The sequence below is a fragment of the Nuphar pumila genome, chromosome 13 (genome assembly GCF_984573655.1).
Source record: "Nuphar pumila chromosome 13, dmNupPumi1.hap1.1, whole genome shotgun sequence".
Classification (NCBI taxonomy): domain Eukaryota; kingdom Viridiplantae; phylum Streptophyta; class Magnoliopsida; order Nymphaeales; family Nymphaeaceae; genus Nuphar; species Nuphar pumila.
Genome location: NC_143261.1, coordinates 53,641,672 through 53,713,760, shown reverse-complemented (window position 1 = coordinate 53,713,760; position 72,089 = coordinate 53,641,672). Strand labels below are relative to the sequence as shown.

The following is a 72,089-nucleotide window of genomic DNA, read 5'->3' as shown; positions in this document are numbered from 1 at the left end:
AAAACCAGGTTTATCCTGCTTTGGGGTGTCATCCAAACAGTGCCTTAGGTAGTCAAACTGGGAGATAACCACCGTAGGATTTGAACCTTAGATACCTTCGTTATGATAGTGAGACAACCTAACTGGTCATCTAGCTATCTCATTGGACCCCATTGCTTACCTGTACTTGATCAACCAAGGTAGGAAGAAAGAAAACCTCATTATTTAAAAGTGAAAGTGCTTGGTCATGAACCAATGGATCTATGTCACAATTGGTTCGTGGACTCGAGGACATGGGATTCAGATTAGACTCAAAAGTTCAAAATTTCTTTAAAAAATGAGACATTGAATTTTTTAAAAACTTTAGTCAATAAAAATTATTTTTTGAATAATTTATTGTAAAATAAAATATTATTTAAAATAAGAACAAAAAGTCTCCATAATTTTTTATTATCAGGAATATCTTATCCAATATTTTAATGTGGTCTTACACTGCTGGTTTAAGAAACGAATTAAACAAAGAAGGAACTAGTGGAGGCTTATTATAAAACCTTTTCAAAGTTCATGACCATAGGGCCTGCTGATTTGGTTTCAATTTCACCAAGGGCTGTACACAGCTTTCCCTCACAAAAAAAAAAAAAAGTTTATTAAAATGTCAAATTAGGAGACCCACATAAAGATTCATCTAAATCTTATTGAGATGAGATCTAGCTTGCCCATTTTTAATAGCATAAAAAGGATAATTGAAAATTAATAAAAATAATCAACATATTTATCAATCTATCTAGTAAGGGTAGACGCATTGGAAAGTCAGCCTGAGCTCAAGTGGGTATGTTCTAATTAGGCTGGCCAAAGTCAGCCTTATTCTCAGTGCTCGTTTATTGAAAGGGCAATTTCTTGACACTGACCCAACTTTCATCTGAGATTCTATGCCAGATACCACACTTTTTTCTGAAATTGCTGGCATGATTTTAGGGTTTTCTAACAATGGTCAAATAAAAGGACCTTGAGTTAACAGCACACAACAGAGGAAAACATTTTAAAGTGCTTTAAAATTCTTACCCTAATTCACTACAAATATACATATGGTTATCCTCCTTACATAACACGTTTTGAACCTACATTGGCTCACACTCAGATGCTACCAAGTGTTGTGTGGCTTGAATGGGTCCCACTTTAAATGGAATTCTTCAATCCATGTCACCAAGAATCATCTTTTGGAAACCCAGCAAAGCAGAGATGTACTCAAAGCAATTGAATTAGATGTGGATATCTGGCTGTTCCATTCCTCCTTGGATCATCTTTTGTAAAGCATTTCAGATGATCCGATTAACAAAAATGGTTTGGATACAATTTTAGAGTTTACACCCAATTAAACCCGAATCTGATCTTATGTGAAACCAGATACGCGTAAAAATGGATCCAATTAGCTAAAATAGATAATCAGATCAAGATTTCGTTAGTGGCCTGCTCCATATATCCATACCCGAACCCGACTCCAAATTCGTTTTGGCCACATTTAATTACAATGGACTGAACATTTGCGCAGAATCCGACCCGTTTATCTTTCTAGAGATGTGAATTGCTGTATGGAATCTCAAAAAGCAACCCCATTTGAGATGTTTCCCCTTCTTCCTTCGAAGCTAAGAAAAGCAGAAAAGAAGCTACAGTAAGAAGTAAGAAAGATAAATAAATAGCCCAAGCTTTGTTTGGTTTTCTTGTCTTTGGGGTTTCCTCATTGAAGCCTGAGGGAACAGTGGCTTACAGCTTTGGATCCTTTTTTTTTTCCGTATTGAAACATCATAACAACCAGGGAATTGGATTTCTAGTGTAGCTAGTGAAAGAGGGTTGTATGCTGCAAGTTGAAGACGAAGGTATAACCTTTGCTTTCTTTTTTTCAATTGGTTCTCTTGTTTGGATATTGTTTTGCTTCATTATTAGATCAAAAAAAAAAATCACGAATTCAAGCATATTGTTGTGCTAGGGAACTGCACTATCCTTTGGTTCCCATGATTTTAGATGTTTAAGATGTAGATTTTACAGCATGCATGTTAATACTGATTTGCGCAGCTGCCAAATTTTGTGCCCTTAAAAAAGCCAGCTTGGGCTGGATCCAGAGTGCCTAAGTAGTGAATAATGTGTAGTTTTCAGATCATTTATCTCCCACACTATCTCAGGCCCTTTTTAAAAACATACTTGCATGTATTTTTTGTTTAGTCTAAATCCGTAGATATGATCTCTATGACTGTATTAGTTTGAACAACTTTTCATTTTTAGATGTATTTTTAGCTCCACAAAAAAAGCAAGAGTATATATTAATTGCACCAAAAATTTGATTAACTAAAAATCAAGAATTTTGATTATATTGATTCAATCCAAAGCATAGATTTAGTAAATAAATAATGATTAACACATCTACAGGTTTGGATTATGCAAAAAAAAAAAAATGCATGCAGGTATGTTTTTAAAAGGGGTCTGGGACTGTCTTGGAGACAAAAGGTCTGGAAGCCACACATTACTCGCCAAGTAGTAAATAACAGCTGCCAAATTCACATGAGAAATAGAAAATTTTTATATTTCTTGCCTTTTTATTGCCAAATTATCATAACAATAAAATATTTTAAAATAAAAGTATATATACGGTACGAAGAAATAAAAATATAAAAAAAAAATATCCCATTTTTTACAAAAAACTAGAGAATAAAAACTTTAATATCACAGTAAAATCACAACGTTTAATTACATGTTAATGAAATATTTTGAAAATATCAAAATATTTTGGCTGTTTAAAATGGCAACCCAAAAAGCAAATTTTTTGGTGATATTTTCAAAACATCACTAGTGAAGGATGTACTAGTATTTGTCACACAGCGGACGCACATGTGCATGCACCCACACATGGCCGTTCACCTCAAATACACACATGATCCCAGCTTTAACCCTACTTCGTCTAACCTCATTTTGGATATGCACTTAATTTGGATCTAGTGCACATTATTTGGGTTGAAATTCGAATCAGGCATGATCCAGCTGGTTTCTGATACGTTGGCAACATCAGGTAGTTAGACTCACCACCATCATCTACTAATTGTAAAAAAAGCAAGCTAAATGTTGTCCATGAAGTCTCGAAGAGCCTTGCAGCGTGCCATGGTATAGGACGGGAATTCAGCCCCTGACACTAGATAGACATGGCTGAAAATGAAATTAATATGATTTATGACCCTTTATATATATTCACATATATCGATAAAATGTTCGATTAGGATATGCATCCTTGTGGCTAGGGTTAGGAAATAAGATGATCGGCTGGTGATTCTGTTCGTGCTCGGCTCGTATAAGGAGTTCGTTCGATCCCTAAAGTAGGCTCGGCAGATAAATGTAGTTTCTCTATATTTCATATAATGCAGTGTAAAATAGATAATTGAAGTGAATCAAAAGAGAAAAATAGATAATTGAAGGGTTTGGCTTACGAGCAATATCTAGGTCAGGAGTTAAAATCATATTGCTTCTAGCTTTGAAACAATGTATTTCCTAACTTGGGTTCCACTCAATAGGTCTAAAGTTCAAAACCTATACTTGCAGCTTCCAAATAATGTACTCTTCTGAAAACAAGCCAACTTGAACTTGGCTTGTTTAGCTCAAGTTCATCATGAGCTCGAGCTCGGAACAACTCATCCCAAAAATAAGCAATCTTGAAGGCCTCATATTTGGTTAGTTTAGCTTGTTTAACAGACCTACTTGCAGCCGAGTTGATGCATTTATTTGCTAAAACAAGGTCATAAAACGGTATTATCTAAGCCATCTGACAGATGATGCCATAGAGTCCTATATCAGTTGAGGTCATCCGGCCAATGTGTTGCCGGCTAGGAGTAATTTGCGATCCAGGTGAGAATGTGGACTATTTCTAGCTGTTTTTTCTTTCTTTTTATGACAAGGATCCCTCAGCCAAGAGAGGAAAACCACCGGTGGGGCCCCACAAACACCCTGCCTTACCTGGCCCACCTCTGAAAGCTATGGACACCATGTGCCAGCAGGGTTTGATCTGGACTATTTATAGCTTTTGGTTGCATGGCCATAGCATCAACACATAATGAATCCAATCGTGTCATACAATGAGATCTGTATTCGAAAAATGATACGGTAAAAATGACGTTTACCTAAATGCTTTATAATTTTTGAAATCCGCCCGATGTTCAAAATCGCAAATAACCAACTTTGTTAGGACCTTTTTACTCTTTGCATATGCGAAACTCATGAAGTTTGCACGATATATCGCTCCGTTTGTCAGCTATCGTAAACTCTCACTTAAAAGAAGGTCCACACTTTTTTTGCGGACATCACGAAGTTTGCATAATAATATTTGAGAACATCCTGTTAAACCCAAACTTTGAAACTTCACAAATATAAAAAGTTTCTCCTAAATAAGCAAAGTTCCTCCTAAATATGTGAAGTTCCTCAAAATATGTAAATTTTTTCTCAAATATGTGAAATTTCTCCCAAGAGATTCGCAAATACATATCAATCTGTACAATTTTTTGACATGCGAACCTACATACCTTTCCATGCTTTGCTGAATCATATATAAAATTATTTTTTGTTCATTTTGTTTATCTTTTTCATTTATTTCTGAAAATAATTGTTAGCTTTTCCTCTAGAACCCTAAGCATAATAATCGCTCCCCTTGAGGCAAGTCCTGTGAATTTTTTTTGTTGTATTCTGACGAGGTTGTGGTTTCATCCTTCTCATCAACTTCCTTGGTTAGGTCGAAAGCTAAGTTCGATACAAACAATATGTGAGTGTGCATATTGTTATATTTTATTCTATTTTTTTTTTTATAGATATGAGCATTTAATAGCCCCATGAGTATTTGTGTTTTGTTGTTGTTGTGGATATTTTTATGTTTCTTTGTGTTTTATTTAATATTCATCATCAAATTTATTATGTTTAGTATTTTTTCATAGATATATATTTGTTTGTTTGTCCTTTAATTAATATTCAATATTTTTGTATTGGTGTAATGGGGTTAGGGTGTACTCTGCATAACCATTAAATAAGGGTTAGGGGGTTATTGTGGAGAGTTGGTTTTCAGAGTGGTTATTGTAGGTAGTTATGTTAATTGAATGTATGAAGTATATATGAATGATATTTTCTCACATGTTATTTTTAATAGATAAATGATTTATTGTATGGTTGGCATAAGCATTTAAAGATGAACTCTAAAATGGTTAGAATACACTATTGAAGTACTAATAAACCTACTTGGAGATCTATAATCATCTTAAAAAATAGTAGCTATAAAGAATTTGTCTTTAATATCTTGTAAAACCGGATATGTGAAAGACTCAATGATCCTCTAATACAATTTTTCTCCAAACCTAAATAGTCAACATATATGGATAAATGTGTTGGATGATGATGATGTAAAATCATTGTTATTCTGTTGTGACATTTACTTAGTTGCTTGCAAAACTAAAGAAGTGAACAATGTACATCTATCGAGCTCAATTCTTTGGTGATCATCCAATTGCCCTAAACATTTAGTTTAGGCACACAAAGGGCATGTAATTGCTTGAACCGATTATGGATATAGATATTCAATGTGAAGACAATGAAGAACGAATAATTGAGGTTATACATGATCAAATAATCACTGCAGAAAATATGAAACCACATGAGAAAACCAATGCTAGTGATCTTTATCGTAGTAATTCGAATGATATTTAACTTTCTTGGGAGATGACAAAGCTAGGTACAAATTATTGAACTTTGTAATTTATGATGGATGTAAAGTTTTTGTGATTAATGTTGAATGTTGAAAATGCAAAAATATGTTGAATACATAAAAGCAAAGAAAGTGATAGATACAATAAATTTTGATTTAGTTTGTGCAATCAAACAATCAATTAGCGGTAGTAGCTGTTACGTTGACAATAAAAAATCAGATGATATCAAAGATGCTGACTATACCATGTTGATGGGAGAGGAGGAAGACAATGATGATGAGACAAATGGCATTTCAAAAGTTAAACATTTGGTATATTGTATAAGATATATAGACATTTATGGGGTTGTATTAATAATTTTGATAAGGAGTCAAAGAATTTATGTGTATGAATTTTGAAGCATCTAAAGGAAGAACATATACGCTTCGACGAATATAATGAGAGAATACATATTACATGTTATCTCAGATATGCATAAAGGTTTAAAGTATGTTTTCCCTCACATATGGCCTACATGCCATGTTGGATATTACATGAAACATTTGATGGAGAACTTTTCTAAGAATTTTGGTTCACCAATCAGTGCAGTTTGATAAAATGCAGTTCGAGCAACCACGAGATGATAATGCAATTATTTTTTTTCAAAAAATTTGGGAGCAAGATGAATTTATATACAATTATGTTGTCGCTGATATGAAACTAAAACATTAGGCTAACAAACACTTTCCAATAAAAGACATGGGTGCATAACGTCTAATATAGCAACGAGCTTCAATTCATGGATTCTCACCATACGTGATAAGTCCATCGTTCATCTTATTGAAAGACTTTGTTTTATGTTGATAAAACTTTTTACAAAAAAAAAAAATATCGAGCAACATATGTTAGGCGTTATGGTGCTGAAGGTAAAAGAAAAGTTAGAAGAACTGAAGAGAAAGACACAACAACTATATGTGCAAGTCGTGGATTGACATTGATGTCGGTACAAAGCTCATGATCGATCTCACAGTTACAGTGTTGATCTTGACAAGAAAAAGTGCCCTTGTAGAGATTGATAGGTTAGCGAAATTCCATGCAATCATATGCATTTTCTATGAGGTCAAGATAACAGAGGATTACTGTAACAAATTTTTTACAGTTAAATTATATCAAGCTGCATATAATGCATATTCATTTCTTACAATGGTGGATAGTGTCTCATACATTGCTCAACAGACTCTTATACTTTTCTATCCACCAAAAGTGGTTCGTAAAGTAGCATGACCTAAGATAAAGAGATGAAGAACATAACACAAGGATGTTATACCATACAAGTGCAATGTATGTGGTGAGATTGGTCATAATAAGTGAAAGCACAAACAACAATATGTTAGATTATGTATACTTTGGAAATTATATGATTTGTTAAGAGTTGTTTAATGAATTGCTTCTTTATATTTATCTAGCATTTTTAATGAATTTATCCAATGACTCTTATGTCTTTTATGTATATATTAGGTTTATCTTGACTTGATATATGATTGTTACATATATGATTGTGATATATTTATCCTACTGTACATGTTGTACATGCAATACTTGAGAAAAAACTGAAAATTAAACTTTACATAGGTACATGTTTACATGTCATGTTTTATTCTACGTGAATAACCTTAAACTTGATTTATGTTGCAGATCTAAATTCCTGTCAACTAAGGTAGCTGCCACTGGGTTCTTTGGAAAATGAACATAAAAGAGGTGTTAAAGTTGTACAATTTCATGCAAGACATTTTGGAAGTCAGAGTTTGATCATATGGTATGGGTGGGATAGGAAAGCAATAGATGGTTAGTAGTTGCAGTTGCTGACAAGGAAAGCCAGCGATGTAAATCCTAGTCTGTGGATTCATGGAACACATCTGAAAAGTCAGTGTTTGATCATAAGATATGGGTAGGATAGGACAATAATGGATGGTCAACAAGTTCATATAGAATGAATGCAATGTATGGGCATATTTAATTTTTAAATGAATGAAATGATTGTATGAGCATGCTCATTTTTTGAATGAATGATAAATGCAATGTATGAGTAGGTGTAGTTTTGAATAAATGATTATACGGGTATGTTCATTTTTTGAATAAATAGAATGAATGTCATGTATGAGCATGTTCATTTTTTTGAATGAATGAAATGAATGCAATGTATAAGCAAGTTAATCTTTTGAATGAATGTAATGTATGAGTAAGTTTATTTTTTTAAATGAATGAAATTAATGCAATGTATGAGTTGGTTTAGTTTTAAATGAATGAATGATTGTATGGGCATGTTCATTTTTTGAATGAATGTAATGAATGCAATGTATGTTCATGTTCAATTTTTTGAATGAATAAAATGCATGCAATGTATGAGTATGTTCAATTTTGAATGAATGAATGATTGTATGAGCATGCTTATTTTTTGGATGAATGCAATGTATGAGCATGTTCAATTTTTGAATGATTCAATAAATGCAATGTAAGAGCATATTCATTTATTGAATAAATAGAATAAATGCAATGTATAAGCAAGTTCATTTTTTTTAATGAATGGAATGAATGAAATATGTGTTCAAGTTCAGATTTGAATGAATGAATGGTTATATGAGTAGATTCAGATTTTGAATAAATAGAATAAATATAATGTATGACCACGTTTAGATTTTTGAATGAATGAAATGAATGCAATGTATGAGCAGGTTCTATGATCTATAAATTATGTTGTGAATGATGTTTCTTAAACAGTTAATGAGGTTTTATAAATTTTATTTGTATAAATGTTGTCAATTTCAATTATGTAATTGTAAACATGTGAAATTGTAAGCAAGTGAATTGTGTAAATGCTATAAACAAGTAAATTGTGTAATTATGAACTGATGAATTTTGTAAATGTTGTAAATTGAGCACGATGTTTTAATAGTAAGAAAGTGATGGTTCACATGTTAGGGTTTGTTTTCGCCTTTAAAAAGTAATGGTGGGGAAGCTTTTGAAACAACGAGGGGAGGATGTCATGGCTGAGGAGGAGAAGATAGGAAGTGGAGATGCTGAGGTGGTGAATGATGTTGATGGTCCTCAACAAAAGGAGAAGGCCCTAGTTGTGGATAGTGTGTAGAGGAGGCAGTTTTGCCTTAATCATTTACTTGAGAGAAGCGAGGGTCTGTGAAAAAAATAGTAATCTGACTGGCATTAAGAAGCCAAAGATCGAACCTAAAATGTGATGTAGAGTTATGTTTGACAGGAAATGAGCCATTGAAGGAACAAGTACATGCTCCATGACCGGGTTGTAGAATTCACATGCTCAGAGTCGGATTGCAGAGGAGGCGGTTTCACCTCAATCATTTGCTCGAGAGAAGAGAGGGCCTGCTAACAAAAATAATAATTTGACCAGCATTAAGAAGCCAAAGATCGAATTCTCTAATGTTGAGCTATGTACTATGAATATAATATGTTCATTTTTTAATGAATCGAATGAATATATGTATGAGCAAGTATATTTTCGAATGAATGGTTTCAATTTCAGGAAGTTTGCTATATATATGCAACTTTAGTCTAATATTTGCAAAGTTATGTGGTTCAGTTTAATTTCACATATATTTTTATGCGAATTTTGTGAGGTATATGCAGATTAAGTAGGATATTTGCAAGGTTATGAGATTTAGTTTAGCAGGAAGTTCACATATATTTTTATGCACTGAAAAGTTAACATAATGATCTTCCTCTTATTTTTTCTATTATCCTAGATACTTGGCACAAGTACCTAGATACTTGGCACAAGTACCTAGAAAATAGCATATAATCACCAGGATAGGCGCAATTGCACTTGTTTATCTCCTGCTTTAGGAACGATCTCAGGGTTGTATCACAATGTTCATTCATTGTTTTCTAGTGAATAAAATATCATTAAAAAATATTTTTGACTAGAATCTCTATTTTTTTGTGCTTTTTCAGATTCTTTCATTTTTCGGGTTAAAAATTAGCGACAAGATGAAATACTATTAATGAATTATTGTTGATTTGTGTTTCTTTGAAAATAGTTATCGAAAATGAAACATTGCATTTAATGGACAATAATTTTACACATTAAAAATAAAATTTGCATCGCCGCACGCGAAACTTCATGAATTCTACAAACATTTCAGAAATTTTACAAACTTTTATAGAATTTTGCAACCAACAACACGAAACTCTTGAAGAACTTCATAAGTAGTATCATGATTTTTGTACTATAGATGTGAAAATCGTGAGGAATTACGCAACCCCCATGTGAAATTATTGTAAAATTCCTCATGAATTTTGCATGGGGGTTGCAAATTTTTTTTTTTGTGAAAATTCTTATTGGCTTTCTCCATTCATAGGAGATTCTCCAAAATTTAAGATTTATAAAAATAGGGCATCCAAATGCAAAACAAGGGTTAAGAAATAAAGTATCATTTTTTTACACAATGAAGTCACTCATACATTACATTTATTTTATTCTTTCATAAAATAAAGTCACCCATACATTGTATTCATTCCATTCTTTTACAAAATGAAGTCACTCATATATTGTATGGAGAGAAAACATCATCATCATTTAACACATCTTAGGGGTTTTCACAGTTTATTAGAGTAGAGTCCCCCCATCGATTCTATATCATCATCCTTCATGTTCTCTATGATGAGAATGAATTTGCAACTAATCAACTTTTGCACTCACAAATAACTCGCATACTTTTGGTTTTTTATCGCACTCATACCATAAGATCTCACCCCAATGCTTTTGCCGACTGATGATGAAGTACTGTCGATTTTTCCACCATCTATGCTTTTATCAAAAAAGCTCACCATCGATGAAGTGTCATCGATCTTCTCACTATTAATGCTTATATCGAAAAACTCATTGTCAATGAAGTGCTGCCCATGGTTTTATAGGAAAAACTCATCGTCGATGAAGTCCCACCCATGCTTTTGGGGTTTTTCACTGCTAGCGAACCACTACCAATGAACTGTCACCGATGAAAGATTTTTGCAAAGCCAAAATATCATTGTCGAAAGGATTGAGAATCAAAATAACCCTAGGGCTGCAAAAATAAGGCATATGCATGTAAATAAGTGTTTAAGAAACAAAACGTCATTTACATAGATAAACATTTTGCAAGAAAAAAGAATTTTGCAATACCATTGTGATACTCCTTGAGAATTTTGTAATATAAGACTTTCATAAGTTTTTAGTAATTTCACAATACTTCATGCAACGCTTCTTGAGAATTTTGCAAGGTAAAGGATCTTCCCAATAATTTTTAGAATATCGCAATATCAGTTGAGATTTTGTTGACGAGTTTCACAAGTTCATCAACTTTTAGCGTGGTGACCTGCGAAAATAAAAAATTCACAGCTGCGAATGGTAGAAGCGTGCAAAAAACAATGGCCACAAAATTGTTCATTTGATGAATTTGGTAAATTGTGGGGCATTTCTAAAAACACATCAAATTTGTTATATAGTATGGTCATTTTTTGTACAAAGTTCAATTAAATAATTCTATATAGATACCGACTAGTTGTTGTAACTATTTCTTGATTAAGAGCATATTAGGTTTAAGGGACCTTGAAAGTAAAAGAACCAAAACTAAGTTCCTTGGGATTCATTCATCTCTAAGATGAACGATACTTGTAAACCCTTAAAATTAGGGAGTGTCAATGGGTCGGGTTTGACCCAGACCTGGTCCGTACAAAACCTTATAGGGTCAGGGTTTGATGATAATTAAGAAGGTCGATTAATAAATAGAGTCGGGTATGGTTTGTGAAATTTCATACCAAACCTAGGCTCGACCCAAGTTATGATTAAGATCCTCAAATTTTCAATGTAAAAATGATAAAAAAATATTATTTTACCGGGTATGGTAGGACCTGGTCCATGTAATCCTTATAGAATCCGGGTATGGTTTTTCTTATGGTGGGTATGCTTAGACCCGAGTCCGAAGTCAGTACCATAATCTCAAGTCAGGTTTGGGTCTGGTTTCACATGGGTCTGAACCAAACCCCACCGGTTGACACCCCCTACTTAAAATCAAAATCAAAGGTCTCAAGTTGGATGGGACCACAATCATTTCCAACTCTATCTACGATTCCAAAATGGATGGCCAGCCATGAATTATCTAGAGGTGCATGGTTTGGTGGCTTCTTGGGTATCATTCATTTTGGAGATAAAGCTGATCCGCTCCTTTTTTTTGGGTTGGGAGTTGGGACAATTAGAACATGCCCAAAGAGAGGTACCAATTTTGGTGTGACGTGGTCCTGGCTTCTGGCCCAACACTTATAAAGTGTACGGCCCTTTTAAGAGGTGTGGGAGCTCCCCTTTTTATAGTGGGTCTGCCACTACGTGACTCCCCCTAGTTGAGCAATACTGATCTACTTTCAATTTTTTTGTCCTCTAGGTGCAAACCTTTTGGTTATTCAAGCAGCATGTATGGTTCAAGCCTATTAGTTATGGTCGGTTTAAGGGTGTCAACGGGTCAGGTTTGGTTCGGGCCCAGGTAAAACCAGACCCAGACTTGATTTGAGATGCTGACACAGGGTCTCCATTTGGGTTCAATCAGACTCGCCAATAAGTAAAACCATACCTGGACCCTATAAGAATTACATGAATCAGACCGGGACCATACCCGGTAAATTTATATTGTTTATCCTTTTTACATTGAAAAAATGTGTTTCTTAATTGAAACTCGGTCCGTCCGGGTTTGGTATGAAACTTCACAAACCATACCCGTCTCCATATATTAATCAGACCCGAAGGGTCTGACTAGGGTTTGATACGGGTCTGGTCTGGGTCAAGCCCGACCCATTGACACCTCTAGGTGGGTTGGGTTTCAAAAAATGAGGACAATCTTTTTCATGCAGATTTTGGTTTTGTCAAATGGGACGAACCACCATCATCTACTAATTAACTGTAAGAAAGAAAAGCTCAAGAAAAAAATCTGGGTTGGTTGAAAAAAGACACATGGTTATAGACCATTTTTTTCATTTAGATATCTTCTGAAAGGGAAAAAAAGGGAAGCCAAATCAGAAGGCATTCCAGGCCCTTAAGTTGGACATTAAAGATATGTCTTAGGAGGACAAGCTCTACCACTTCATAAGAGGGCTTTCATGGACCCTGGGCTCGGCCGGTCGCTCTATTTCTACCTATGCGGTCGCGACAAGACAGAAGAGAAGGAAGTTGGACCCATCAACATAGAAAGGGGTACCTGAGCTTTGGTCGAGCTGATTTGTAACGGATCAATGAGTCCATTGTGGCTAGGGCTGAGAAATGAGATGGATGTGGTTTGGATCATGCTTGGCTCGCAAAGAGATTGCTCAGAGTCTTCAAACACTTAAAGTAAGCTCAGCAAACTGAACATCACTAATAGTTGTTCAGCTCGGCTGAGCCTAAGTAATAATAATTATAACTTTCATATGTTTTATATTATATAAAGTGCATAGTGACTCGAGTCAATAGGTCTTGAGTTCAAAACCTATACTTCCGGCTTAGACACAATGTATTTTTTGGAAAATAAGTCAGCTCGAACTTTGTTTAACTCAAGCTTAGCTCGACTCACAAAAAATAATCTGAACTTGAACAAATTTGTTTGTCATTATCTTTTGTTAATTATTAGGGAGAATGTGATTGGTGGTATAAAATGATATCTCATTAGCTGAGAAAGGTATCGAGGTATCCGTTTCTCCTCCCACGCATGGAGTGACAGCAGTAACAAGGTGCCATTGAAACAAGAGAGCCACATCAAGTGAGAAAGTTTTCATATACTTTGAGCACCCACGATAGTGTGGCAAAGAAACTTTCTTCCAGAAGGTATACTAATTTGTTATTCGACATCTGAGTTATATAATTTTAAGATATATATATATATATATATATATATATATATATATATATATATATTTGTTATTCAAGACAAGATTCATTTTTATCTTACTTGTACATAATATAAAAATAATAATAATTTGCATCAATAATTAAATAAAATTGATAAATATTTTGTTTCAATAATAAATAATTAAGTCACAAACTTGATTATGTCATATCACCCATTTGTATAATATGTAAGAACATATGACATGAATTTAATAATCAATATTTTTATTATTGAATTATTAGCATTGATGCAGAAGTCAATAATATCTTCATAATTGCTTTATTTGACAAAATTGGGTGAAATAACACATATATCATGCTCTATAATTCAATGCGATGAAAAAATAAATAAATTATTTAATATAACCTAATAAAAAGGATAAAATATCTTTTTTTTTAACATGTTTGAAAAATAAATAATCATGTATAAGCATCTCATATATAACTAAGTTTAATATGATATTTATTATTAACTCTAATGCTAAAATAAAAACATCAATAATCACATTATTGTAGCCAAAATCCACTAGAAAAGGTTGTTCAAACCAATTGTAATAACTCATAAATACACGAAGATTCAATTTGGAATCGGATCCAAACAGCCAAAAATTGCAAAAACCCATTCTGGATCCGACTCATTTGCATCCCTAATTCAATGGGTCTCTCTCCATTGACGTGTCTCTTCAAGCACAAATAAACCCTACCCATTTAATACTCGAGCCACAAAGGGTTCAGTTCTATTCGGCTTCGAGTCGCACATGTAGTCAAAGCCCGGACCACCTCGGTTTGGGCACCTGATAATCCATATCCAAACCAAGTCCAACCCAACCCACTTGCACCCAAATTGGCATTGACCTCAACCCATTAACCCGTGTGGGCACTTGATAAACATTATACCCATGCCTAAAGCCAATTACTATTGGTTCAGCTTTAGGCTTAATTTCATAGTATTTAAAAATTTGGGCTAATTATGTTTGATTTGCTTTATAATCAACCTGCTACAACCGAAACCCAAATAGCATGTGATCATGTTATAATATATCCAAGATCCATTCATATCAGTCTTGGGTTTGAAACTTTGAATGTATCATTTGTAGTTGATATAAAATTGGGTCTAACAAAATCCAGCCAAACCCAACTTCAAATATATATTTGCTGTAATCAATTATACTTACATTCTAGTTGGGATCAGCTAGTGATGAAAGTTGTTTCAACTCAATCTAATATATGTGCAGCATAAACCGGTTGGTGAGGATCAACCATCATATCAATTTTTTCAATGAAAAAACATGCTTTTTAAGTTGATAAAATTTGGTGTATTTGTAAACGTCGGATTCCGGTGATACGAAAGCTAATTCCTACTAAATAAAGCATGCAGATCATATATATAAATGAAGATAGATTTAACAAGAAAAAAAATGGGGGGGTTAGGTTTTGCTAAGTTGTTGTAGGTACAATCTATTATAGCAAATATCCATCTCCCACCATCAGGCCCGCTTAGACTCCCACATTGTGCATACAAGTTTGTCGGTATTAGGGATGCAAATGTATCAGATCCAGTATGCGACTTTTATGATTTTTTGCAGTTTTGACCCAATCTGGGTCTGACTTTCTCATGTATTTAGCGGATCCGGATCTGATCAACTTGCATCCCTAGTCAGTATGCTTGGATCAACTATAGTACTTCATAAATTTAGGTTAATTAATGTTTAATAAGGTCATTGTGAAGGTATTAACTAGGTAGCTTCGAGTCTCATTGATGATCTTGGTCTTTTGGGTCTCTCTCATTTTTTCACTTTACATTATGCAGATGATTTGCTAGTAATTGAAAAGGCTTCTGTTCACAGATGGCTAGAATCTGGTTGGTCATCAAGATTTTTGATGCCATCTCTGGCTGTGAAAAGATCAGGTGCAATATGATTGCACAAATATTTGTGCATTAAGTACCTTATCACCCTCCCTCTTGGAAACAGGGCCTGTCAGCTGTGGGGCTCAAGGCCTGATAGAGGTTTATCAGGTGCTTAATGCACAAATATTTGTGCAATCATATTGCACCTGATGGGAACTCTCTCTAGCCTCTCTATCAGCGAGGAGAAATGTCAATTAGTCCTTCTCAATGCACCGCAAGCAATGGTTGACTTCGTCCCAAGCCCTTTTCAGTTGCCATGTTTTTTATTTTCCTATCAACTACTTGGGCATGAAGATCGACATCTGGAACCCCAGAGCCTCTCTTTGGCATGATCTAGAGCAGAAAATTATTTGTAAGACTCATACCTGGCATGCCCGGTACTTATCTTTGTCTGGCAGATGAGTTCTTCTGCAACATTCCCTCAACCAGCTTCCTCTTTACCTTCTTCCGATTTATCATCTAACTAAGAAGGTGGGTCTTTCTTTGTTAGAAATTTTATATGGCTTTCAATAACTTTTAATGAAATTCATTAATATTCAAATACACTACAAGAAAAACTCCAAATAGCGAGGGATATTGGCGACAGATTTTTTCCGTCGCCTATTAGCGATGGCTTAGCGAGAGCAAAATATCCATCGCTACCATTCGAATTATTTGTGGACTTAGCAACGGAAATTAGTCCGACGCTAATCCGTCGCTACCTAACAACAAATTAGCGACATACCAATTTTGTCGCTACTCCGTCGCACAATTGCGACGGAATAGGCGATGACATTTGACCGTCGCTAATCCGTCGTTAAATTTCTCGTAAATCCCTAATTTGAGCCACTTTTCCCTTTCATTTTTCTATTGCCGGCCGTCGAGCTCTCGTCGCCCGTCCACCCGTCAACCTACCGTCAGTTGCCCACCGCCCCACGACCTCCCATCGGCCACCTGCCGCCCCACGACCTCCCGTCGACCACCCGTCGCTCTGCATCCTCCCGTCACCCACCCGTCGCTCTGCATCCTCCCATCACCCACCCGCCAGCCGTCGTCCTCTCATCTGACAACCGAAGGTGACCCCGCACCCCTCTTCTTCACCTTCTTCTTGGTCCTGCCCCTCTCACTCTCTTTCGGGTTGCCGGACCCTATCGTGCCCTCCTCTCTCTCTATTTCGGGTTGATGAAGGGCTGACAACCTGAACTCCGGCAACCCGAAACAATGCCCTCCCCTCTCTCTGTTTTGTTGCCAGGAGGCCTGCAGGAGGCTGGTGGCCCTCTGCCGCGTCTCTCGCCCCCCTCACTCTCTTTCGGGTTGTCGGAGGGCTGACAACCCCTGCCGTGCCCTCCCCTCTGTCTGTTTTATTTCCGGGAGGCCGATGGCCCCCTATCGCGTCTCTCGCCCCCCGATGGTTTGGCTAGCTTGGGCTCCATTTTGTCATTTAAAGGCAGTGAATCATGTCATTCCTTTGAAGTTGGTAGGCGTGATCAACCTGCCTTTATTTCAGCTGAGCAAGTAAATCAAGTTAATCAGAAAGAGAAACCTTGGTATCAAGATATTAAGAATTTCATTGAAATTGGTGAATTCTCACTAGAAATGCCAAAAAGGGAACAACGAGCAATTCATTGCATGTCCGTCTGCTATTTCATTCTTGCCAATGTTCTCTATTGTCGTGGGTTCAGTTCCGAGTATGCCAGATGTTTAGACAAAGATGAGGCTATAGAAATTGTCCAAGAGGCACATTAGGGAATTTGTGGTGATCATGTTAATTACCAAACTCTTGTCAAGCAAATCGCCCAGGTAGGATATTATTGGTTTTAGGATAAGGTTTTAAGCCTGAGAAACCATGTTTTCAAAATAATTCTTCCACACCTAGTTCAGATTTACGGACTGGGGCATTTTTCAAAATTTAGAGTGTTCGCTTTGCCACTAAGCCTAGCTTTCAACCGGCTTAGTAGCAAAGAGGGGTATCTGTGAACACCCCAAATTTTTCAAAATTTTGTAAATATTTCTTTTTTGTGCTTGGCCTCCATTTTCTGATTAATTGAGTCAATTTCTATCAAAATTCTAGTTTATTTCTCAGATTTTACTCGAATCAAATCTATTTTCTATATCTGACTCAATTACGGAACCGGATCCAGTACCAAAATTTAAATCTGAGCTTCGTTATCCAATTTTAAATTTAAATTTTTTAAAAATACCAAAAATATTTTTTGAAAGGCTCAAACAGTTTATCTGGTATCCATTTTAGATCTATTGTCCTATATTTCCTGATTCAAGGTTCAAAACTCGAATATTTCTTCAAAATCCTAATCCAAACCCATTTTCTGAAGAAAATTTTCAAAGGATAAACCTGAATTCTCAGAAAACCCTTCTTTTGTAAATATTTCTCAAAAAGTACAAAATGGTTTTTAAATCCCTTATTTTCCCATAGTTTTAAAGTTTTTATTTCAAAAATACCAAAAAATTAGAAAATACAAAGAAAAGAACCCAAAAAAATAGAAATAAAAAAGAAAAATACGAAAAAATGGCTTAGAAGCCCCTTTTAAAATTGTTCTTTTAGTGTAAACCTCTCTTTGAGAAAGCCTTTTAGAAAGAACCACATCTTTGAAAAATTTCAGCAACCCCTGTCGTGCCCTCCTCTCTCTCTGTTTCGGGTTGCCGGAGGGCCAGCAACCCGAAACAGTGCCCTCCCCTCTCTCTGTTTTGTTGCCGGGAGGCCGGCAGGAGGCCGGTGGCCCCCTGTCGCGTCTCTCGCCCCCCTTACTCTGTTTCGGGTTGCCGGAGGGCCGGCAAGCCGAAACAGTGCCCTCCCCTTTCTCTATTTCGTTGTTGGGAGGCCGATAGAAGGTCGGTGGCCCTCTGTCGCATCTCTCGCCCCCCTCACTCTCTTAGGGTTGCCGGGTTGCCGGAGGGCCGACAACCCCTGTTCTGCCCTCCCCTCTCTCTGTTTCATTGTCGGAAGGCCGGGAGGAGGTCGGTGGCCCCTGCCACATCTCTCACCCCCTCTCTCTCTTTCGGGTTTCGAGCGGCCGATAAGAGGCAGAAGGTTGCTCGACCCTCTTTTTTTTTGCAAGGGAGGAGTCGATCCCCCTCCCTGTTAATTTTTTTTGCCAGAGAGGGGTCAAACCTCCTCCCTGTATTGTTTTGTATATATGTTTTTTGCAGGTACATTGCTGAGCAAATTGCGTGATGCTTATTGCTAAGCATCACATGCTATAAAAAATGCAATGCAAAAAGAAATAAGAAAAAAATTGAAAGGCAAAAACAATTCAAATTGGGTAAATACCTGTGGTGAGTAAGTGATGCAAGTGCATCACATGTTATTTAATTTTTTGGATGTAACACTTTTCTGTTCACACACTCACTTAGTTGTTGATATTTAGGACTGTTTTGATGGAGTTTGGAGATCATGTTGAGCATGATTTTAATGTATGTGAATAGAAGTGTTCTTATTTTTGGAGTACGGATTTCATGCTAGGCATGGTAGTAGTTAGTGGGATATTTGAGTGTGTTTGCTGTAGATACATGTTTAACTTTTTTTTTATATGAATGATTTGGATGTATTGTAATGTTTGATGTGATTGTATCCATGCTTGCATGTAGTTACTTTCAATTTGATTATAACTTCATGTAAAATTGTATAATGAAAGCATGCTTCAAATGAATGTATCGTGTTATAAATAGTTTGCATATGAAAATATTAAATTATCAATGCATGCATCATAGTTTTTGTGATTGCATAACATTATATATATATATATATATATATATCTATATATATATATATATATGTGTGTGTGTGTGTGTGTGTGTGTGTGTGTGTGAATAAGATATATATCAAATATATAACATGCATCATATATTACATAATAAATTTGCTATTTTTTTCATCATAGCAGTTTGATGATTCTCTTTTAATTGGTTAGGATACTATTCGTAACATCATACGATAAAATGACTGCAAACTGTGAATAGATGTACCGTAGGATAGTTGACAAGGAAGTATCGCATGAATATATGGATGATGTTGAAAGTTTTATTGAATTTGCAACGGCAAGTGTCAGTACAGTGGATCTTACAGGTCAGATTAGATGTTCCTGCAAGATTTGTAAGAACAATCGATTTGTAGAACCTCATGGCGTTAGACATCACCTATACAGAAAGGGTTTTGTGAGTGATTATCAAAATTGAACCTTTCATGGTGAAGAATTTAAGAACAATTTTGGCGCATAGGTGGATGTGATGCACGATAATCCATATATGGATTTGATATTTGATGTCACAGAAACAGAACTGGGTTCTACTATGAGTCCTAGTGATGTAAAAATTGGGGTAGAGGAAGAAGCATCAAACGATGCAGCTAGTAGATTTTATGATTTACTTAGAGATGCTGATGAGCCACTTTGGAATGGTTGTGAGAGTCACATTATCTTGTCTGCAGTTATTCAACTACTGAATTTGAAGTTCGAGTATAATTTGTGTCAATCATGTTTTGACCGTTTGTGCATAATAGTGAAGAGTATATTGCCCAAAGATGAGAAATTGTCACAAAATTTCTATCGTGCGAAGGTTATGGTCAACGCTCTAGGTATGGGGTATCAAAAGATAGATACTTGTCCAAATCACTGCATGTCGTATTTCAAGGATCTAGAAAACAACATATCATGTCCGTCCTGTGGGCATCCTCGATTAAAGTCAAAGACAAGAAGCAATGGTAGCACAAGATCAAAAAAAGTTTCATACAAGTCGCTCTGCTACTTTCCTATCACCCCTAGATTGCAACGATTGTATATGTCTTCAAAGACAGCTAAACACATGAGATGACATGCAAATAAAGTTTGACATGATGAAGATAAGATCATGCATCTTGTTGACGAGGAAGCTTAGAAGCACTTTGATCGTACTCATCAGAACTTCACAATGGAAGTGAGAAATGTTAGACTCGGTCTATGTACAGATGAATTTAATCCATTTGGGGGTAGATTAACTCCATACTCATGTTGGCTAGTATTTGTAACTCCATACAACCTTCCACCATGCTTGTGTATGAAGCGTCAGAATATTTTCTTATCTCTATTTATCCCTGGTCTGACCTCACCTGACCAAAATCTTAATGTATATTTAAGGTCATTGATTGATGAACTAAAAGTACTATGGGATGATGGTGTTATCACGTACGATGCCCACAAAAAACAAAATTTTAATATGAAGGCTACTGTTCTATGGACAATCAGTGACTTTCCTGCATATAATATGTTATCTGGTTGGAGCACGCATAGGAGGTTGACATGTTCGTACTGTATGGAGGATACAAAATCATTTAGATTGATGCATGTAAGGAAGTCGTGCTTGTTTGATTGTCATCATCGATTTATATTCAGCGACCATTCGTTCCGAAGACAAAAGAATGTGTTTCGAGCAAGCACAACTGAAATGGAATGTCTACCGACAAGATTGTCTGGCATAGAGATTTTAAGAAAATTGTGATACTTTCCATATGTATTAACAGATGCCCATAGTCTGACGCCCTTCCTTGGATTTGGGAAGGATCACAATTGGACAAAAAAAACTATATTTTGAGAACTACCATATTGGCCGACCTTATTGATACGACATAATTTGGATGTGATGCATATAGAGAAAATTGTGTTTTATAATGTATTCAATACAGTAATGAATGTTAAAAGAAAAACGAAGGATAATCCGAAGGCCTGTATAGATTTAAAAGTAATATACAAAAGACCAGAATTGGAACTCAAAGAGTATAATGGCAAAGTACTGAAACCAAAGGCAAGATACGTGCTTCAATCTGATAAAATAAAGCAGATATGTCAATGGTTGAGACAATTGAGATTTCCAGATGGATACATCTCTAACATTGCTCGGGCTGTGAAGAACGACGATGAACAGTTATATGGGTTGAAGAGCCATGATTGTCATATCTTTATGTAACGATTGATACCCCTAGCATTCCATGATATGTTAGACAAACCTATATGGGGGGTATTATTTGAGTTGAGTAGATTTGTTAGAACATTGTGTGCATCAGAAATCGTAGTATCTGAGGTAAAGAATCTCGAGGATTCTGTCATCACTACTATTTGTCAGCTAGAGAAGATATTTTCGCCAACATTTTTTGATGTTATGGAACATTTGATCATACATTTGCCATATGAACTAAGGGTTGGTGGTCCTGTGCAATATCGGTGGATGTACCCATTTGAAAGGTATATTTTTTCTTATATTTTTCTCTTCAATGACAGATATTTCAAACTTGAGATGTATATTTTTGACAGATGCATGTTTGACCTCAAAAAAAGGTTTGAAATAAAGCAAGAGTAGAAGGCTCTATTTGTGAGGCGCATACTTTAGAAGAGATTTCAAAATTCTCATCTATGTACTTTGAACCTCACATTCCAACACATTACACATGCCCACCTCGTAACGATGATGAAGAACAATTTATTGTAGCTGACAAACTGTCGATGTTTCAACCACTTGGGCATGCATTTGGTAGTTGCCGATCAAAACTCTTGGCAGATCGAGAGCAAGACGCAACACAAATCTATATTCTTTTTAATTGCTCAGCGATCAACTCATACATCGAGTAAGTACCTGTAGACGTAACACAAATCTAAATCCTTTTATTTTCTATATGTGCATACATGGTTCAGTAATATAAGTACTTGTTAAGTGCAGACAATTTGATCTGGAGTTACGAAGAGAAGTTCCACATCTCACTGATGTAGAAGTGCAAAAAGAACGTGAAACTAAGTTTATGGAGTGGTTGAAAGAGTTGGTAAGGACAATGACATAAATTGTCTACGTGCAAGCAATACTAAGTTACTTAATTGGTTGTGATCATAAATTGTCTTCTTCATTGTTTATGTTTGTAGGTTTGTCGTGGTGATGTTAAAGATCAAGGAATATGTGATTTATAAAATAGTTCGACCAAAATTGTGCAATGTTATAACGGGTATATCGTAAATGGTTATCGATTTCATACAAAAACTACGGTATAAATAAATCAACGATGAATAGTGGTGTGTGTGTCAAGGATAGCAGTTACGGTGAAAATGAACATGATTACTACGGTGTTATAGAGGAAATAATAGAGTTGACTTACATAGGCATAAATAATAGAGTAGTTTTATTCAAGTGTCATTGGTTTGATCCAACTGCAATAAGAGTTGACAAAGCCTCATGCATTATGAAGGTGAATCATAAATCAAGGTTTGAAACATATGAACCATTCATATTAGCCTCGCAAGCTCAACAAGTTTACTATACTTCATATCCGAGTATAAAGAAGTCAGATAGAAATGAATGGTGGACAGTTTGCAAGGTGAAGTCCAAACTATATCCTGAGTATGATTAGTTACAGAAAGACAAGTTAACTGAAGAGAGTGATTACTATCAATCAGATGATATCTATGACTTCTCTTACGGTCACGATGTCGCGCATGATATGCATGTCATATCTCCATTGGTCGATACTTCATTCATGAAAGAATGTGATCCAAATGATATACCAAGTGGATGGGCAAACAATGAAGAAGAGGAGGAAGAGAAAGAATATGAAAGTCAAACAAGTGATGAGGAAGAATTTTTGAGCTAGTGAGCAAAATCTTGTAATACAAACCTTTATTGAACGTATTATAACGTGTTTGAATGATTGGAATGTATTGCAATACTTGATGTAAATGATTTAAATTATTTGAATGTATTGAAATATATTGCAATGATGTGAATGATTTGAAGGTATTCCAATGTTTGAATATTATACAAAATTATTTTTTATTCTTTGATTATGTATCTTCGATTCATATCGAGTTATGATTTGAATGTATTATAACATATTTGAATGATTTTGATGTACTGCAATACTTGATGTGAATGATTTCAAATTATTTGAATGTATTGCATGACATTTTTTATTTGTTAGAATATGGTTAGTGGAGGTTATAGTGGTTGTTCATATAGTGTTAGCCAGTCTCAGCCTTCATCTTCACGGGCTGCTTTGATAGGTATATCATTTAACTAATTGTATACTTGATTAGTTTAAATATATATTCTGAGAATTTCTAACATATTTTTCTACAAATGATGTTTCGCCTATACATGATCTACCTACACCAGTTGTTCATACAAGTCACGAGCCAACACAGGATGTAGGATCTTCTCAGTCTGACACAAGAAGACTCATTCAAATAGTGTATATCGATAATCGACCGTAAGTATTTTATTTTCACTTATTACTTATCTTATAAATATTGTATATTGATAGTTAATGTATACCAATTCATGTGTAGCGCGAGGTTCAAGCCATAAGAAGTAATACGAGATATTAGAAATTCACTACTTTAACATCTACCAGGACCAGTCGCTTAATGGAAAGAGTACCCGAAGGAGGTGTTGGACAAATTATGATCATCATTCACGATATACAATTGTTTCATATAGTTAATGTGTTTCATATTTAATTTTTTGTTATAGTCATGTCTACTAACTTTCTGAAAATATTTGTAGGCTTCGAATCGCTTTGCAACTACGATGGAGGAACAAGATGCAAGAAATGTGTGGCAGAAGGTGGCTGTCAATCGATTTGCAGACATGCTGCACAATATGAAGACTGCAGCAAGAAAAACATCTGGCGGGATAAATGATCCACTGCAATGGAAGGGTCATGAACCTCCTACTATCAGGTCAAATGTTTGGGATGCAATGTGCAACAAGTGGGTGGGGCATGAATTTCGAAACCGCTCAGCGAAAGCTGCACAAAATCAAGCGAAAATGCTTGATGCCCATCTACACACAGGTGAATCTAAGACTTTTGGGCGCCATCTGAAGAAAATGGTAACTCATCAATATATATATTGTCAATTTTATAAGTATTGTTGCAAACCTGTTAAATAATTCTTTTATCATTTAACTTCGCAGGAAGCAGAAAAAAAAGGCATTGTGCCATACAAGGATGTATTTGTTGAAACACATAAACATAAGACCACGGGAGGGTTCATATCAAAGAAGGCGAGAACGACAACGATATGTAGTTATTGTATTAATAATCATTGTAATATACAAGTTATCATAGACATTGTAATTCTTAATTGTTAATTCATATTGTAATCATTACTTTATAGGAGTCATATGAGCAACAGATGATAGAACAATATGGCGATGACTCCATTCAGCATCCACCTTTTGATCCTGCAACATGGGTGACTGCAACAGGTGAACCAAAAAATGGTCGTGTGTTTGGGTTTGGGAGTAATATGAACACATCACCAGTCGTTGTTTCCTCCAGTCACTACTCACAGAGTTCTCCCGTTGGCATCAACTCCAAGCATCCGACTGACCTGCCTAATTCTTGGGATAGTATACGCCAGCTCGTTAAGGACACAATGCGTGACTACTTATATGAAGCAATTTTCGACGTTGTCCGTAATGAGTTGAGCAATTTTTTTCATAATAAGGAAACTTCGTCTGCAGGTGAATTTCAGGTATGAAAGTTTCATGTTATGTATTGTATGTCGTTAGATTTCATGTTACTTTGATTGCCTTAACTTAGGTGCATTGCATGTAATTTATTTCAGTATGTTTTGTTTATCAATACTAACCTTTCTTTTCTTTTATAGGTTGTTGGCGCTAATCAGCGTAGTGGAGCTGAAGGCGCAGATCAAGACAATGAAGAAGAGGACACACAGAAACTTGGCGATGATTAGATTCATGTGTTGTATTTGTTGCACATTCTTTTTGTTTAAAAAATTTTAATGTTCAATTGTAAATAATTAGAACTTGCGAATTTTATAGTGGATCGATTAATTGTTTTAGTTTCCTTTTATATGTGTTTTGATGTGTACTTTGTATTTTATTCACAGGAAATATAAATTGTATAGGAAATACAAATTGTATTACGAGAATTTTTTTCTTGATATTTATGTTTTAAACATTTTTTTTTCCTTTTTTGCGACGGATTAGCGACAGAAATATCTGTTGCTATTTGGTATCAGTATGCAATTTAGGTACGGATTAGGGATGAATTTTAATTCGTCACTATTTACTAGCTGGTCATTGTTTTTACGATAGATCTTAATTCGTCACTGGGTTTGTCACTATATTAGCGCCAACATTACCGACGGATATTAATCTGTCGCAAAACCAAAATCTTTGTATAGTAACGACGACTTTGCGACAGAACTTGCCGCTCGCTAATTCATCACAAATTAGCGACGAAACGGGCGACAAATAGTTTTTGTCGCTAATTAGCGACTATAATTTTGCGATGAAAGTCATCCGTCGTTATTCTGTCGCTAAACACGTTAGAGATGGATTAGCGACGAAGTAGGGTCATCGCTAATTCACTGATTTCTTGTAGTGATATGACTATAATTATGTTCATTTGTTATACAATTATCATTTATACAAGATCTTATCTAGTTTTATATGAGTTGTGTTAATTTGAAGATGAAAAAAAACTCTAGCCTAAATACTTGTGATACACTGCCTTTGATGTCTCACAAATCAGGTTAGATGCATAAGCCTGAGTCAGTTAAGGTGTCGTGTATCTTTTTTTTTTTTGCAAGAATCTATTGAAGATGATTTCTTCAAGAGATAAACCTACTCATAATGTCAATATAAAAAAATCACCCAAGAACTCAACAAACACCATGGTGCATGCGACACACATGCTTGTCGTCGATCTGACATTGTATATCTGCCAGTTAGGTAATTTGATATGCATGAGGGCAGGTAACTCTACTGAGAGACAATGGTTAATAAATCCGCTTGTTAGTAGCCTTTGAGATATGATTGGCTACGTGAACTTTGATCTTAGACAATCAAGAAGTCTTATATTGATATCATATGTCTATGTATTGGGTGAGCAAAGTTTTTCTGATGCTCATAAGGGTAACTAGTATGAACACATTATATTAAGGTCAGACCTCTACTAAGTCTTTCAATGTGGTCCCATATAATATACTAGTAAATATAAATATATTAAGATGAAGTCATGATTTGCCAAACAAATTTTTTATACATCTCATTTCTGGAATATGTTTGTAATTATTATGTTTGTTAATTTTTGTTTAGTATTTAATTTTTTTTTATAACTTTTAGAGTCTTATTTTAATTAAAAATATTATATAATGAGTGATGACTTTATCAATTGAGAAAGTGTGGTTGGAGGTTGGCATCAACTGAAACTTTTTTTCTTAATAAGAGACTGAAATCCTCATATTCTATAAATAAAGGGTCACACTCTAGCGATGAGCAATAGAGAAATCATTTTGGGTAGTCTTGTGCCATGTAGCCAAGAGACAAGTTCATGTTCACCCCGTTCAGTGTGCTCTTAAACCTATGGTCGACACAAAAGCTTGAGTTCAATCCTATTTTAATTATGGTTCAAGTTAAAGTAAGTCCATCTAGTCTCGTGCCTTTTTTTTTTCAATCAACATGAATTTGAAAGCTTTCACTAGTGAAAGATATATATTTTTTCTCTTTATGTTAGTATTAATTTATGTATATTATTTATTTAAATTCATACTTGTATCCTCTACATATATTTTAATCTGATCATATCTAAAATCAGTTAGCACTTGATATAGTCAACTTGCGAAAGCCATAACTTTGAAACCGTATATCAGATTTCAGTGATTTTGATGTATTGGAAAGCTTATTCAATTATCTATTTATGTCTTTTTAAGCCAAAAGCAAAATTTTCCTCTATTATGTCTGAAATTGCATGAAAATCAAAGAGAAAAGACTGTTTTTGTTTTGGCAGATTTAATTGCTTATTTAAATAAGCAATCTTATTTATAATTGTTGATTATAATTACATGTTTATTTTTTAATTTCAAATATATATTATTTAAAATTTGATCAATCTAGATAAGCTTAGATATTTCAATTGATTATTTATGATCATATAGATCATGAAGATTATATACTAATTTAGAATATTGATTTAGTCACGAAGATTTTATTTATATATTTTAATTGATATGTCATATGGATCATGTATAGAAGTGTATAGCTAATATCATTACTATAACTATTTTAAATAAAAAATAGATATATTTGTTTCTCATAAAATAAAGTCATAAAATTTAATACTTAATAGCAAACATATGTGAATATGTCATACTAATTGATAATATTTCTTGTAGTATTTGAATTTCATAAAGTTTATAGGTTATTTTTTTATTCTATCCTATCATATTTTTTAAGATTGGTATTAATGCTTAATTTAATAACTTATAAAAAACTTTAATGATATTATATAGTAATTAAAATGAACCTATGTCATTTATTGAGAAGTAAAGTTGTTAGAAGAAAATTTTCATGATGGCTTAATCAACCATGTCATATAATGCATGTGGGATGATATCATCATATTTTATCTTTTAAAGTTAATAAAAAAAGATTATTATTAAAAAATATCTTGATTACCGAGACTTGATTATTATTATATAAAAAATGTGAGTCATCCTAATGCTTAAAGTTTTTTTAAACCTTCATGCATCCGTGATCTATGATATATAATATGTTATTTGTCATCATTATATAAAAGTAAACAATATGTTATGGGTTTGTGTTCTCTTACTATTATATACATGCATATATGGTTTTTTCTTTCTTTCATAAATTATTATAGGATCCGAACCTTTTGCATCTTTATGTTGAACCCATCATGCTCGAAAGTGCTAGACTTGGCTTGAACCTAGGGATGTCAAAGGATTGAATATTATACGACATCTGACCTGATTCCAAATCCCATTAGTCAGATTCAGACCATTCTGTAGCCAAAATCGGATCCAATGAGCTATTGAATCTGGATCACTTTTGAGTTTTGCATCCGAATCTGAGTTCAAATCCAATTAAGATCCAAACCTGCCTAAATCTCGTGTAAATGTCTGATTTTAAACCTAATCAGTATCAGGAACGGGTTTTAGCTGATCCCATATGACTCTGAATCAAAATCCAAACCTGATTAGGTCAAATGGTTAGGTCAAACTCTGTATTCCAAGAATCCAACCCGTGTCCAACACGTTTACATCACAACTTGAACCAGCACTAGCTTGATAAAACTGTGCCAAACCCAAACCCAAACCCAAACCCGACAAGGGAAGGACCTGGTTTCGGGCGGGTCACTAATTGGGTCGGGTCTGTCTGGACAAGTGGGCATGGATTCGGGCTGGGCCATTCGGGTATGGGTTGGGTAGACCCTACGATGATCAGGGATTCAGGGGTGGTACTGCTTGGGGGTTATTATAAACCGTGAGTTTCAAGTCCGTTAAAAACACAAAATAAAAGAAAATTAAAATTCCTCTTCTATTTGAGCTTATTTACAACAGTGTCCCTCCGACGGCCGACAGCCGACAGGCCACGAGCTCACTCTCCCGGCCACTATATAATGAGAGAACGTTCACGGGGTCTGTTTTTTTCTCAGGAGTCATTTTTTCTTTTCCTCTTCTTCTTGTGTGAGTGAATTCAAAGAGGGGGGAATAGAGAAGACGAAGAGCGCGCGCGGAGAACGAGGAGGCGAAGATCTGTATCTTCTTCCAACTCGTTTCCTATCGTTTTTCCTTCCACTTACTCTCTTGTGGAAACCCTAAGTTGTCTCTCTTTCGCTCTCTTTCTCCTGATTCTTCTAATTTTTGTGCTTAAAAATAAAGAGATCTGAGAATTTAGGCCTCATTCTGTGTATTTAGCGCGTCAATTTTGGTATTTTCCTGAAGATTTCTCTATGGATTGATTCTTGTGGTGTCTACATGAAATATTGGTTTTTAAATGATGTGATGAATCTTGGGGACTTGTTTTCTGTAGATTAAAGGTTTTATCTCCAGATGAATCTATTTTTGCGGTTTTATTTATAGTTGATTATTACGTATTTTTGGTGTTTTTTTTTGGATTGGTATACACGAAAAATCGAAGAGGAAGATATTTTGCTTCATATAAAATGAAGATTTTTGAGTAGTTTACACAAATAGTCTGGAATCCTGCCTTTTTTGTTTTTTATGTTTTTGTTGTCTGCATTGGTGTGTTAGTTTGCCGGGCGAGGGAAGTTCGGACTATGGTATCTATACTTTTAGGTGAAAAGGATTGCAAATGGAATTAAGGGAATCTTTTTCTGTTTATATCTGATGAATACAAGCAGATTCATGGCAAAAGATTGTGGGGCAAGGGAAGTACAGACTATGGTATCTCGGCTTTTAGGTGAAACCGATTGCAAAAGAAATTAGGAGAACCATTTTCTGTTGATATTTGAAGTACAAAAGCAGGTCCTTAGATTTTTGCACGTGAAGTAATTCGAGGGTCAGTTATGAGGATTGGGACTCTTTAGATACCGTAGAGACTGTATATTTGGTTTCAGTGGAAAGGTCTCTGTTGTCAAAATCATTCTTTTTTAGCACTGAAGAATTTCCTTTTTATTTTCTCCCTCTCCATGAGCGGGAAGTATGTGTTGTTGATGTTTGCCGAGAAAACAGGAGTTTATCATATGTTCACTCTATTCTTGATGACAATATGGTTTTGATTTGATTGTCAATTATGAATATTTACCACTGAAAAATCTCCTTTTTTGCGTCTATGGAATTAAGGAAACATGTTCGCGATGATCCCTCAGAAAAATCAAGACTCTGATATGTCACTTCTGATGTGAGTGTGGCTTTGATTAGTTAGTCAGTTATCAATATGATCTTGCACCAAATTCTGTAGCTGGTTGTTTATTACATATATGGTTGTATGGAGGGTCTTTTGTTGAAGATGGTGTCTTTTAAGTGAAAATGAATGCTGTAACAGGGGAGAATGGAAAGGACCTACAAATCATATAATTGGTTTTTTTCGCTGTGGTAACATGTAAGCAAAAGAGTATCAGATCATTTAACTGCTATTTTCCAACATTTAGCACGCTAGAATGAGTTTGTATAAAGAGAAAGTATGTTCAGACTTTACGCTAATCATAATGCTTGAATGAAGAGAAAATAAAGTAAGATTTGGCAAGTATGTCCAGAACCTGTACTAGTAATAAGTTTGAAACTGCTTATGCAATTTATCTGAGTATGTGGTATTGATATGTGGATGTTAGGGAGTCATTGATGGTAAAAGGTTCTCTGTGAAAATCTGCCTGTAGAATAAAAACACAGATTTTGGGAACTCGGTATGGTGTAACATTAAAAAAAAGGTAGATTGTGTCCATCCCTTTATTATTTCAAGTGCCTGGATTCAAGTATGTTTCATTTCTAGTGTTATGCTACTTATAAATTGTTTTGAGCTAATGTGCGAAACATTTGATGAATTATTGTGCTGTGAAATCAAGCATGAACTAAGGTATTAGGTATGCCCATTTTTTACTCTTATGCTTTTCTGTACAAGAGAAATTGCTAAATTTTTTTAGACAACAATGAAAATTTTCTTCTCAGTGGGTGCTTGTCAAATGCCACTATCATTGAAGGTGGAGCTTGGTGATTCTTTTTTTTGTGTGTGGGAATTGGTGTATTATAACATTGAAGAACGATACGAGTGGTCCTCCTAAAAGACCACATGATGATGGAAGCCATCTCACATTTACAATGAAACACCCACTTGAAGATACCACTGCATTTTCAAATCCTAGTGGACAATGAACACAATCTGTTATAAATGACTATCATCCACCATTTGAACCTAGGCTAGATGGGCGATTGGCAGAAGGCCCGTGATCTGAGTCTGGTGATGTTGATAAAGGATTTGGTGTTCTTCCCATTTATTGAGTACCTTCTTCTGATCCTTCATTGGAACATTCAACCAGTACTGATGCTAGGACAGACACAAGGAAATTAAAGGATATCAGAGATTCCAGGTCTGAAGTTAGAGAGGCAAAGGTAGAAGTTAGGGAGCTATATGGGGAACCAAGGTTAGATTCCCAGTTGTTAAAAGCTGAAAAAGATACGCTGTTAGAGAATAGAGGAGATGACAAGGATCTCAAATCTGAGAGAGAACCTGTAACAAATATTAAATATGAAACTAAGATGGAAAAGGATGCCTATGTGGGGGGAATTACACACTTGAGCTGGAAAGAATCAAAAGATCATTGGAGAAGATCCCCAGTGCCATCATTTGATAATTCTGAACCTTGACGATAAGAGGAAATTACTAAAGGTAACACAAAAAATAAAGATAAGGAGTATTTTGAAGCTTGAGAGGCTGTGGGGAAAACAAAGTTGACTGGAAGTGCGAAGAGAAGTTCAAGGATAAGGAGCGAAAAAGGAAAGATGAGAAACCTAGGGATTGAGTAGAGCAAGACAAGGGAGGAGATTGATCGCTGTAAAGGCCCACCACATGCTAGTACACTACTATTTCATAAAGAAAGTGTGATAAAGTTTACGAAAAATCTGAGATCTGTATGCGGAACACAGAAAAGACGGGCTTCAAAAGACTTCTCAATGGTTTTACCCCTAATATTTTACAATGATTATCCTCTTCTTTGTAATCAATATTTTCATGTTTCAACTCAATAAGAATCCCTCTCGGAGCCCGTCTCCTTCAACTCTTGACCAAGAAACTCACTTGCAACAAACAAAAGAGAAATTGAACTCGTCTCATACATTTCTTGCAAGAAACCTCTTGATTTGATCGTCTTGACCTAATTTCTCTACTAAGAAACTCATCTCTTTGAATCCACTGCATTTTTTCGAATTCCCCAAACTCTTGACCAATAAACTGACTCACAACAAACACAAGAGAAATTGAACTTGTCTCGTACATTTCTAGGGGTAAAACGATTGAAAAGTCTTTCAAAGCCCATTTTTTTGTGTTAAACATACAAATCTCAGTTTTTCATAATCTTTATCGCACTTTCGTTCTCCGAAACAATGCTTTTCTTCTTTACTTTCTCATCGATCTAAATTTTGAAGCTATGTCACATGGGTGCGAGTGCGGGGATTCGACACTTCCAAAAAATCCGGGTGCGGGGGTGCGGCAGGGGCAAAAATGTAAATATATATATATATATAAAGGGGGTCCGGGGGTTCCCCCGACGCGGGTTTTTTTCAAATTTCATTTTATATACAGCTGCATGATAGCGCACCCATCTCGTCAGGAGAAGAGTTCGTCAGGAGAACAGTGAATGCTAATAGCCAGCAAGGCTACCACCATCATATTATCATTTATTATGGAGAGAGAAAATCCTTTACGAAAAAGAAGGATTAGCAAGGCTACCACCATCATTATCATTTATTATGGAGAGAGAGCAAGGCTACCACCATCATTATCATTTATTATGGAGAGAGAAAATCCTTTACGAAAAAGAAGGATTTTGAAAAGGCTACCACCATCATTATCATTTATTATGGAGAGAGAGCAAGACTACCACCATCATTATCATTTATTATGGAGAGAGAAAATCCTTTACGAAAAAGAAGGATTTTGAAAAGGCAGGAGCAGCAGCAGCTGTCAGTAGTTGTCAGCAGATTTTTTTTAAAAAAAATTCCGCAGCCCATTTCATAGGGCAATTTTTTTAAAAAAAAAAATCCAAAAAAAATGGACCTAAATGATCCTGGGTGCGGTCAACGCACCCATGATTGGGTTGACCGCACCCGGTGCAACACCCGCTCCCGCGTCGAGTCGCGTCGACGCGGGTGCGGCACCCTGCTAGCCGAATCCCTGTGACATAGTTTTGAAGCCACGAGAAATGCTTAGGTAGGAAAAGTATGTCAAAATGTGGAAACATCATATTTTCTTGGGGTTTCTTTCTCTGTCTTTTCGTTTCTAGACATGTAAATCTAATTTCAAGACCATTAAAAATTCGCCTTTCAAATAAAGGGTTTTTTCATTATTTAGTTTGAATTTTTCCTTGGGTGTAAATATTTATACTGTTAAAATTGTTAAAGCAATTTGCCTGTATTGGGTGAATTAGGGCAGGATTTCCAATGTTTTTGTTTAATTTTGTGGCAAGATTTACTAAAATTACCGGGATAATGAAGTTTAATAATGTGGAACTATGTCACAGGGATTCGGCTAGCAGGGTGCCGCACCCGCGTCGACGCGACTCGACGCGGGAGCGGGTGCGGCACCGGGTGCGGTCAATGCGTTGACCGCACCCAGGATCATTTAGGTCCATTTTTTTTTGGATTTTTTTTTAAATTTGCCCTATGAAATGGGCTGCGGATTTTTTTTTTTAAAAAAAAATCTGCTGACAGCTACTGACAGCTGCTGCTGCTCCTGCCTTTTCAAAATCCTTCTTTTCGTAAAGGATTTTCTCTCTCCATAATAAATGATAATGATGGTGGTAGCCTTGCTCTCTCTCCATAATAAATGATAATGATAGTGGTAGCCTTGCTGGCTATTAGCATTCACTGTTCTCCTGACGAACTCTTCTCCTGACGAGATGGGTGCGCTATCGTGCAGCTCTATATAAAATGAAATTTGAAAAAACCCGCGTTGGGGGAACCCCAGACCCCCTTATATATATATATTACATTTTTGCCCCTGCCGCACCCCCGCACCCGGGTTTTTTGGAAGTGCCGAATCCCCGCGCCCGCACCCGCGGCACCCGCACCCGCGGCACCCGCACCCATGTGACATAGATGTGGAAGAAGTTCTGTATAAATTGACTCATTTATCTTGTTTTATGTTGGAAACTTGGAAAGCTTAGCTTGGATAAATGTTAGTATGCCTGTTCAGCTTATTGTATTTGTTTTAGGGGAATTTCGATCATCAAAACCATGAAACACAAGCAGATGACTTTGCGTTATAAGTTGGTCCATAGAAAAAAAATATATATTTTGAGATGCATGGCTCCAAGACACTTTACTATTCATTTATCAGTTTTTTCTATTTGGTAATTGCTGAAAAAACATATATTTTGGAATGCATAAGTATAATTTTATTTTTAATTTTTATTCTTGGTTTTTTATTTTCAGTAATCAAAATGTCATATCTAAGTAAAATATTTTATACTTTAGATGCAAGCTTGAAGTTGTTAGTTTCTGACTTTCTGTTCTTGTGGGCAGGGTTTGAGAAGTGAGAACATGTATTTGTGAAGTCAATTGGTACTATTGTTTGGGTGCTTCTGTGTAGATACCTCGCTCACATATCCTAATTTATGCATGTCTTATGATGTTTTAGGTGGCAAGGGTAGATCGTGTTATGTCAAGAGATTGGTTCGTTTCCAACAATGCTGCCTTATTTTGTACGATATTTGTGGCCATGTTGTAGTACAAGGCCTCTCTTTGCTCTGTAGAAGATGATGCCACCAGGATTCTGGCATCAGAGATATAAAATGGGATACCTCCAGTTGTTAGATGCTTGATGCGCTTGATGCTGTTTAGCTAAGAATATTACTAAAAGGGCATTTGCTGTTGTCAGTGAAGAGATTAGACATGTTGATCAACAAGCCACTTATGTTTACATATCTCTACCTACTAATATACATATTGCTGTCATCTGGAGTTATTTTGTATAACAAGGTTAAGCATCTTTCCTTTCTTTGTTCTTGGCATTGTGATTCTTAAATTTTCTTTTGACTAATAGATGTTGAGATAATATAAGCATGTAATGTTTCATTGGAAAGTGATAGCGAGGTTTCCTTGCCAATTACATGGTTTCATTGTGCAACTCAGAGAAAGGATTGAAATTGAAACATTCGGTTTTCTTTTGCTGTGTCAATATTTATTTGCAATGTCATCTCCTGCTTGTTTAATGAGTAGTATGGTTGTTTCTCCTGCATCTGTGGTAGTATTTCAAATGGAAAATAAAATGGAGAAAAGATGTCAGAGGAGGATCATATAAGACATAAAGCGATAATGAGAACTAGAAATAATATCTGAAACAATGAAATTGATCTGCAGACTTATGGAAAATTGTCCCAAATTTCCATGAATCGGCAACAATACACACACACATATACATACATGTGTGTCGGATAGGTAGTGGAGTGGTGGAAGTATGGGTAGTTAAGTACCAATACTTCCATGATTTTTACTTGATAAAATCACCTAGATTATCTTCACTAGAAGTTGCTAGATTGTTATTCAAGATTAGAATTTTAGAGTTTCAGATTTCTGCATGACAAAAGGAAGTTCCAACTTGGAGGAATTTCCTATCCAGTGGTGCTATCTTGATTTGAAAATTTTGAAACCATGGGTTTCATTGTTTTGTCAGTTTATTATTGTATGCTATTGACTTGTAGTCGGCAAAACTAAAAGTGCATCACAAAATATAAAGTGGATTGGGAGACATGTCATTCTTGAAATGGAGAAAGAGAAATCTATTAAGGATAAACATAACCAAGAGATGGAGTGGTATGATAAGTCACCAGGATCATTGGTTGTGGATTGCAGGTTGACATGTATGAAAAGTGAAAACCCAGTAAACTAGCCATTGCTACAGTTTGGTGGGTTCGCAGATTTCACTGGAGAATCTGGGAGCTATGGCTAAAATGTATCAAGGCCCCTTATAGATGCCACTTTTAGTAGTTCTCTTTGAAGTTCATAAACATGCATAGATCATATGAAACTTTTTAATGTTTCTGCTTCATACATTTTTCATTTACCTCTATAACATGAGACCCCCATGTGTTATTTATTTTTTAAAAACTTTATTAGAGATGTAAATTTGTGCTGAAGTTGTTAATGTCTATGGAAGGCTGTAAATGCACATGTGCATACATATTCATATGTATGTGGCTTCTAATTGGTATTGTCTCAAAATAGGCCTTCCTGGAGCTTGATTGTTTAAAGTGTTTTGTTTTTGCTCTTGCAGTGGGTACTATCTCCAAAATATTTCAATTTTCCATTTCCTATAACACTTACCATGATTCACATGGGATTTTCTGGTGCTGTTGCATTCATTCTTGTTCGTGTTCTCAAGGTATGATTTTGTTCTCTTTTAGGTGTTATATAGTGCAGTTGACGTTCTCTTGTTATACTGTGTCCTTCCTGATCTTCCTAGCTTTTGCACAAAACTGCTATTTATGTCACCAATTGACTATGTATAATGTTCTGATTTTACTCTTATTTTTCTTTTTTGTTCTAATGATATGTTGGGTGCTTGTTCCAGTTCCAATTGATCCAGTTGGAGCTTCTCGTGTGTGTGTGTGTGTGTGTGTGTGTGTGTGTGTGTGTGTGTGTGTGTGCACTCTTCCACTATGCAATTTTGGATATTTTAAAGGATCATGGTATTGTCTGAGGTTTGGAAAGAAGCTAGTCAAAGGCACAATTTCTCATTGTTCGCGAACTAGTGTAAATAAATTTATTGTAACAATATCCTGAAAACATCATCTCATGTTGCATTTAAACAATTATAAAAGTCTGTGAACACAATTACAAAATAAAAGGAAAAAACAATATTAAGGCTTTTAGTGTGTCTCCTTTTTTTCTGAAAAAACATTTTAATCAATCAATTGAAGGATCAGTCAGTTCTTTGTCCTTTTGAATTTAAAATTTAGGAAGTGATGGAAATTAGATGTTTCCTGATGTTATCCCATTTGTCTTTATTAAAAGTGGCTTGAATTCCTACCTCTCATTTGTCTTATGGACGATTGAGAATTTGAACAGAGGATGATGTTGTTTATGATATTGTACCTTGCCTTCTGTCCTGTTTCCTGTACTGTCATCTTTTGCACTTATGTTGAACTGGAAGTTTATTCAGATTTCATCTTGTTTGGTTCTGTGAGTTTGTTGTTTTGGTTTTGCATGCATATGCATGTTCTTCTATACAATGTGCAAGGTCACAAAAAGGACTGCCCGTTGCATGTTCATCTACGTGAATGCATTCTTTGTTTCTAGAATTCTTTCTTTCTTGATTTCTGGTTTGTTCTTTCTTTTCTCCCACATGGTTGGAACATTGTGGACTATCCCTCCTTGCTTTTCTAACAAGTCTAGTTGTCTTATTCAGGTTGTTGCACCTGTCAATATGACATTTGAAATGTAAGAATATTGAATGTTTTTTTTTAAATTTCTCACTTTGTTTCCATCTCCCTTAATGATGTTCATCTGTCTTGCAGATATGCAACTTGTGTGATTCCTATCAGCGCTTTCTTTGCATCAAGCCTGTGGTATGTCTCTTAAGCAGTGGAACACAGTGATCAGTTTCATGATGCATAACATAATGAACTGCAGATCATACAAAGATTGTCAAAGCGCTTATGTAGATTTTCTTGCAGAATTTTCTACTTCAGTGTTTTTTTTTCTCCCCAAAAGTTTAGCATTTTTTCTTGTTGGATGTCTTATCTGCATTTTAACACCTTTTGTCTAAGTTTAGGCAACACATTCTCTGTGATCACAGGTTTGGTAACACTGCTTATCTTCATATTTCAGTGGCCTTCATCCAGATGCTTAAAGCCCTCAGTATGTACTTCTATCTCAATTTGAAATAATATTCTTGTAACATAATTGGTCTTCATATTACATCTTTCTGTTTGCTGTTACAGTGCCAGTTGCAACTTTCCTAATGGCTGTTATATGTGGCATTGACAAATTGAGGTGTGACTTGTTCTCGAATATGGTGTTGGTCAGCGTTGGAGTTGTTATTTCATCCTATGGGGAGATTCATTTTAATATAGTTGGAACAGTGTACCAGGTGACGGGTATATTTGCAGAAGCTCTTAGGCTAGTCTTAACTCAAGTCCTCCTTCAGAAGAAGGGCTTGACACTGAATCCTATTACTAGCTTGTATTACATAGCACCCTGCAGGTATGTACTCCTGTCTGAATGCTTGAATTAGATTGTTTTTTATGAGAAGATTTTTCTTTCTTACTTTCTCAATAAAATGAGCATGTATGGGCTACAAAAGAGAAATAGAGTATCATAATGGTTGGTCTTAGGTTGAGGGATTGCCTTATCTATTTATTCTATTCTTCACTGGACAACTAAAGTTCCTTTCCAAAATTTTCCGACCATAATAGATATATGAATCATAATGCCAAACCGATATTGTTTCCTACTGAAGTAGAACAGTGACAAGAGTGGCTATTGGCATAAGAGGTAGGCAGAAAAATGTCAAATAAAATACTTTTGTGTGTTATATATTCTAGTTAAAACTGTAGAAAATGGCAAAAAGAAATTCTCTTTGAAGCAATAATCACAAGAGCAGCTAAAAGAATAATAACCCTCTAGGATTATTCCTGGCAAAGTAGTGTGTTATGGGATTTTTCTTTTTTTTTCCTGCTTTCATTTGGCAACCTTAGGTGGATACCTATTAGTGGGATTCGTAACTGGGGACCCTCAACTAGGAAACTAGGATGGTGCTGCTGTTCTGATCCATCTATAATATGTCTGTATTATGCATGTTGTGTAACATGCAGTATTTCGCTTCATTTAGTGCAGTTTGGTCAGTGGCTTGAATGGGCCTCAAGGAATTCAGATACTATAGAAGCTAGTAGTGAACCTACAAATATAGACTAGCTGGCATTTAGAGTCTTTAATTTTTTGTCTAATTCATTTTGGCTGCTTGATAGTGTATTGGAGCTTCTGAGACAGGTAGAATTATTAGGTTAAGCTTAGAATTCTGTTTTCAAGTGTCATGTATGATTTTTCTCATAGGCTTAGGAGGAGGCAAACAACTTCAGCTGTTTTCCTGCTTGTAATTACCAGAATCAATTGTGTAGCCAAGTTTGAAGATTCTTCAGTGGGCTCCCTCCATTGCGCTGATTGTCCAACCGGTGCTAAAATGATGAGCCAATCCTAAATGTAGAGTTAAGAACCAGTTTGGACTTGGATCAGATAGGACCAGGTTTTTCATACGTCCAGATGTAGATTTGACCAGTTGGAGCCTGTCTTTAGCTTCCTCCCAGATCTCTGTAGTACAGGAGGCACTGGGAAAGGGCTCAGTCAATGTTGCACCACTCAGTGACCCAAAAATTTGGCGGTTTCTCCCTGACAGAAAAATATTGGTACTGTGTTAGAAAATAACATATATATGTATATATATATACATACTTTTCGTAATACAAGAGTATGTATATGTATATGTATATATATATATGTATATATATATATGTATATAACTATATATTTAAAGTATATACTTATATTCTTGTAATACTTTTTTATTTATTTATTTTTGTAATTTTATTTCTTTCTTATTTTTTTTGTCTTTTTGTCAAACAGTCATAATTGACTAGAGCTGTTGGGCTGTCAAAACAGCCAAGAGCCTTTTTGTCAGGTTCTGTCAAACAGTCAAAATGTTGACTGTTTGAATAGAGCTGTTGGGCTACTCCCAATGGCTCTAATTAGAGCTGTTGGGAGTAGCCCAACAGCTATTCCAATAGCTCCTCTCATGTAATCTCTCTATAAATAAGGGCATGCTGCCCATTGTAATTTAAATATAAAGGTAGAGGGTTTTACCTCTTTACATATTCAGATTCAAGTGCATTTATGCACTATTCTTATGTTTGTGCTATGGAGCATTTTGAATGCTATTTTGGTTTACCATATTGGGTGAATGTATGTTTTGTCAAGTTGTTTGTAGACTTGATTGTGTGTAAGACTCTTTACATGGTATCAAAGCTTGGTGTATGATCAACTGTGCATTGGTGAGCTGTCTCGTAAAGCATGCCTTCTCTCTTTCGTGATTGGTGGTTCTTTTTTTTCTTTGGACTCATCATGGGTGATTTTTTTCCGCACAATACAAGCAACTCCAACTTCATTCTGCCATTCAAACTTGAAGGAAGCAACTATAACATTTGGGTGAGACACTTGGAGACATTCATCAAGGGTTAAGGTTTGTGGGGATTTGTAAGAGGTACTATTCTTGAACCCACTCCCAAAATTACATTAGGTGAAAATGACGTTGAGACTAGTCTTGAAGAAAAAAACAAAGCCATGGAAGAATACTACAAAAAGATTAGATGAATGAGAAATGAAAAATGCCAAAATTCTTTCATGGATGCTTAGTGGAGTTGAGACAAAAATTGCCTCAAACCTTTTGTGTTACAAAAAGACAAATGAAGCATGGGAATATCTTAGAGGTATGTTGACCAAAAAAGATATGGCTCACAAGTATTATCTTCAAGAATAAGTTAGAAACATTAAACAAGGATATAAGAATGTAAAAGATTATTTTATGGAGTTATCTTCCATTTGGACCCAACTTGCCCAATTTGAACCCAAATGAAAAGGAAAGTGTATAGAAATGCGGAGAGTTCAAGTTGAAGAAGAGAGACTTTTCGCTTTTCTCTATGGTTTGAGACCCGAGTTTGAACAAACAAGGGCCTCCTTGCTATTCATGAGATTCTCACTAAACTTAGTGGAGAAGAGACTAGGCTAAACATGAGTAAAAATGTTAGTGTGCTTGCTACTTCTAGCAATGGTCAAGAAGAGTATTTCGCACTTGCCGCATCAAAACTAGGACACTATATCAAGCCATATAAACCTCCTCATTTTAAGAATCGAGGAGAATAAAAAATCGTTTGCCATAATTGTTATGAGCCCGATCATATTAGGCCTCAATGTCCTATATACAAATATAGGCCTCAAGAAAAGCGTGTGGCGGCTGCACCATCAAAACAAGATGAAGATACTTTGAATCTCAAAGACCTCACCAAATCATTATCTTAACTGACAGAGGCATTGCAACCACTGCTTAAAGGATTTACCTCAGGAGCGGCCATTGCAACCTCTTCTACTCCTGGTATGTGTTATTGGCTTCTTGATTCAGAAGCTTATTTTCATATGACCCCACATAGATCTATACTATTCAAATGTCAACCTAATTCAAATGCATCATTTGTTTCCACTGCCGATGGTACTGCCTTGGAAATAGAGGGTGTTGGAATTTTTAAAAATGATTTGTCAAAACATAACAACTTCTATATTCTGAAAATAAGACTTATACCAAAACTTCATCTTAATCTACTTTCTGTTTCTCAAATCTCGAATCATGGATGTGATGTCATTTTCTCATCAAGTAAATGTTGGGTGCAGGATCGCCAGTTCGGGAAATTGATTGGGGAAGGTTCTAGGCAAGGAGATTTCTATTATATGGATTTCCTTTATATTCCAAAGGAATCATTTTGCAACACTGCCCAAACAAAAGACATACGGACTTGGCATCATAGACTTGGGCATCCAAATATGAGGAAATTAAATTTTGTACCTATTACGAAGAATCTTTGTAAAGATAATTTTGAATGCAAAGAATGTTTACTTGGTAAAATGACAGTCTTGCCTTATGATCAAAGAATTTTTTTACTCCTCAATGCATTTTGAATTAGTTTATTCGGATGTATGGGGTCCTGCTCCTGTAGCCTCTAAAGGAGGATTCGCTTACTATGTTGTGTTTATTGATGACTTCACTAGATATTGTTGGATTTACTTTCTTAAGTATAAATCAGGTATTTGTAACCTTCAAAACATTCCATAACATGATTAAAAATCAATTTGAAAGTAAACTCAAAATCCTCAGAACTGACTCTGGAGGAGAATACTTGTCAAATGAGTTTAAACAATTTTTAGAAAACAAAGGAATTTTACATCAAAGATCATGTCCTAGAACCCCGCAACAAAATGGAATTTCAGAAAGAAAACACATACATATTATGGAAACTACAAGGACTCTTCTTATTGCTAAAAATGTTCCAAAAAATCTTTGGGCTGAAGCTGCATTAACCTCAGTATATCTTATAAATAGGATGCCTTCCAAAACTTTATCTAATGAAATTCCTTTTGAAAAATTATTCAAATATCAACCTGACTATCAAAGACTGAGAATCTTTGGTTGCAAATGTTATGTTTTGAATGATAAAGGAGATAAACTATCTTCTAAAGCTATTTTCTGTGCATTCATTGGTTATTCAGAAACACAAAAAAGATTTAAATGTTATGATACCAAAAATGATAAACTTCTCATTTCAAGGAATGATAATTTTGTTGAAAATGAAAGTGGATTTGAAGAAAACATGTCAGAAGATATAAACTCTGATTATTCTTTCTTGTTCAAACTATTGTCTAATGATGAAAATATTTATGTAGAACCTCTTATTGAAAATAAAACAACAGTTGAACCAATAGTATACACTAGAAGAAATCGAAATGCATCCAATGAAGGTGTAAATCAAAGTAATCATGAAGCATCAGAAATTCCTTCAGAACAAACCACTATTCGTAGATCAGAACGAACCTCAAGAATCCCAAATAAATTTGTGTTTTATGATTCATTCTCTCCTAAACATAGAGCCTGTCTTATAACTATCCACTCATATTTTGAACCCTCATGTTATAATGAAGCAAAAAATTTACCTGAATGGATAAAAGCTATGCACATAGAATTATAAGCTCTTAAAGATGCTAATACTTGGGAAATTCTGGATTTACCTATAGGAAAGAAGACAATAAGTTGTAGATGGGTTTTTAAAGTAAAAACCAAAAGTGGCGGATCCTTGGAAAGACATAAAGCCAGGCTAGTTGCCAAAAGATATTCTCAAGAATACGGAGTCGATTACGAAGAAACTTTTGCCCCTGTTGCCAGGATGACCACTGTTCGAATGCTTGTAGCTATTTCAGCTATTAAAAATTGGAATATATTTCAAATGGATGTTAAAAATGCATTTTTAAATGGGAATCTCAATGAGGAAGTATATATGGATATTCCACCTGGATTAATAATTCCTTCAGGTAAAGTGCTTAAATTAAAAAAGGCATTATATGGCCTCAAACAAGCACCTAAAGCTTGGTTTGATACTTTTAACAATGTTATTACAAGGTATGGTTTTAAACCATGCTATACTGATACAACTTTGTTTATCAAGAACTCTTCTGCTGGTATTATAATTTTACTTTTATATGTTGATGATATGTTAATTATAGGTAGTGACAAGGAGGGAATCAAGAAAGTAAAGCAGTTTTTGAAATGACAGATCTTGGGTTTCTTACTTTCTTGGTATAGAAGTTTCATACTCTAACCGAGGATACATATTGTCACAAACAAAGTTTGCTTCAGATATTATTGACAGGTCAGGACTTTCAGATGATAAAGTTGTTGATACTCCAGAGATTGTCGGAATGAAAATGCGAGCCGATGATGGAGTTCCTTTGGACAATCCAACTCCCTTCAGACAGCTAGTGGGATCTCTTATGTATTTAAGTATTACAAGACCAGACATAACCCATGCTATATATATAGTCAGTCAATTTCAACATGCTCCAACATCAGCTCATATGAGTGCAGTCATGAGAATTATTAAATACATCAGAGACACTATAAATAAGGGAGTCTTTCTGTCCTCTTCTTCCTCCTTAGATCTTATTGCATATTTTAATGCTGATTGGGGAGAAGATCCAAATAACAGACGCTCAACAACTGGTTTTTGTATATTTCTAGGTGAATCTTTGATTTCATGGAGGTGCAAGAAACAACAAAAGGTGTCATTATCATCTACAGAAGCGTGTGGCTCAAACAACTTATTTCAGATATGGGGATTCACCTTCAGAATCCTGCAAGATTGTGTTGTGACAATAAGAGTTCGATATACATTGCTTGAAATCATACGTTTCATGAAAGAACTAAGCATATAGAGATGGATTGCCATTTTGTTCGTGAAGAATATTTGAAGAAGACTATTGATCTTCCCTATGTGACATCAGAATATCAACTTGCTGACTTCTTCATCAAGGCACTGTGCTTACCAAGATTCAACTTTTTACTTGACAAACTTTCGGTGATTTCACCATAAGTTTGAGGGAGACTGTTAGAAAATAACATATATATGTATATACTTGAATATATATATATATATATTTATATATACATACTTTTCATAATACAAGAGTATGTATATGTATACATATATGTATATAACTATATATTTAAAGTATATACTTATATTCTTGTAATACTTTTTTATTTATTTATTTTTGTAATTTTATTTCTTTCTTATTTTTTTTGTCTTTTTGTCAAACAATCATAATTGACTAGAGCTGTTGGGCTGTCAAAACAGCCAACAACCTTTTTGTCAGGTTCTGTCAAACAGTCAAAATGTTGACTGTTTGAATAGAGCCGTTGGGCTACTCCCAACGGCTCTAATTAGAGCTGTTGGGAGTAGCCCAACAACTATTCCAATAGCTCCTCTCATGTAATCTCTCTGTAAATAAGGGCATGCTGCCTATTGTAATTTAAATATAAAGGTAGAGGGTTTTACCTCTTACATATTCATATTCAAGTGCATTTATGCACTATTCTTATGTTTGTGCTGTGGAGCATTTTTTATGCTATTTTGGTTTACCATATTGGGTGAATGTATGTTTTGTCAAGTTGTTTGTATACTTGATTGTGTGTAAGACTCTTTACACTATGTAATGAATATCTGGGTAGATTAGCTCCTGTTTTGGTTGCTATCTGTTTAAATTGTCAAGTTCCGTAGATATTTCTACTATTGAGGCCCAAACTTGGAAATTGATATTTTTGTGCATGGTGACTTGGACAAAGTTGACATGTATCGCCGCTAGTTCACTATGATCAAAAGATGATGGGGTCTGGCGATGGTAATTTTTAAATGGCTTAGTACGGTTGCATGTTGGTTCATATTCATAGAGTCGTGATAATGAGAATTTGAAGAAGTATATGATAGCAAAGAAGGAAGCTAAAAAAGTAGTTCGGAACGCGAGGGATAAGGTATATAAGGAGGTTTATGACAAGTTCGATACCAAAGAGGGCGAGAATGATATTTATAGGCTTGCAAAGATGAGAGATAGGAAATCGACGGATCTGGGTATAGTTAGATGTATCAAAGATGAAACGCAAAGGGTTTTAGTCAAAGATGAGGAGATTAAGGAGAGATGGAAAGATTATTTTGATAAGCTATTTAATGAAAGTCATGCTCAAAATCTTAGAGACTTGTCCATTCCTTTTCATGAGATGAATCGTGACTTCATGCGCAAGATTCAAAAGAAAGAAATTGCAGAGGCTTTGAAGAAAATGAAATCAAGAAGGGCAGTTGGCCCGGATGGTATACCTATTGAGGCTTGAAAATGCTTGGGAGAGAAAGGTTTAGAATGGTTGACAAATCTTTTTAACAAGATTTGGAGGACAAATAAGATGCCTAATGAGTGGAGGAAGAGTACTTTGGTGCCTCTATATAAGAATAAGGGTGATATACAAGATTGCACAAACTATCGTGGTATAAAACTCATGAGTCATACTATGAAACTTTGGGAGAGAGTGATTGAGTCTAGGTTGAGGAAGATTGTCATGATATCGGAGAATCAATTTGGTTTTATGCCTGGTAGATCAACTATGGAAGCTATACATCTTCTTAGACAACTTATTGAGAGAAATAGAGAGAGGAACAAAGATTTGCATATGGTTTTTATTGATTTGGAGAAGGCATACGATAGAGTACCTATGGACGTTCTCTGGTGGACAATGATGAAGAAAGGTGTTTCTCTCAAGTACATTAGCATAATTAAGGATATGTATGAAGGAGTAGTAACCAATGTCCGCACTTGTGGAGGGGTGACAACCAATTTTCCTATAACGGTTGGGTTACATCAAGGATCTGCTTTAAGCCCTTTCCTATTTGCTAGAGTGATGGATGAGCTTACGAGATCAATTCAAGAAAATGTGCCGTGGTGCATGTTGTTTGCTTGATATTGTTTTGATTGATGAGTCTAGAGCTGGGGTTAATGCTAAGTTAGAATTATGGAGACTGACATTGGAAGCAAGAGGTTTTAAGTTGAGTAAGAGTAAGACAAAATACATGGAATGTCGGTTTAGTAAGCAACGAAGTAGTGATGGGAGTGTAGTGAAGCTTGGTGAGCAAGAAATACCGGTGGATGATTGTTTCAAATATTTGGGATCTATCATTCAAAAGTATGGAGAAATTGATGGAGATGTAAATCATAGGATAAAGGTTGGGTGAATGAAATGGAAAAGTGCAACTGGAGTATTGTGCGATCGTAGAATGCCATTGCGGTTGAAGGGAAAGTTTTATAGGACGACTATTAGGCCCGCTTTACTATATGGTACGGAATGTTAGGCTGGCAAGAGACATCATATTCAAAAAATGAGTGTAGCTGAGATGCGTATGCTGAGATGGATGTGTGGAAATACAATAAAAGATAAGATTTGGAACAAGGAGATACCTAAGAAGGTAGGTGTTGCACCCATTGATTTGGACATATTCGGCGAAGGCCTAATGATGCTCCAGTTAGAAGGATGGAGAAATGGGAAAATATATTAGTTAAAAGAGGTCGGGGTAGGCCTAGGAAGACATGGATGAAGGTGATAGGAAAGGATATGAATGCTTTGAACCTCACCGAGGACATGGCATTGGATAGAAATGATTGGAGGAGAAGGATTCATGTGGAAGACCCAGAATGATTTTCTTTTTTGGTTCATATCGCCGACCCCAATTGTTTTGGGATGAAGGCGTAGTTGTTATTGTTTTTTGTTGTAGTACGGTTGCATGTTTAATTCCAAATTCCTGCTGATGGTATGTATCAGACATATGCCATCCTTTTGAAGTAGCAACTAGCAACACCACCACAAAATCTTGTCTTATAGTTCATGTTTCATGCATCACAATTACATTTTAATTGTTTCTTTTTGTGCAGTTTCCTGTTTCTGTTTGTGCCTTGGTTTTTATTGGAGAAGCCTGGGATGGAATTTTCACAAATCCAATTCAATTTCTGGATTTTTTTCTCGAATGCTGTCTGTGCTTTAGCTTTGAATTTCTCAATATTCTTGGTAATTGGAAGAACCGGAGCTGTTACCATCCGTGTTGCTGGCGTTTTGAAGGATTGGATATTGATTGCTCTCTCAACTGTTATATTTCCAGAATCAACAATTACTGGCCTGAATATTATTGGCTATGCCATCGGTAGGCTTAGTCTGATGCTCAGACCCCATACTTTCATGCTTACATTTGCCTTGCGCCTGACACACCCATGTTTTCTCATCTTTTAAAACACATTTATTTGCAGCTCTGAGTGGTGTTGTAATGTACAATTACTTGAAAGTCAAGGATGTTCGTGCTTCTACTGCTGAAGTTCTTCCAGAAAGGACACCAAAGGTAGGCAGTCTGTAACTTTTTATACTGTCAGGGTTGATAGGTTCATCTCTTTGTGATGTCTACAAAACTCTTCCGTTCCTCAGTATTTTCCTTGTTTGAATCACTGTCACGGGTGAACCTGTGTATGTTTAGTCATTTTCGACAATTGGTTTTAACTCTCTTGTTGCTAACTTTCCATATAACGAGTTGGATTGATTAGGCAACCATATTTGATGAGCAAATAAGTTACTGCAGTCATGTCACCATAGATAATGGAGATTTAGCAGTACAGTCCGCCATTGGTGCTGTGTGACACAGATATGGCTTTAGGGTAGCGGATGCAGCTGATCAGGTCTGGTTGAAAGCACATAGGGCATGTTGTGTCAGGGTCCTTGCTTGGCTCAGTGGTGTTCAACATCATTTAATAAGGCAATGGTCACCATTGTTGTAATTATTTTGAACGTTTCACTCTGACAGGAATGGAAGCTGGATAAGAAGTCATCCGATCTATATCCTAATAGCGGCAACAATGGAGGCAATTCCTTGCAAACAAGTGCTGATGCAGACGAAGAAGTGCCCCTTATTCCATCCTCAAGGCTGTCCCATATCGGCAGAAGTGTGCTTGGGACCCATGCAGCTTAAGCTTAACAGACTTGCTTATTCTGTTTTTGATGTAATATCCTGCCTCTTCAGCATCATAATGACTTATCATTTGATTTTTAGAGAGAGAGAGAGAGAGAGAGAGAGAGAGAGAGAGAGAGAGAGAGAGAGAGAGAGAGAGAGGTTCTTCAGAAAAAAAATGCCATCCATTTTTTCTCGCCGAGGAACGAGGTTGGGGAGATTATTCTTTCCTTTTGTGAGTTCTTTTGAACCGAAGTGCTTGAGGCAAAAAAACCAACTTTGAAGGTGGCCTTGGTCTCCCGAGGATTTTTTTGGGTGGGTTGCTGCTCACGGAACCCATGCAAAGACCAGATTCTATTTAATGTTTCCTCATTCTTGCTTCCTTTATGCATGTAGTTTTTTCTCTTGTTTTTCCTTAGCGTTTTGCTCTCTACCTGGCTTCATTTTCTTTCTTAGTTCAGATATTGGAAGGATCTTCATGCTGTTGGCGATTGTCCTAGTGTTATCTGATTCAAATTTTGCCTTCTGGTGACTTGCATATATCAGGATAGCAATGCCGTTCGATGGTCACTGTTTCTAAAGATGGTGAGATGGAATGTTCGCATTATATGCAGCGCGGCTTCATGGTGGTCATGCGGTGACCTGCTTGACAGCCACACGTCTTGGTGTTTATTGAGATGGGTCTTGAGAAATGCTGAGATCGGTGGTCATCATCCGCAGAGCTGCATGCTTACCAAGCCGCACCGCTGCATAAGTGCCCCTACCTATAATTAGCGATAATAGATAATAGTGCGATTAAAAATTCTCTTTTCTTATTTTTTTTACATGAGGGGTGAGATTTTAGTGGGTTGCAGTTAGGGCTGTCAATGGGTCGGGTTTGGTTCTGACCCATGTGGAACCAGGCCCAAACCTGACTTGAGATGATGGTACTGGGCCTGGGTCTAATCAGACCCACCATAAGAGAAACCATACCTGGATCCTATAAGGATTATATAAACCATATCTGGTAAAATAATATATTTAATCATTTTTACATTGAAAATTTGTGGTTTTTAATCAGAACTCAGGTTGGGAGCCAGGTTTGGTATTAAATTTCACAAGCTATATACTTCATATATTAATTGGATCTTTCGTGTGTCCGAACCAGATTCTAATGTGGCCTTATTTATCACCGAATCCTGACCCTATAGGGTTTGGTACGGTTCAGGTCTCGGTCAAACCTGACCCATTGACACCCCTAGTTGTAGGCAATTTGAGAGGATGAATACGAATTTCTGCAATTTTGATGTAAATTTGGCATAGCATTTTGAAGTAAAGATGTCATGTTCATGAGGTTTGACTATTATGAGATGGCCTCATTGCTAGCATAGCGACCAAACGGGAGGGAGTCTGGCTGCTTCACTGCATTAAAAAGTAAATTATATGGATTTGTATATGTTCAAAATAGCACAAGTGATCCTAAATTCGAGAGAAATGTAAAAAAGGGTGAAAGAGTAACAAGGAGGAAAGACTTCGAAATCTTTGAAAGACAAATGTCCTCGCTCGTAGATCCTTATTTAAATTATTCCTCGAGGTCTAATGTGTCCGACTAGATCGGTGGGGTTGCACAATCTCAACCCGGAGGTCTTGGCTTCAAAGCTCCCGGTGGCCTTTTACCTACCACACTGTTCATCTCTAAGGCCCCTCACCTCTTGGCCGTTGATTCTGAAGACCTGCGAACGCGATTCATCCAAGTCGCGGACAACATGTTTGATTGCCCCCAAATTGGAAGCACTCTCTCAGGGTTGTGATAAAACGATTCTCATTTGCTCTTTCTCACACAAACAAACATGAAAAAAATGCACAATGAGATTTGAAATCACAATTTGGGGGTGAGTTTACTCGTGATTTGGAATCACGTGACTTCAAAGAATGTGTGATTACAGCCCCAAGGGTTTGGTGCAGTGGCATGGGGTCTAGGCTGCTAGAAGGGCGGTCCAGGTTCCAATCCTGCGGGCATTAATCTCTTGCATTATAGCCAAAGCAAGGCAACTCCCTAAGGGCGAGGGGCGTGCCACAGTTTTACACTGTAGGTTGAAAGGCATCGACCAGCACGATCAGGTCTCTTGGGTGGTGGTTTCTCCATCCCTCATGGAAAAAAATCATGTGATTACAGATCACATGAGATGTAACCAAGCGTGTGCTAAATGTGGAGCCTATGTGCTTCCTAACTATGTCCTTTACATGTTTATCTTGAGTATGAAAGGCCCCCAGATAGCCAACAAAGCCTATTACTCAAAGGAGCAGGCTGCATTCTTCTGTCTTTACATGTTAGAAGCGGCATAATGCTCCAACTCAATAACACCTATTTGAAGTCCAGTGGAATTTGATTCATAGCCAATCGGTCATCGCGTGTTGTTTCAATTAGATTTCTCTAACAAATTGTCAAACTCTTTAGCTTTTGCTTGTATCTATTGTCTATCTCTTTGCTAGGTGCATGCACAAACATGCATGCCATCTCTTCATTCAATGTTTACAGTTCAGACTTCAGAATGGTATATGAGACTGTGATGAAACTCCCTTGAATTTTTCTTTTGTTTCCTCATCATCATTTTGTTGTCGACATTGTATCCACATTAATTCGACCATAATGTCCCAGATGATGATGATGTCTTTGGGAATCAGATAATGCTTCCATCAGGGACCACTGCATCCTCTAGAACAATGACCATGCCCCCGCTCATCAAAATCCCAAGCGCTTCTCTCTCCCCTTCTTGGACGTTATCTACATTCAAAATCTACAAATAGAAAAAGCAAAACAAAACAAAACAAAGAAAGTCATCACATCATTAGAGAACTTCGTTATCCATGCATTTCAATCCTCTACACAAAACAAAGTCAGTAAGTCAGCCTTTTGCTCAGCTACAACCCATTCAGTTCAGGTTCTGCCTTAGATCTCATCAACAGATTCAGACAACTCACGCCCTCCAAGGGCCACACGTTTGGATAGCAGAAAGGAAAAGTAAGGTTGCTCAAACCGGCTCATGTCGGCTTCTGAGTCCTTACTCCAACCTTGTTTACCAAATCATATTCCTTACATTGGATATACTTTTTGAAATAACTTATATTATGTCGTATTGGATATATCATGTTTAGCCTTTAGGATTAGTAAAACCAGGTTACATCCCCATTGTGTGAGGCCTAGGCCTTGGGTTAGTAGCAAGGAAGCAGTCTAATTACCTTGACATTTTTGCCAATCCTGGCATTTTTATCAACTATGGCTTTCCTTATGTAGCTCTCTCTGCCAATTCCAACGGGGATGCCTGTGCCACAACCCTTCTTTCTGCTACTTAGATGATCAGACTGTCAAGTGCATGAGGAAACACATAAAAGATGTGATCCAGTTGATGATCTGTGTGTGTGTGTGTCTATATATATGGGTCTAGTTGTGTTTAATATTAGATGCATTCAACTAATTGAAATGAAAAAGAATGACATTCTTGAAAATACATAATCACTTTTCCAGGCAAAGTGAGTATTGAGAAATAAAAAGTTAAAAACCTTTTGAAAAAAGAATTTGAAAAGTGCAAGTTACTTTTTTTACCTAAAAAGTGATCACATTGCTTTCAAAAATACCAATGCTTTTAAGGGTAGTTCGGTCATTTCAATCAGTTGAACGCATTGTTTAATTGTTTGTGTGTGTGTGTGTATATATATGGGTTAATCTAACATTAAACAAGTTCTAGTTAACATTAGATGGATTCGACCTTATTAAAATAACTAAAACACTGTTAAAATAATGGCATTATTAAAAATATAAGGTAAATTTTTGAGGTCAAAAAGGTAACTTTGATAGCTTTATAAAGTTACTTTTTTGGAAAAGGTGTTTGACTTTTCAATTGCCACCAAGTTCAAAAGACCTATAATGCTAAAAAAAGTAACCATACATTTTTAAAAAATATCATTTTTTTAAGAGTATTTTAATCATTTTAGTAAGGTTGAATATATCTAATGTTAAACACAATTAGTTTAACGTTACGTTAACCTTATATATATATATATATATATATATATATATATATATATATATATATATATATATATGTTAACTGAAAATATGTGAACCAAAGTGTAAACTAGGCATTTTAGGTGCTTTTTTTTGCAAATCCATCTCTGCAGATGCATTCAGCGTGATCCATTTGCTAAGAATTGATTGTTGGATCATATATTTCCGATACAAAAATGCAATTTTTGGAGGGTTGAATATTTACGAAAATTCTAAGTCATTGATTTTCAAGCCTTAAAAGATCCTTATGCATCACGGATGATCAAGAGTTTGTTTCTATAAAAACCAAGCAACTAGATCACATCCGTATAGTGACATTTAAGAAAAAAAATAAAAAACCCATGAAAATCTCGGTTCATACTCCAGTTCACATATTTCCACTTAACATATTCTAGTGGCCCTATATATATATATATATATATATATATATATATATATATATATATATATATAGAGAGAGAGAGAGAGAGAGAGAGAGAGAGAGAGAGAGAGAGAGAGATTCTTACTTGGTAAACGTCAGCGCCCATCACCACAGAGTCCTCGATCACCACGCCTTCACCTATCCATGTCCTCATACCAATCACAGAACTTCGAATCTTGCAGCTCTAGGCCAAGTCATAAGAAAGTCAGCAATTATCAGCAAGATGAAATATTTCAAGTAGCCTAAAATTCAGGATTACATGTACCCTACTAGATATGCATATATGCACCATGCATCAAAACTGATTCATGAGTGCAGTATGTACATAAGTTTTCAACTTTCAAATGTGTTATCCGCCCTCTCATGGTATGAATTCCACATCAAGTCAATAGCACAGAATCAGTACATCTTGAGATGAACCGAAGCTGCTCTAGTTAGGCTCCATGCCTCTATAATCCGACATTTACACTTGGGTGGAGTAGCTTGGGCTGCTTAAATTCCAACTTGGTTATCTGGCTTTCAAATGCAAACTTTGCCAGATGTTCCATGAGGATGTTTGCTATGTTTCTAGTCTGGGTGATGCCACAGAACTAGTTTAGCATCACCACACTGGAGAGACTTCAACATGGGCAGGGTGAATGCCACAGGACTAAATTTACATCAACAGACTGAAAAGTGAAGAGGGCTTTAGTGGGACATCAAGTCTAACTCAATACCCGGATGTGTTTATGATTTGAAATGTGAACTTGACATCAGCCTGTACCCGCACCCACCCTCCCCTCCTTGTCCTTCTGTCTAGGGCTGGAAACGAGACAAGCAGCTTGTGACTTGGCTCAGATCGAATCAACTCATCAAAAGCTTGTTTGAGTAGGTAAATTGAGCTCAGCAAGCCGAGCCATGAACTGTTCATGAAGGTTATAGGTGCAGTGCACCAACTTGACTCGTGCAGGCTCATAAGAAATATAATATATATTTTATGTATCATTTGTGTCATGATCCATAGTCTGGAGTAATTGCTTGATATATGTGGCTTGGAAAGAGGAGGTCAGGTGTTTAAAACTTTAAATCCTATTATTATCAGACTTAGAAAATCATATTTTTCAAATGGGAGCCAGCTTGAGCTCCTCATCACAAGCTCGAATCACCTTGTCACAAGCTGAAGCTCAGTTTCAGCCTTAATGAGCAGTTCTTCAACAGGCTAAGTTTGGCTAGCTCAGCTCATTTACCAGCCCTAGCTGTGTCGAGAATTCCAGTAGAAGGTAGACATTATTTGCATTATTTACCTTTAATATGCAACCATCTCCAATGATGCTTTCTGTTATCTCTGCATCAGATATTGAAGAAGGTGGCAGATATCTCGGTGCCGTATAGACAGGAGACTCTCTGTCATACAAGCTGAAAAGGAAAGTTGAAGATGTCATCTTGCAAGCAAGAAATATAGAAAATTGTGGATTCATTATGATTCTTATGGCTTCACTATCAATACTTACTTCAATCCTTTACCTGCTTTCTTCACAACTTCCATGTTGGCTTGATAGAAAGCTTTTATGCTCCCCACTTGCTCCCAGTAACCATCAAACAAATAACACTCCACCTGCTCCATGAAAAGCTGAACAAGATGTTACTCCCATTGTAGAAGTTCTGGCTTTGTTTTCCAAGTGGAAAAAACATTTATTAACACTAAAGGAAGCAGAAGATAACCTTCATTCCTTTTGAGATCGCTCCTGTCACTACTTCACCTTCAATGTCATTTGCCTTGGGAAAGAACTCTGTTAATAGCTTAATCATCACATCTTTACTTATAACGTATATACCCATACTTTCAATATAATGTTCATCTTCCTCACTGTTTGGTTCCTCAGAGATTTCTGGCTGAACCAATTACCAATTGATGAAAACCATAAGCATGCATAGAAATATGAACCAAATGCACCTCATTGTTATCTTACAAAACTTAAAAGATTGGATATAGTTTTGCTGCTTCTAGTCAGGGACAGAAAGATTGGATGAGACAGAATATACCAATACTTTCAATATAATGTTCATCTTCCTCACTGCTTGGTTCCTTAGAGATTTCTGGCTGAACCAATTACCAAGTGATGAAAACCATAAGCATGCATAGAAATACGAACCAAATGCACCTCATTGTTATCTTACAAAACTTAAAAGATTGGATATAGTTTTGCTGCTTCTAGTCAGGGACAGAAAGATTGGATGAGACAAAATTAGGGAGCGTTCTGGTAAATCTCTTATCAGTTGCCAATCTGACTCAGAAAGGAACAAGCTAGGACCAAGTCACTGGGTTTGTCCAAATACAGAAGTTCTGGACATACTCGGATCAAGTTGAAGTCTCAATTAAGAATATAACTTGTGAGCTCCAATTAGCTGAATTCAGACCGAGTTACCAAGTTGTTTTCTTCTTTTTTATGTTCTTAGTCCCAAAAGAAACCTTTAACTAAGATGAGTGGGCAATATTGGTGAAAGTTGCCATACCCAAGTATCAGATAAAAAATTAACAAATAAAAAGCAAAAAGATGAAGCGCTGTTGGCCAAGAAGTATAAATGTAATTGTCCTCTACTGGCTACCTATTGGCATGAGCATAAATTTCTTACTTTGTGAAGTTTTTATCTTTGAAATAATCTGTAGTCGTGCTCTCCAAACTTCCCACCAAAAATAAAGAATTGTTTCCAAATTAAATACTAATTTTCCCCATTATCATCATATATCTGGAAAAAATAAGTTCACCAAACCCTTGATTCAGTTGAAACCTTAGCCACATACTACATTCTAACCATAGTTGGCAAACCTGGCGAGTCGACTCGGGAATCGCCCGTGTTGACCCGGATCAGACCCCAACTGGGTCACGATTCAGGACTGTCGATCCAACCCATTAAATAAATTTTTTATCATGTATTTTATTATTTTAATGCATAATTCTTATATAAAGTCACTTGTTATGAAGAATCTAATATTATTCAATGAAAAAAGTTAATAATCAAGTATAATTATACGTTTTTGCAACTTATCTATTGACATATTACCTTAAGTTCAGTTATTTCCATGTCTTATTCATGTGCTTACACTATAAAATATAGAGTCCTGATTCGTCCTAGTCATCGAGTCACGAGAAAGAGAAAGAAAGAGAGAAAAGTTTAGGGGAAAAGAAATGCAGCAAGGGTCACGCCAACCACTAGGTCACGCCCAACTCTATGTATGTATATATATATGTATAGATAGATAGATAGATAGATGGTGTACAAGAATGTCCCTGCACATAAGGGCAAATTACAATTTTACACTACTGATGCAAAGCAGGACCAAATCGGGCCTGTACCGCGTGATCCAGGCACGACCAGGGAACCCGACCCACAGGGGATGGACGATCGGACCCAGGAGCTGGATCCGATCGCATGTAAGGTGACCTGATGCAGGGACGTGACTCTGCGCACCTACTCCAGACGAGGGAAGGCCCGGATCGTCCCAGATCCATCTGCAGAATGAGGACGCCTCTGGTCCAGGACCGGACCTGAGACTTGGGTCCACTTGCAGCCTTTAAGTAGGCCATTCTAGGGTTGCGTGCGGCGGAGAACATATTGAGAGCCTTCTTTTTTTTCGTTCAGTTTTGCAGCAGTCCTTTGTTTTTTTTCATTGCTTCCTTTCTTTCCTATTGTTTATTTCCATTGCTTGTTTCAGTTTCACGTCAGTTTTAGCAGCAGCCTTTTGGATATCTGCATTTATGTTATTTGTCTTGTTGGCCAGTTGTTACAGCAGTTTTTTCATTTTTTCTTGCTAGTTACGTTGTCTTGATTCAGTGTAGCCTTTCTCAATCATTAATAAGCTATTGATCGGATCGATTGATCCGATTCCTTGCGTCAGCATTTCCATTAAGTTATTTGATGCTGCACAACTGTTCGTGCATTGGAGAATCAGCATCAACGTCAGCCCAACATCGAAACAACGTCCATTCCCTCGCTGCAATCACGATCATCAAGTCGGCATCCTTTACGTGAAGGATTTTTCGGCTTCCTCACTGCATCAACTACAGTACAAATGTGACAAAAATACCTTTACACACGATAATACATATTCTTAACACGGCCCATCAAACTAAACATGGGTTACTCATAACTATGGACAGTTTGGTCTTAAGGAATCAATGCCTTACACATGTTAACGGCTTGGTAAATAAATTTGCGGCTTGTTCTTCACCTTTGATAAATAAGGGTTGAATCTCTTTGCTTTCAACTTTTTCCCGTATAAAGTATTGATCTAACTCAACATGCTTTATCTTCCCATGCTGAACTGGATTGAAGGCAATGGCAATGACACTCCTATTGTCACAAAATAATAGGGATCTAGTAACTGGTTGACATAGGGAGAAGAGAAGATGACGTATCCATAAGACTTCTACATTGACAACTACTATAGCCCTGTACTCCGCTTTTGTACTAGATTGTGCCATGGTTCGTTGCTTACGACTAGCCCATGATACAAGATGATTACTAAGAAATACTCCATACCCTGTCATAGATTGTCTAGTCATGGGATCTCATGCTCAGTCAGCATCTGAGTACGCCCGTATCACAAGACATGTGCTCTTATTGAGACTTTCTCTATACACAAGCCCATCCATAAAAATTCTCTTAATGTACCTTAATATTCTTTTGGCTACCTCCACATGACTCTTCTTAGGCTCATGCATACATTGTAAGACTTGATTTACAGCAAAAACCAAGTCTAGACGAGTGAATGTGAGGTATTGCAGCACACCAACTAAGCTACGAAAAACTTGTGGTTCATCAAGAGCTTCAGCATTTGACCCCCTCATAAGGCTTCAGCTAGGGGCGTGGACACATGTTTGCAATCCAACACACCAAACCTATTAAGGAGGTCAAGAGCATATTTGTGATGTGTGAGAGTTATGGACTAGTGTCTCCTATCAACTTCGACACCCAAGAAATATCTAAGACTTCTCAGGTCTTTGATATGAAACTTGGAGCTAAGGAGTTTATTTAGCTTCATAATTTAAAAGGTATCACTGCCCATGATGATTATGTCATCAACATACACCAAGACCACTGTGATATGTTGCCTGTCATGATGGAGAAACAAAGAGTAATCACACCGACTTCGGATAAATCCAAGGCTGCATAGGGCACTACTAAAGGTTTCAAACCATGCCTGTGATGCTTGCTTGAGGCCATAAAGGACTTTCTTCAATCTAAGTAATGTAACTTAAGGATTTTCTTCTGCATACCCAGGTGGATGCTCCATGTATACCTCTTCATGAAGCACTCCATGAAGAAAGGCATTCTATCACTGGGTTGAACGTTTCAGCGAAGTCAAGCCCATTCTCTTGAGTGTAGCCTTTCACTACCAAACGTACCTTGTAACACTCTATGCTCCCATCACTTTTATGTTTAATTTTAAACACCCAGTGGCACCCCACAACATTATTATCTGAAGGTCTTGGAACCACGTCCCAAGTATTGCATTCATGCAAGGCTGAAATCTATTCATTCATAGCTTTAATCTATCATAGATTCTGACGAGCCTCATGATAAACTTTAAGCTCCTTTTCTTGAAGGAAGATCGCTGAAAAGAGGTGAAATTCTGCTACAAAAGCACCATAGGAAACCCATCGTTGTGGGAGGTGTCTCACTCTCGCAGATGTTCTAGGCTGTGGTGGTGAATTCATATTCATTTCAGCTGGAAGCTCTCCTAAGACTACATCATTCGGTCCTAGGTCTGAGGAAAGAACATCACACTACAAATCACATTCAACTGGTGTCGGCTGCATACGACACTCGATAGCTGATAGAAATGGTGCTGCTGAAACATCATCTCTTGTTCGGATATGCGTTGTCTTTCGACAAGCATATACTTGAGGAAAAAACTGAAAATTAGAATTAGATTTTTGACCTGAAATTGGCTGGACAGACCTGTCCAAGTCTGCAGATTGAACCTTGGCTGATTCAGGATTAACACTTTCATTTAGAGTGGCTATAGCTTCTACTGCTGGGAACATAGTGCTAGGCCAAAAGGGACTTAAAATCTTCCTTTTGATACTGATTTTCTGCATTAATGCTGGATACATGATCATCCTTATGAAAGATAACATGCCTGGAAATCACCAACTTTCGAGAAGTAGCGTTAAAGCATTTAATCCCCAAAACTCATCATCGTACCCTATAAACTGACACTCCTAGGCCTTAGGAGAAAGTTTATTTTGTAACGATGTATGTATGTGTAAGAAACACTTACTCTCAAAGGCTCGCATGAGGGAATAATTTGGATGTTTCCCATGAAGCAAAGAAAATAGACTTTCTCCTAAATTAGACAAAGGCATGCAATTGATTTAATACATTGTTATATGAAAAGCATCAGTCCAAAGATCTTTTATAACATTAAAGTCCATCAGCATGGTTAATGTTGTCTCTACCAGTGTTGTAAGGTACAATATGGTACAATACGTATCATTACTATGAAGGAAAACGATACGATACACACTCGTATCGTGATACAAATGCGTATCGTATCTGTATCATACAATACAAACCCATATCTAATTTTAGTTTAGGAATATATAAGAGACATCGTACAATACAAGCCCATATCGCACCCAACAATCATTTAATGAGAATGAGACATTACATCCATGGTTCAAAATTTGAGAGATAGATAAGAGGTTTAAATTTAGTTTAAGAATATATCTAATTTTTTGAATTTAAATTTTTTTGAAATTCTCAAGATTTCTTTCAAAATTTCTTATTCCTTTGATTTGAAGATATGTACCATCGATGATGAAAACATTAGACATGATTGAATTAGTATGACATTCGGATAAAATATCAAGGTTTGAAATCATATGAAATGATGCAGTAGAATCAAGAAGCCAAAAAGACTTACTGAAAACAGAATAGGATGAGACTACGGCTCCGGTTGAGGAAGATGCTCCTTAAAGAAGAGGTTGAAGTACCTCCACCAATTGGGATAGGGACATGCTTTCGATGGATGTATCTTGAGAGTTATTCATGTCCTTAGTCTCTTAAGGTGGACCAACCGAAGCCACCTTTTTTTCCTCTCTTTTCCTTAAATTAGGACACAAGGGTTTGATGTATCCCGGTTCATGGAAATAGTGGCAAATGATCTTCTTCTTCTTGTCATATTCATTGCCTTGTCTCCCAAAGTGAGGTGGTTTGTATGTGCAAGCATAGGTTCCCAACCTAGATACGACCAAGACGGATTTATCATCATTCTTGGAGATGTGTCTCTTCAACCTATTTTCCTCCATACAATCCTCAATTGTATTGACAATAGGGATCTTTCCTCTATGAAGAAGAGCTCATTTAGTAGCTTCAAACTCGGGTCGCAATCCATTAATAAATTGGTATAAATGCTTTGCATTTATTTGTTTTTGCTGGAGCTCGATATCCAAAGGACAATGTCACTTGTAATGAAATAGAAAGAAAGAGGTGCACACACACAAATCCACCATGGGATGGTGCACATAAGCCACTAAGGGCTAGAACAAACACTCAAGAGCTCACAAGCCACTATGGTCATAATACAAAAACATAAAAATATAATTTTATTATATTAACAAATGCTCAAGAGAAGCATAACAACAAAGGGGACAAGATGTCTCTTATATAGGCTAAAGAGACGAACTAAAGGGGGGGCATTATAGTTGTTGGGGAGGCCCCAATGGCTAGAAATATAGTTGTTGGAGAGCCCTCAACAACTATGTAGCCTAAAGAATATATTGCCCTTATATGAAATAGGAAAGACAAAAAAGAAAAACAAAATAAATAAAAATATATCAAATCTGCCCCCTAATGGGCAGGAGCCGCAGGACCTATTACACATGCAGATTGTCCCTAATGAGGACCTATAAGAATTACAAAAATACCCCTAGAGGGCATTACTTGTTACAAGAGAAGAAACACACACACACACACACACACACACACACACACACATATATATATATATATATATGTGTGTGTGTGTGTGTGTGTGTGTGTGTGTGTGTGTGTGTGTGTGTGTGAACATATACACATATTTAACACCACTTTGATTCAAGAAGAGTCAATTCTTCTCAAAGTTCGGATAGAGTACTATAATATCTCTAATGCTCATATATCCTTGAGTCATGGTTCTAATCTTACCTTGCAAATCGCACACATTTGCAACATCTTTAGGAGAATACATATTTTTAAGGTAGTCCCACACATCATTGGCATGATCAAAAACTTTGTTAGGCTAGAACATTTTTTAATGTCTATGCTATTTAGAAGCCAAGATATTATTTTCATGTGTCCCATGCTCCACTCCTTCCATCTTTTTTCATATTCAATTATAGCCTAAGTCTTCTAACCCTCTTGAAGTGCAACTTCTTTTTCATTTTCAACTTTGGTGATGAGAAGTTTAGGTTCTAGATTGGACCCATTTACTAATCCCTACAAGCCTTTATTCTAAATAAGGTGTTTCATGATAGAAGACCACATTACATAGTTAGTGTTGTTGAGCATGATGGGTACAACGGTAACTCTCTTTGTCCTCCATGACTACAAGAAAGAGATAATGGAATAGGAAAGAGATACGAGAGAGAGAGAGGTTGATGTGAAGAAGAATCAAGCCCATTTGAATCATCACGAACACTGCACCACAAGCACTTGAGGAGTGATCCACAAGCACACGTACAATGAGATCCCGACTTCAAAGATCAAAAGCACTATGGCTTTGATACCATGTAAAGAGAGTGTAATCACCAAGTGAGAGCAAATGTCCACCAACGAATCCAAATGAACACACACAAAGAGCCACTATGAGCACACTCACAAAGGGCACTAAGGGCACACACCAAGAGAGCTCACAAAATATAAAAAATATTATTTATTCATAATACAACGTGCATGCAAAATACATTCTTACAATGGAGTAAACTCCCCTTATTTATACACAAAGAATGGAGCGTTCTAGCTGTTAGACTAGTTGTAATGGCCAGCTAGATTATCCAGCCATTATTTATTCACAACACAAAATGCATGCAAGATACATTCTTACAATGGAGTAAATTCCCCTTATTTATACACAAAGAATGGAGCATTCTAGCTATTAGACTAGTTCTAATGGCCGGCTAGATTATCTAGCCGTTAGACTAGTCTAATGGCTAGATCAACAATCAGTTGACTGCAGTAAAAAATAGAAAATAAAGAAAAAGAATAAAAAGAATGATATACACTTATATGTATATACGTATATATCAACATATATACATATATATATATATACATTTTGACAATGGAAAGTTCATAGGCAAGATACTTGTCACTTTTTACATAAATTAACACCTCAGCCATGCTTTCGTGCACTCTGTGGTGCAAAATGCATATCTTCTATCTTGTATTAATAAATAAGGTTGTCCACTCTTTTAGCAATACACATTTTCATATTTATTCTTCTTGTTCTTTTTGTTATCTTCACAAATCTTTATGCATTTAGTAAAGTAATTACAATGCAAGGATCCAACTGAAACATACATATTGATTCTAGAGATATTAAAAGCATCCTCACTTTTGAGATTTTTGCAGTATTTTAACAGGGGGAAGCATAACTTACACCCATCTCTTTGAGAAGCTCCACCTTATCTATCTTTGTCCTAAAACTGAGAACAGAACCATTAACATTCAGTTTGATGAAACCATGGCATGGATCCTTATGTCCACCATTCAATGAAGTAGCAATTGTAATGTCTGCATCTCTTTTTCGGTGGAACTCTATAATTTTTTGGTAGTCCATCCTATAAAGATGGTTGCATGGGAGGATCACAAAATCCATTACAGGTTGATCCTCCAATATCCATAAGCACTGCCTGATGGCATCAGCATTCCCCTAACAGAGACAGCATGACCACTTTTAGTCAATTGCATGAAGTATGTACTTGCATCTTCAGCTGAAACGAAGAAATAAACTTCTTATTGGTTGTGTTTGTTGTTTTAGTCATCAAACATGAACTATTTAGAGTTGCTTTGAATAAGTTATGTAAATTTCCTAGTTCTATCAATCTTTCAACACAAATTAATTGCTATATGGCAAAGTTACCACTGGTTAGGACATAAAAGGTTTATGAGAAAAAAGAAAAAAACACCTTATAAGTTTTCATTCTGCTAGTAAATGTAGGTCAGGTTTTCCAAGAAAAATAATCCCATCATCTCCAAGATCATTATGGTTACAACAGATAAAAGAATGAACAAGTACAAGGATTTGCTTAAGGGCAACGTATTGCTGGATATTCAAGAATAATTATCTTGCTCCATTCAAGATATGTATCAATTTGAGGGCTTTCTATAGCATAAAGAAGCATGTTGGAGAAGTTCCTACCTGGAACCAGTGGTCATCTTCAGAGTTTGGATATGGAGCTAAGAACTCCACAAAGGCATCGTTTAGAAGTCCAACTCGAGAATAAGATCTGGACACATGAGAATTTAGAGAAGTTGAATTGAACTGTGTGATAGTGTATATTTTTGAGATATTGCTGTTTATGCAATTGCTAACAACTACATCTATGAGCCTGTAGTTTGCTGCAAAAGGGACAGCTCCCATTGATCTTCTCCTAGTTACTGGATTCAGCTGTGGCTCCATAGCATCTCCAAGTATTATTGCCCCTGCACTCTGTGATAAAATGAAAAAGAAAAAAAATACATGTATAAGCAGATCATCAAAGGGCATAATCAATAAGAAGCCATTTTTAGATAGTGTGGAAGATCAATGTAGAACTGATAAATAATCTGATTGTTAGACTGCAAATGTCCCTCTTAGGATATCGGCATATTTCAGTTTTATTTTTCATGTTGCATAAAGTTCAGTTATGTTTTCCTACTCAAGCCTAGCATTTTAGCGGGTAATCCATCTGCCGAACGTGTCAAGGCAGTAATCAGGAAATAATTATAACATTTTAGCCTGAAAACGCTGTGATGGATTGAAAGAACGCATTAACATGAATTGTGGTAGTCGGTGCTCCACTTCATTCCAAGTACACAAGTAAAGGGGGTTGGACAAAAGAACCCCAATTCATAGGCAACTATTCATTCTCAACGAGGAAGGCCGTAACCTCAACTATTCGAAAAATAATTCTGAAAAAGAAAAGAAAAGAAAAGAAAAGACAGCTGTTTTTTAATATCTGGAGCATGAATTGTTTCTCTCAAATTGGCCATCAAAGGAAATTTGAGCAAATTCTTTAAAACTGAAAAAAAAAGAAACAGAATGAAAAATGAAAGCACACCCTGGCGATCTGAAACTGGGAAATTTATCATAGGCGTGACCATGCTGAATATTAATAAATCAATGCACCCGAGCAACTCCAAGGACCGAATGGGGTCATTCATGTACCTCTCTTACTGGGAAGGAGAGGAAGAGAGGATTATTTTGGGAAGAAGAACTTTTGTTGCTAGGTATGGAAGAAGCACAACACCGTATCTTGTTGACCTGCAAATTGCAAAGTCTCCAATGAGGACTGCTAATCTGACCAGACATAGCCATGCCAAAGGTAAAGGGAGTCCAAGACGACGACGACGACATCCAAGAGAAACAAGCATTTGCCTCCATGATCATTAACATACCATCGCCAAAAGGATGATTAGGAATAAGAAGAGAGATAGACAACAAAGAAGATTCGATGAGGATGAAGTGCCGGCTGGCGGTACAATCTTTTCTTGTTCCTTCCTTTGGTTTGACTCTTCTTCTGCAGGAAGCAAGCAATACAAAGTTCGTTAACCGCAAGTTAGGAATATGAATCGTCCATATAAATAGCACCAAAATGCGCCCCCCCTCCCCATCACCTTCCTCCACAGACAGCCAGCACGCCTGTTACCATTTCCTTTCTTTTCTTTCCGACTTGATGGAACCATGAGATTCTCTTCGCTTTTGTTCTTGAAACATCATTTCAGCAAGCGCAACCTGTTCCATCCATCGAGCCCCTGAACCTTTCAGTCCTAAATTTCTCTTCTCTTCTCTTGCTGCTATGTAGTATGAAGGTGGTGGTGGTGGTGGTGGACACCGGGTATGATTGTAGGTAAACTATTGCCGGGCTTTTTGTTTTCTTACGCTGAAAAAGTTGATAAATTTAAATCTGAGTAGGTAGACAACTCTTTTAAGTGACAATTGCAGCGACGTTTTCCTGTAACGTTTTGACAGTCAAGGTTGTTGCACTAAAAAGACAATGAGTGGAGCTTGTAACGGGAGGCTCGGCCTTTGCATGCTTACGTATAAGAGCCAAGTTGCCGAGCCACATTGAGGCCGCCCACCCTGACCAGAAAATCGCCCTAAATATGGGGGTTAAGTCAGGGTGGGCAGTGCCCACCCAATGAAGATGTGAAAATGATCGTTTGTACAGCAAAAATAACATGTTTCTCCAAATGTCTTATAATTTTTTAAATCTGCCTCATGTCCAAATTTGCAAATGTTTGACTTGGTTAGGACCATTTTACCATTTGCACAAACGAACCTCTTGAAGTTTGTGTGATATATTGGTATGCTATTTGAGTATAGCAAACTCTTACTAAAAAGTAGATTTGTATATTTTTTTTCCGAACATCATGATATTTGCATGACAAAATTTATAATCTTTCTGTAATTGAAACTTGTCAAAACTTTGTAAATAATTCACTAAATTTGCATATATAGTACGAAGTTTGCATGATCAAATTTGTGAACTTTCTATAATTAAAACACAGAAACTTTACAAATATTTTACTCAATTCATATATATACAGTACAAAGTTCGCATAACTAAATCTATGAACTTCTCGTAACTGAAATCTATTTCAACTTTGTAAATATTCTACTAAATTTACATATATAGTACAAAGTTCACATAACCATATCTATAAACTTCTTGGAATTGAAACCAGTTGAAACTTCACAAATTAACTTTGAATATATAGTACGAAGTTCGCATAACCAAATATGAGAATTTTCTGTAATTGAAACCTATCGAAACTTTACAAATATTTTACTAAATTCACAATGTTTGCATAGAACTATGCATATCTCTTTTAAATAACTAATTATCAAGGAGATCCACAAATATGAGGCAATCTGCGTAATTTTTTGGTGTGTGAATTTTTTAATATTCGCATATTTGTTGAATTATAGTCATTTTTGTTCATTTTATTTCTTTTTCTTGTATGCTTTTAGAAAAAATTCTTACCATTTTTTTCTAGAACCCTCAACATTTTTTTTCTCCTCTTGTCGTGATTCTCGTATTTTTTTTTGTTGTCCAACATGGTTACAATATCCTTCGCATTGACTTTCCAAGTTAGGTTGAATGTTGAATTTCATACAAATTATATATATATATGCATATTATATTATTTTATTTTAAACCTTTTTTTTGTTTGTACATATGAGCATTTATTAATCCTATGTGTATTTGTGTTTGGTTGTTGTTGTGGATCTTTTTTATATGTTTTCTTGTGTTTTATTTAATATTTTGCATCGAATTTGCCATTTTGGGTTTACTATGTTTAGGTTTTTTCATAGATATATATTTATTTGTGTTGTAGTTGATTTATATGTATTGCTTGTCCGATGTCTATGTTTTCTATGTGCATCTTAGGCCTTTCGTAATGTGACACCTAAAAAAAAATGTGACAACAAGAGAGAAAAAAAGGTTGATGGCAACTATTCATGTGTAAAGAGTCTGATTATAGAGCTGCTCAAACATGATTTCTACATTGACACTGTGTTGACTAATAATGTAAATATCAGGTTTGCATGTTTGTTTGTTATATTTGTATAATATTATGAATCGATTTATCTTAACAAATACGAAGCACATTCACCCTAATCTCATTCAATACAATATCTACAATTTGGGAGGGTGGTGTGTGTTCTCCTTCGAAGATGGACTCTTTAAATTTGTGAACTTTTTATAATTAAAATATAGAAAACTTTGCAAATATTTTACTAAATTTGCATATATATAATACAAAGTTCGCATAACTAAATCTACGAACTTCCTGTAACTGAAATCTATTGCAACTTTGTAAATATTCTACTAAATTCGCATATATAGTACGAAGTTTACATAACCATATTTATAAACTTCTTGGAATTGAAACCAGTTGAAACTTCACAAATTAACTTCGAATATATAGTACGAAGTTTGCATAACCAAATCTGTGAATTTTCTGTAATTGAAACCTGTCGAAACTTTACAAATATTTTACTAAATTCACAATGTTCGCATAGAACCATGCATATCTCTTTTAAATAACTAATCATCAAGAAGAACCATAAATATGAGGCAATCTACGCAATTTTTTGGTGTGTGATTTTTTTAACATTCGCATATTTGTTGAATTAGAGTCATTTTTGTTCATTTTATTTTTTTTCTTGTATGCTTTTAAAAAAAATTCTAACCATTTTTTTCTAGAACCCTCAACATTTTTTTCTCCTCTTGTCGTGATTCTCGTAATTTTTTTTTGTTGTCCAACGTGGTTACAATATCCTTCACATTGACTTTCCAAGTTAGGTTGAATGTTGAGTTTCATACAAATTATATATATATATATATATATATATGCATATTATTTTATTTTATTTTAAACTTTTTTTTCACTTGTACATATGAGCATTTATTAATCCTATGTGTATTTGTGTTTGGTTGTTGTTGTGGATCTTTTTTATATGTTTTCTTGTGTTTTATTTAATATTTTACATCGAATTTGCCATTTTGGGTTTACTATGTTTAGGTTTTTTATAGATATATATTTATTTGTGTTGTAGTTGATTTATATGTATTGTTTGTCCAATGTCTATGTTTTCTATGTGCATCTTAGGCCTTTCGTTATATGACACCTAAAGAAAAATGTGACAATATGAGAGAAAAAAAGGTTGATGGTAACCATTCATGTGTAAAGGGTCCGATTATAGAGCTGCCCCAACATGATTTCTACATTGACACTGTGTTGACTAATAATGTAAATGTCAGGTTTGCATGTTTGTTATATTTGTATATAGACGCATTTGAATCTAACATAAATGTATTACATATGGTGATTGTGTAACATATGTATAGATTCATAAAAAACGTATTCAAAATCACAATCAAGACATGACAACAAGAAAGAAACAAACACAGACCATTTACCTTCTCCAAAGTCATACTCCTCTCTTTTTTCTACCGATTTAAAGAAACAAACTGTTTAACATTATTCACAGCAAATGGTCGATTGTCCCAATACAAATAAGGGGTTTGTATTTTCTTAGAGAACCAAAATGTGTCGTATCTTTTTAAGGAATGTGATAATATCTATTGAACAACATTGCATACTTACACTTAAGTTTACATATAGATAAATTACTTATGTCATGAACTCGATATATGTTGCAGATCTCAATTTCTCTCAACTGGGGCAAGAAAAGAGCAAAAAGATCGGCTCTAACAAGAAAATTTTCAAAATATATCTTAATAAAAGACAAAAACATAGACAGATTGATTGTACAAGAATGATAGCTAAAATCACGTATGTAGCTTAACACAAGTGACTTTCTGTTGTGCCTATCATATAGGCAAAGAGGTCAGTCTAAATGCATTTAGACTACAGACTAAGCTAGTACCTTATTTCACATGAGAGCTTTCTCTTGAACTTGGTGTTGTAAGCGAAAAGTCTTGTCTTATCAAGATCAACCAAAGATGAAACAAATGTCTTGAAATTGTACAAAAGAAGACTAACTATTTTGCCAAAGACAAATACTTTTTTTTTAAAAACAAAGATAGAGACAAGTTTTTTGGAGCAAAAAGCATAAAAAAGAACTTTTAAGATATTTTGAATAATTAAAAAGGAAAGAGTTATGTTTCAAAGACATGTCTCATATGACAAAGGATTGAGTTTAGAAAGGTTTATGCGCTCACCAGGGTTTTTGGATTACTCCGTCAATTCATGAGACAATATGTGTCCTAATGTCTATCTACCTGCATGATGATCTTAAGATAGGACATAGGTAGGTTTTTCTAAGGGTTCAACTAGATTTCTGCAAGAGACATGTATGCAAAATGCATGGAATTGTGCATATGAAAGTATAAAAATACCTATATTATGAAGAAACATGAGAAATATATGAAACGTATGTGGGAATACATAAAATGCATGAATGATATCTAAGAAAAGTTTCTTGGGAAGGGAGATATAACGACACATGATTATGTCATTAGATCTTCTAATAACAACAATCTTGGAATGACAACGACAAATCTCCAGACTCTGCAATGTTGCCTTTCCAAAAGATGTGTCATTATATCTTCATCTTTGTTAATGACAAATTGAAGTGTCATTACGAGAGTTTTCTTTCTTTCAACAACACATCTTGCTTTCTAAGCCTTTTGTTTGGAAAGTTGCATGTGATAACAACAATTCCCAATGTTGTTGCTTCTAATAACAACACATGAAGGGGTAATAACGATAAATTGATTTATCGTTATATCTTTTTCTGAAGCATTTTCAAGGCTGAGGCTTTCTTTCATCTCAGAGTATCAATGAAGTCAAATTGGCTTTGTTTTCCCTGTCTTTGAGCTTGTTCAACCATGGTGATGATAAAGAAAGACAATGTCTTCTCTTGATTCCATGCGTCGGTGCTAGTTCATGAGTATCATCAGATCAAAGATGGGGATTCAGTAAACTATTCGTTCTTTTTGCCTTTTCTTTCTTTTCTTTTGCCTTCTCTAACTATTTTCTTGGTGTAGAACATGGACAATATTATTACTTTGGGTACTCCTCCGGCATGGTTTCTTCAATGGGTACCGAAATTTGAGTTCTTTCACATAGAATATCTAACAAAGTATGAACTGCTCAACTTAGCAATTCAAGACCAATGGTTCGCTTATTTCAGTCCTTGTGAAAAGGTGAAATCCTATTATATGATATGATCTTAGCAAACACTTGGTTTAGGAAGAGGGAGTCAGATACATTTAAAAGTGGGGTTAATACGAGTCAGATAGATTTTTTTCTACTTAGAAAAAGAGATAGGGGTTGTTGCATCAATTATAAGGTTATACTGGGAGAGAGTGTAGCTACACAAGATAGAGTCTTAATTTTAGATCTTAGAATTAAAAAATGTCGCAAAAGAGATAGACATAGGATAGATCCTAGAATTAAGTGGTGGGCACTGAAAGGAGCTAAACAAGAAATGTTTGTAGAGCAGATAGTTAAGGAAGTTGATTGGTGTCTCGAGGAGGATTCAAAATCAATGTGAAATAAGATAGCAGGTGTCATGAGAAAGGTGGCTAAGGAGGTATTCGGTGAGTCTAAAGATGGTGCACCGCTAGGTAATGATACATCATGGTGGAACGAGGATGTCAAATTAGCTATTAAGGTTAAAAGAAAGTGTTATAGAAATCTAAGAGTAGTGTTAATGTGAATTTGGAGAAATATATGATAGCAAAGAAGGAAGCTAAAAAAATAGTTCGAAACACGAGGGATAAGGTATATAAGGAGGTTTATGACAAGTTGGATACCAAAGAGGGCGAGAAGGATATTTATAGGCTTGCAAAGATGAGCGATATGAAATTGAGGGATCTGAGTATAGTTAGATGTATTAAAGATGAAACACAAAGGGTTTTAGTCAAAGATGAGGAGATTAAGGAGAGATGAAAAGATTATTTTGATAAGTTATTTAATGGAAGACATGCACAGGATCTTGGAGACTTCTCCATTCTTTTTCATGAGATGAATTGTGACTTCATGCGTAAGATTCAAAAGAAAGAAATTGTAGAAACTTTGAAGAAAATGAATTCAAGAAGGACAACTGGCCCAAATGGTATACCTATCGAGGCTTGGAAATGATTGGGTGAGAAAGGTTTAGAATGATTGACAAATCTTTTTAACAAGATTTGGCAGACAAATAAGATGCCTAATAAGTGAAAGAAGAGTACTTTGGTGCCTTTATATAAGAATAAGAGTGATATACAAGATTGCATAAACTATCGTGGTATAAAACTCATGAGTCATACTATGAAACTTTGGGAGAGGGTGATTGAGTATAGGTTGAGGAAGGTTGTCATGATATTGGAGAATCAATTTGGTTTTATGCCTGGAAGATCAACTATGGAAGCTATACATCTTCTTAGACAACTTATTGAGAGATATAAAGAGAGGAACAAAGATTTGCATATGGTTTTTATTGATTTGGAGAAGGCATATGATAGAGTACCTAGGGATGTTCTCTGGTAGACAATGATGAAGAAAGGTGTTTCTCTCAAGTACATTAGCATAATTAAGGATATGTACGAAGGAGTAGTAACCAATGTCCGCACTTGTGGAGGGGTGACAACCAATTTTCCTATAAAGGTTGAGTTACATCAAGGATCTGCATTAAGCCCTTTCCCATTTGCTATAGTGATGGATGAGCATACGAGATCAATTCAAGGAAATGTGCCGTGGTGTATGTTGTTTGCTGATGACATTGTTTTGATTGATGAGTCTAAAGTTGAGGTTAATGCTAAGTTAGAATTATGGAGACAGACATTGGAAGCAAGAGGTTTTAAGTTAAGTAAGAGTAAGACAAAATACATGGAATGTCGGTTTAGTAAGCAACGAAGTAGCGATGAGAGTGTAGTGAAGCTTGGTGAGCAAGAAATACCGGTGGATGACTGTTTCAAATATTTGGGATCTATCATTTAAAAGTATGAAGAAATTGATGGAGATGTAAATCATAGGATAAAGGTTGGGTGGATGAAATGGAAAAGTGCAACTGGAGTGTTGTGCGATCGTAGAATGCCATTGTGGTTGAAGGGGAAGTTTTACAGGATGACAATTAGGCCTGCTTTACTATATGGTACGGAATGTTGAGCTGACAAGAGACATCATATTCAAAAAATGAGTGTAGCTGAGATGCGTATGCTTAGATGGATGTGTGGAAATACAATAAAAGATAAGATTCAAAATGAGGAAATACGTAAGAAGGTAGGCGTTGCATCCATTGAAAATAAGATGAAAGAGAATCATTTACGGTGGTTTGGACATATTCAGCGAAGGCCTAATGATACGTCAGTTAGAAGGATGGAGAAATGGTAAAATATATTAGTTAAAAGAGGTCGAGGTAGGCCTAAAAAGACTTGGATGGAGATGATAGGAAAGGATATGAATGCTTTGAACCTCACCAAGGACATGGCATTGGATAAAAATGATTAGAGGAGAAGGATTCATATGGAAGACCCATAATGATTTTCTTTTTTGGTTTATATCACTGACCTCAATTGTTTTGGGATGAAGGCGTAGTTGTTGTTGTTGTGAAAATGTGAAATCCACGAACTAGCACTTTTTGGCTTTCCATGGTGGAAATGACTATCACATTGGATGAATGTGTCACAATCCTGAGCCTTACTTAATCGGCTCGATGCGCATCCAATCAGAATCAGTTCTTTTTTAACAGTCCTTCCTATGACAAGCGAACAATTTTTCAAAATCTTATTGGTGGGACCCAGTGGTTTCACATGATTCGTGGTGGGGATCCTAGTCTGATGTTGAGGTCTTTTTG

At 35.9% G+C, this 72,089-nt stretch overlaps 2 protein-coding genes across 6 annotated transcripts; one reads left to right on the top strand and one right to left on the bottom strand.

The window, feature by feature from the left end:
- Positions 1-28,970: 28,970 nt before the first annotated feature.
- LOC149818419 (putative sugar phosphate/phosphate translocator At3g17430) lies at positions 28,971-48,482 on the top strand. Of its 5 annotated transcripts, XM_089984714.1 has the most exons (11): positions 28,980-29,045; positions 34,486-34,524; positions 34,601-34,941; positions 36,236-36,343; positions 37,370-37,401; positions 37,479-37,529; positions 37,760-37,821; positions 37,905-38,166; positions 47,023-47,288; positions 47,392-47,480; positions 47,937-48,482. In XM_089984714.1, the coding sequence occupies exons 3-11, from the start codon at positions 34,855-34,857 to the stop codon at positions 48,099-48,101; spliced, it is 1,122 nt and encodes a 373-aa protein (XP_089840840.1). In that variant the 5' UTR covers positions 28,980-29,045; positions 34,486-34,524; positions 34,601-34,854; the 3' UTR covers positions 48,102-48,482. The 5 variants fall into 5 exon arrangements, with proteins under 5 accessions (XP_089840841.1, XP_089840840.1, XP_089840842.1 ...); XM_089984715.1 differs by lacking the exon at positions 34,486-34,524 and having other exon boundaries at positions 28,971-29,112; XM_089984716.1 differs by lacking the exon at positions 34,486-34,524 and having other exon boundaries at positions 29,002-29,045.
- A 2,242-nt stretch (positions 48,483-50,724) lies between these two features.
- On the bottom strand, positions 50,725-64,157 carry LOC149818418 (inactive glucose-1-phosphate adenylyltransferase small subunit 2, chloroplastic-like). Its single transcript, XM_089986211.1, has 9 exons — positions 63,942-64,157; positions 62,934-63,224; positions 62,172-62,444; positions 54,248-54,418; positions 54,037-54,140; positions 53,830-53,941; positions 52,632-52,730; positions 51,300-51,422; positions 50,725-50,857 (listed from the first exon to the last, which is right to left on the bottom strand). The coding sequence occupies exons 1-9, from the start codon at positions 64,155-64,157 to the stop codon at positions 50,741-50,743; spliced, it is 1,506 nt and encodes a 501-aa protein (XP_089842337.1). The 3' UTR covers positions 50,725-50,740.
- Between the last annotated feature and the right edge of the window lie 7,932 nt (positions 64,158-72,089).

Coding starts and splice junctions, on each gene's coding strand:
- LOC149818418 (XM_089986211.1), bottom strand. CDS start 64,157: ATGGAGGCAAATGCTTGTTTCTCTTGGATGTCGTCGTCGTCGTCTTGG. Junction 63,225..63,941: donor TCTCCTTCCCAGTAAGAGAG/GTACATGAATGA, acceptor ATTTTATCACAG/AGTGCAGGGGCAATAATACT. Junction 54,141..54,247: donor CGATCTCAAAAGGAATGAAG/GTTATCTTCTGC, acceptor TTCATGGAGCAG/GTGGAGTGTTATTTGTTTGA.
- LOC149818419 (XM_089984715.1), top strand. CDS start 34,855: ATGTTGATCAACAAGCCACTTATGTTTACATATCTCTACCTACTAATA. Junction 37,530..37,759: donor TTCTTTGCATCAAGCCTGTG/GTATGTCTCTTA, acceptor CTGTGATCACAG/GTTTGGTAACACTGCTTATC. Junction 38,167..47,022: donor TATTACATAGCACCCTGCAG/GTATGTACTCCT, acceptor CTTTTTGTGCAG/TTTCCTGTTTCTGTTTGTGC.